This window comes from Haliotis asinina, chromosome 1 (genome assembly GCF_037392515.1).
Source record: "Haliotis asinina isolate JCU_RB_2024 chromosome 1, JCU_Hal_asi_v2, whole genome shotgun sequence".
In the NCBI taxonomy this organism is placed as follows: Eukaryota; Metazoa; Mollusca; class Gastropoda; order Lepetellida; family Haliotidae; genus Haliotis; species Haliotis asinina.
Window position 1 is genome coordinate 37,429,771 of NC_090280.1, and position 72,089 is coordinate 37,501,859.

The following is a 72,089-nucleotide window of genomic DNA, read 5'->3' on the forward strand; positions in this document are numbered from 1 at the left end:
CTAGTTTTAACTCTTTTTGTGATACTCTAGTTATTTTACAGTTCGTCGATGACTGGTTCTTTAATTACTTGTATTTTTTGTGTGCAATTACATTTCTCGTCACTATATGGCTGCAATATTGCCAATGTGACGTTAAATGTTAACTCACCCACTCACTGTTTCTGAACTCCTATTTAATGGGGGGTCTGGACATGCAGGAAGGTCCCCATGGTCCCTAGTATGGTGATCTGCTTTCGGTTGTTAGTAACCTATAGTCCATTTTTATACTGTCTTGTCTGAATTTGGAATCCAATTTTAGAGATAAATGCTAGTTTTACTTCTTAAATACTGTGATAGTCTAGTTCGTTGTACTGTCCGTCGTCGACAGGTTTTTATGATTTACATGTTTTTAAGGTGAAGTTACAGCTTGTGTTAGTCATGACATCGCTGAAATATTGCTGACGTGATTATAAATTCTAACTCACTCACTAAACCCATTGTATGAGCTTATTGCCCTGCACACAACTCACGATCAACCTTGTGAATGTACTTTACAGTCTTTAAACTGCTGTGGCTATTTAACACTTGCAAAAATGTAAATGTTGCTTTGGCCCTAATTACACTTTGAACCAGATTCCTTGTGGGATGATTTTCACAAGAGCTAGGTTCTGCAGAACGGATGGATGAGATGTTGGAACAACGCTGAGTGAGTCAGTGAGTTAATATCTAACGTCACATCGGCAACATTCCAGCCATATCGTGACGAGAACATTTGACTCTGAAATGTAATATATGTGTATCATAAAGCCTATCGACGAACTGCAGTATAACAACTAGAATATCACAACTGGAATTAAAACTAGCTTGGTAAGTTACAACTAATATCACTGTTTGGACAATACAATATAAAACCTGTCGTTAGATCCCTAACAAAAAAAACCAGGTCACCATACCAGGGACCATGGGGACCTACAGTGCCTTTGGGGGACAACCCTGATATAAAATTGGGGCCTCTGATCTGTTTCAATAGACTTAGGCAAACTGAACATACTAAAGCCTTGATCTTGACCTGAGCCATAATTTCCTGAAAAATGAACAAGAACCGGAAATCCTATTAAGACACATATGACAAAGAATGTACTCATTGCCTATTATTTCAGCAAAACACCAACACAGTCAGTGATGCCCCTCCTGGGAGACTTTTCAAAAGCTGGGAGCTGAAACGATGCTTTGATGGGAACTTGGAATCTGATGGAAGCTAACCCTTTCCAGCAGGTATTTCTGGTATTTTGGGGACGACATTTCACACACCCCTGCGAAAACAACTCAAGGCGTTTGACTACTTCAAGACATACAGAGGAATGGAACATGTTATGTTATCCCTTGTGATGAAAAAATACACCCAATCACACGGGACATGTTAGAAACGAGGATCCTCGCCTTTCAATTGATACCAATGTATATATTCAGTATAATCGGTGTGACATCATCGCATAAGGACCTCTCCTAATGTGGACAGACAAACCCTCGTAGGTTTAACTGATGGTTGGTTTAATTTGCATTATGCAATGCGTATTTTACCACGACGAGAAATATGAAATCATCCACAAATAATGATGTGTTGAATCAGTTAAAACCTTTGAAAGACAATTGATTTTAACACTAAATAAAGTGACAGACACTGCCTTGTGCAACATCTTGTACCGGACTGTAACGAAATCAAAGATTATCGATACTACATGTTGTTTAGTTCAAATAACATTTTTGACAAAGGATTCCAATTGTACTGAATGATCAAAAGTCAAAAGTTTTCCAGAAACCATTGTATACTGGCGTCCAGATAATAATTTAAACTATTATTGACCATTCCTTTCACATTTGTACTTGCACAGCGGTAGCTTGTTTACGATATGAGTCTGTAATTAGAAGGATCAATATAATCCCGGACACGGTTTAGTGTAGGGACTAAAACGGCATTACTCGTTGACATTGCGAAATTCCTTTATGTCCATATTATATCAGATATAAATCAGAACTGTTTCCAAACAAGATTCAAGCAGAGACGTGAAGAGCCGATTTGCACTAGCCTGTTCATGGACAGAATTATTCGCATGGAGTAAAACACTTTATTATAACTTCACCAATGTCTATTCAAAATTAATTCCTTTCTTTTCTTGAACACGTAATGTCATTTAGAAAGTGGTAACACATTTCAGGTTTGGGATTGCTCCTTCCCGGCAACGTACAGATGCTAGTGCTTCTGCTGGGTTGAGTCCCATACTGGATTCGAACCCACACCCTCAGAACCAGGCACTCTAATCGCCACCACACAGGATCGTCTATTTAACCGGCTCAACCACCTCGGCTTTTGCATACTTCAAGCATAACGCAAGTTACATTGGATCACTTTCGAGATGGTATTGTGTTTTTAGGGCCACATCCTGAAAGTCTCACTCTCCAGGGCACCAGTGAAAGGCCACCTCCTCGTGGTGGGTGCTGGGTAACGCTGAGAGCCGTTCACCCCCGTTGTGGACCCGGGGGGATATTTGGTCCTCCAACCCGTTTGCCGTGGGTTGCGGCCCTGTGTCGGCGGAGAAAGGGATCCTGATGGTTGAGGGCAATAGGGGCCTGTAACCGTGTTCCTGTTGCTCAATACACCACTTTGGCCCTGACTTCACCGAGACGGGTGGTTCAATGGACTCGGTTCAACCAATCGGCTGGTTCAACCAATGTGCGTGGATTATTCATGTAATTGCAGAGATTTGATTTTGTATTGTTTCAATTTTGGGCTTGGCTTTTTCATTCACATGACACTTTTAGATTGGAAAACTGATGCTATGAACTTTGCGGAGAGTCTTATGCCCAGAGGGCGGTGGCTCATGGGCCAATCTGGTAGATCGATTAATTTTCAATTAATCTTCTGCTGAAGTATACCATTTCAGTATCCTTGGTGCTGCCAGTCGGAGAGCCACTGGTATATAGCATTGCCCATGTGATACTCGGTGGAGGGTGGGTAGCTGGGAGGGTGGGTAGCTGGGATGGTGAACTTTGTATTATTAACCATGGCTCATCCCCAAAAACCTAAACGCGCGCTAGATGAATGTTTTCCTCTGATGAGGACAGTGCTACAAACAGATTACCGGATACATGGAGTAGAGTTTTAGTTGTATCTTCTACTGACGGTGAACCTCGAAAACTGAATCCATTCGTCACATCAAAAGCAATTTATGGACTTGTTTGTGGCGTCCAAGCGGTGAGAAAAATTAGGTCTGGGTTTCTCCTCATAGAGTGTAAAACAGCAAAAACAATCAGCTACCCGCATAGTTACAAAATAGCTCGCAAATACTGCAGTTTCTGTTTCTCCACACAAGTCTCTGAACAGCAGCAAAGGAATCTTCAGAGACAGAGATCGCTGGCATGCCCACGTGAGTGAAACTGAAATCGCCACTGAACAAAAACATCAAGGAGTCACTTTTTTTATTTCGTTTTCACAACCGAAACACCCAAAGTATATCAAAGCTGGATATTGTAATATCGAAGTGGCGCAATACATTCCAAATCCTCTTCGTTGTTACAAGTGTCAAAACTTTAGTCACGGTGCCCAATCTTGCATGAATCGTGCAACATGCTACAGATGTGGTGAAAAGGATCATGAAGAATCTGACTGTTAGTCCTCTCCAAAATGTGTCATGTGAAATCTGGAAACTTGAATATGAAATTATCAAAATCAAGAATGCCACCTATCATGAGGCAAAACGTTTAGTAAATGCGGCCTTGCCTCAGCCATCAAGTATAACATACTCTGCTGTTGTTTCTAGCCCCCATGCTTAATCTCTTCTGTCCGTATCATGTCAGGAAGATATCACGTGAGTTAAAGCTGACAAACACACTTTAAGTACATCAGATTCTTTCTGTTGAATCATGCAACGTCAGCTTGTCAGACTTGCTCACAAACAGTATCTCCTGCAGTGAAAAATCCTTGCAATAAAGTAGATTACAGACAAAAATCTGATACAGTACAAAAACCATCACGTGACCCTGTACAAATCTATAATAAATTTCAAATCTTGGAAGACATGGGTGTCTCTCCAGATCCCCGTGCGCGAAATAGAAGCATTTGGAGGGGAAAAGTCGGTCCCCAGTACAACCACCTGCTATAAAATGAACAACTCCTAAATCCAGTGGATTTTCAGGTCTAATTTTAACGATGTACAATTACTAGCACAGGAATTTAAACCATCAGCATTTTGTTTTCAAGAAACCTATTTGAAACAAAGTGATGAGTTCGAATTGCGTAAATACCATTCTTCTCATTCAGGCGACAAAGCCACTGGTGGATCTTCCATATTGGTGAGACATGGCATTATCCATAGCCCTGTTCCTCTTAAAACCAATCTCCAGGCTGTTGCTGTTCGTTTTACTTTACATATAACCCTCACATTTTGTTCCTTGTATATCTCCCCTTCTTCCATTCTTCACAAGACTGACCTTCAGGATTTATTTGACCAATTACCAAAACCCTGTATCATCATGGGTGATCTAAATGGCCACAACCCATTATGGGGAAGTCCTGATACCAACCATAAAGGGAAAGTTCTTGAAGAGTTTATAACTGATAATAATTTACGTATATTCAATGATGGCTCTGACAAATATTTACATCCTGCAAAGGGAACATATTCTTCCTTAGACCTGTCACTCACTGATTCAGACGTTTATAATGAATCTGAATGGTCAGTCCATAATGATCTTTGTGGTAGTGACCATTTTCCAACAGAACTTACAGCAATTAACCCTTCCGATGATCCGCCTGTAACAAGATGGAATTTTTCAAAGGCCAGTTGGGCATTATTTCAGACCACCTGCCTTAAGGAACTTAAATCAGACCTGATCCAATTAAAATGTTCTCGGACAAACTAGAATATATAGCTGATGAAACTATTCCTAAGGCCTCTGTAAATCCGCACATCCACAAACCATGGTTTAATGATGAATGCAAACAGGCTAGGAAAAAGAGGAAGAAAGCAGAGAAATATTTTCGCCCTCATCCCACTGTACATAACTTAAATAATGTAAAAATCAGTTATGCTAAAGCTCGGCGAACGTTTAAGGACATTAAACGTCATACTTGGAAAAATTATGTTTCCAAAATAAAATCACGTATTCCTATGTCAAGGGTTTGGAACAAGATCCCAAAAATTAAATGCAAGACTTCCAAATCCAGTAGTATTCAGCATCTCAAAAATGATAATAACATACTAACTGAAAAATCTGATATTGCAAACAAGTTGGGTGAAGCTTTGGCTAAACATTCGTCCTCCTCAAATTATCATCCAAAATTCCAGACTTATCAAACACAACAAGAAAAGAAAACAGTGAATTTTAAATCTGATAATGGTGGAGATTATAATGAGGTATTTTCATTAGATGAACTTCATACTGCGCTATCACAGGCTCACGATACTGCAACAGGACCTGATTATATCCATTAGCAACTCTTAAAACACTTGCCTGAATCATGTCTCGTAACGTCACTTAGCATTTGTGGATAACGCAACATTTTCACACTTGGAATCATTTGTTAAAAATTCTTTCATTAAAAAACAACATGCCATATCAATCTTTTTTTTTTATCTTGAAAAAGCATATGATACTACTTGGAAGCATGATATTTTAAAAGATTTACATTCTTTTGGTTTGAGAGGTCGCTTGCCTCAATTTATATCTATTTTTTTTTAAAGGACAGACAGTTTCAAGTACGTGTGGGATCAACCCTCTCAGACTACTTTCATCAAGATCAGGGTGTTCTACAAGGCATTATTTTGTATATGACTTTATTTAGTATTAACATCAATAGTCTTTCAAGATTTTAAGTGATTCAATAGATGGATCACTATTTGTGGATGATTTTAATGTTTCTTGTAGAGGTAGAAATATGCATGCAATAGAGAGGCAATTACAAATTTGTCTCACTAAAATTGAAAAATGGTGAAAAAAGTAGTAAAGGAGGCCAAGTTCTTGGGTCTTATTTTCGACTCACATCTAACTTTTCTACTCCACATTACATCCCTTAAGACTAAATGCCTGAAGGCACTTGATCTGTTAAAAGTTGTTCCCTATTGTAAGTGAGGAGGAGACCACATTACCCTACTCCACTTATACAGATCTCTCATCCGTTTGAAACCTGATTACGGCTCCATCGTTTATGATGGAGCCTGTAAAAGCAACTTCAAAATGCTTGATTCTATCCACCACCAAGGTCTAAGTCTTTGTCTTGGGTCATTTAGAGGGTTGAAGTACTGTAAAATAATTGTCCCCCTGAGAGGATACTTAAGTCCCAAAACATTTGAAGTAAATTTCAGTTTTCCAGCTTTTTACTCGTAGAATAAGTGTGTTTTTACTTTATGGCTAGATTTGTCTAAATTGCTAACAGCTGAGGGGATGATGTAAATCCAACTAGGGTCCATGCAGGAAGCAAATGTACTGTAAGTCCCCAGAGTCCTTAGTACGGTGATCTACCTTCAGTTGTTGGCAACTTATAGCTCATTCTAATATTGTACTGTCCTCTACAGATACGTTGTTTTAGGTCTATTCACTAGTTTTATATTCTACTCAGTGATATTCTAGTTAGTTTTACTGTCCTTCGTTGACAGAGTTTTACAATGTATGTGCTGTTCATTCAATTGTATTTTTATACTGAATTGTTTTTGTTCACGATATGGCTGCAATATTGCCGATGTGACGTTAAATATTAACTCACTCAGTCTCCAGAAAGATTATGGTTGCCGCAATAAACCAGTACATGTCCATTCCCTGCACGAGCTAGTTTTCAAATATATATTCAATAAAATTTGACGCCAAGACGTTATGTAAAGGAATTATGTTAGAAACACAAACTGTCATATCCTAGATGGTATGACTGATCTGTGTGTTCACTGGACAAAGAGGAGACTACTTTAAACTGAGCATCGTGCACTCCTTTGCTAGATACACTTACCTTCCATGCAGACCTGTTCACATCCTTCATTCACACATTGGGAAGTCTCATTGCAAACCTTAGATCCACATGATTCAGTGAGGACCTATAGAAAAGAGTGAGTGAGTGAATGTGTTCAAATTTTACATCGCGTCGGTCATACTACAGCCATATATATAGCGATGCCTATAGCAAAAATAAATATATCTCTCTAGAGGTCGACATATGCTGATACAGACCATTTTGTAGATAACCTTATACATAAGATCTACCATAGGCTTATCTCAATATGTGCCAATATGGAACATTTCATATCATTTGTACTAAGAAGTTCATATCAGTTTATGTCAATGTAGAACATTTGTCATCAGGAACACCTTCTACCTTATCTGAACATTTCTCGATATAGTTTGGGGTTTTGTTTAGGTCACATTAACATGTGTCGTATTTCAAAATATGTCAGTATAAAACATAAGATTTATCATCGACCTTATCTCAAATACGTCATTTGTACCTTTATATGATGGGGGCGTATGTTATTGAAGGTCAATGTGGAATTAGCTCAATACTAGTACACATCTCCCCAAAGTTCTGTAAAAAGGAGCCAAAATAGCCATACATACATACATACATACATGTATGTATGTATGTATGTATGTATGTATGTATGTATGTATGTATGTATGTATGTATGTATGTATGTATGTATGTATGTATGTATGTATGTATGTATGTATGTATGTATGTATGTATGTATGTATTATTAAAATGTAGCCTTGACTTTCTGTCTGTTTTAAATGGTAACAACTCACAGGACATGGTGTGCACAAAATCAAGAATAGGGAACGCTCCCTTGGCCGGCCCGTTACAGTCGTATGGCGACACAGGCATCTATTTTTGTTTTGTAATCTACTTGGATTCTGTGATAAATCGAATAAGATTAAGAAAACATAACGGTAATGTTGATATTCAATTTAAGGAATACAACACTCTCCATCAAAATCAATGACGGTTGGTCGGATACTGCTTTTAACTTTTGACAAAAATACATCTCAAAGAGAAAACGTGAAAAAATGAATTCATACAATATACGTTACCACCATAGACAATCTACCTTACCATTCTGTCTCAACAATTGTAATATGACATGAAATAAATTTGGAATACAGTGTGCCTTGTACAAGACACTATGGACAAGAATTAAATGTAATATTCTTGCTTAGGAATGGGACCTGGTGAGGAAACTGAAGAACTACGAGAAACGTAGCATTTTTGGTATCTACAATACACCTATTATCATAAACTACTACGACGTATAAAACGTATGTATTGATGAAACAATAAAAATAGATGCCATGGAAAATACAGAAGTATCGCATTATTACGTTAAGAATGCTTACATTGGTGTAATTATGTTAACAATGTCAAAACATTGCCTTGCAAATTCATTGATTTACCATTAGCTGGATTTTGAAAATTAAGTATTGTATTATTGATAGCTATTAGTTGTATATGAAAAGAATGTATTGGAGTTGCGAAGTGGATCACGGCACATAATGAAACTGTGCATACAAAAAAATAAGATCTAAATTGATCAAACTTGTGTAGACTCGTGATGATTTCAACTCAGATATTAGTGACATGTATCCAATATGCTTGCACGTGCAATGTTCCGCGACGTCGATGGTTTCATCCTTGAGGCGCGCGATGCGTAGTTGCTCGTGCAATCCGAGAAAGAGAAACAGAGCGAATGAATGCTGTCACTTTGGAAAGCTCAACCACTGTCCATTGCGATTGTTCACAACATTAAACGGCTAAACATTAAGGACAGAGCATGCCAAGGCTAACGTCTGCACAACGTCATGAGGCCACTGGGACTGCCACCGGAACCCCATTTCTGCACTGGTGAGACGCTACCAGAACACAAATGACGTCATCGATCAGCCGACGTCCACGTATAACAACGCCAATACAGGACAGATAGATAAGAGTTACCCATCTTTGCCACAGGTTTCAGACTACAGTGAAGACTGCCCGGACCATCCATGGACTTCAACGTATTCACCCCAACACAGCTCGACAACGTTTACGTCATCACGGGGTCAGACCACGACGTCCCGCCATTCGACCTATCCTGACACAACGTCATTGACAAGCCCGCCGAATGTGGTGCCAAAATCATGTCCGCAGACCCTTATTTTAGTGGAGAAATGTTGTTTTTACAGACGAGTCCAGATTTAACATTTCCCATGGCGATGGACGGCAACGTGCCTATAGACGCGTGTGAGAACGTTATGCACAGGCCTCTCTCTTTGAAGGGAATGGCTTTGGTGTTGGTTCCGTGATGATTTGGGGTGGAATAACAGAACACCAAAGAAGTCCTTTGGTGATTGTTCAAGGCACCTTAACTGATATGGTCTACAGGGATCCGATTCTTCGACCTGTGGCAATTCCTTCACTGCAACGTCATGGCCCTGGGTTGACATTACAACAGAACAACGCCCGCCCTCATACGGCAAGGGTTGCTATGGATTTCTTGCAACACCACAAATACAGGTTCACCGGATCTTTCCCCGATAGAGCACGTTTGATAGGCTCTTTGTGTCGTCGATGGACTGATGTTCACAATTCCGGTGGTGGACATACCCGTAATTACGCTTGCGACATGGTCGTCTGACCCCTGTTACGCTTGTGGACAATTGACTTTTGAAATTCTCCCGACTTGACATGATTCCTCCATTAAAGTTTGTATGTACCTTTGACATTGTTACCGTACCTATAAACTGGGAGAGTATTTGGACAACGCACAGTCCCTTTATGTGGCTAGTATATATTACATCACAGAAATTACATTTACGTGTATTGAGTATCACAGACTGTCTGTGTGTATCATCTGTGACATATTACTGTTGCATCCTCTTGAAGCACTTGCCTCGCTTTTGTAGGTTATTTACAGCATGTTATGTTGTATATGTTGGCCACGTAGATTACATCCTTAACTAAACATTTTTTTCTATGTCACATAATTTTAAGATTTATCAAATAAATAGATAAACATCTTATGACTGTAAGTTCAAGATTGATAATGGCTGTATCCTCTAGAGGGTTAAAGTACCGAAAGAATATTGTCCTCCTGCGAGGGTACGTAAGTCAAAAACACTCAAAGTAAATTACAACTTTCCACTGCTTTTAAGCTTAAAATATGTCTTTTTGATGTATGGCTAGATGTGCCTAAATTGCTAACAGCTGAAAGGATGGTGTACATCCAGCTAAGGCTCATGCAGGAAGCAAAAATGGAAATTTACAAGTTACCTACAATGCGGTACGGCCCTCGAGCGATTCCGTTACCCACATTCCAGTACGTGCAATTGCACTTTCAATTAAAACAACCGTATCTGACAAGGACGGGGTACTATTGTGTGTTATAGCTACAACGGCACCGCAGCAGAACGGCACCAAAATCGTTTGGCGAAAACGGGACCATATTGGCAAAAATGGCTGCTGATTTATGTGCTAAAACGGCACACTATATAATATATATACAACTATATACAAAATATTGACTTTATTGTTTGATTTTTTATTCATATGTTCCCCTGTGGACCCGGGATAGAATGTGTCCACAGCACCCCATTGCTGGTCGTAAGAAGCGACCAAATTGGGCAACCTGTTTGCCGTGGGTTGCGGCCCTGTGTCGGTGGAGGACGGGAGGCTGGTGATTGAGGGCATTAGTGGCAGGAATAGTGTTACTTTGCCCAACACACTACTTTGCTCCTTACTTCACCTAGACGGGTGGTAGAATGGGACTGTGCACTATATGATGTTTTGCACACATTTGATTTGTTCAAATTGGCATTGTGTGGACTTGGTAAAAACTGTGTTAAAAGATATTACTTGTTTACTGTAAACAAATATAAAATTACTTGCCTAGAGTCTAACATGCCCAGAAGGCGGTGGCTCATGGGTCAATCTGGTAGAACATTTACTTGATGATTCTACTTGAGTATACCCTCCTGCTATCCCTGGTGTCACCTGTTGGAGGCCCACAGGTATATGACATTGTCCTTGACACTCCGTGGTGAGTGGGGAGTCAAGAGGATGACTCTTTATCACTACCAACATGGAACCCCCAATGAAAAAACGAACTCATGAACTCAAGTTCATTTTGACAATGAGGATGTTAGTCCAAGGCCAACTCCTGTTACTTTCGAAAATTGGCCCCGATGTTTGGTCGTCTCAGGTTCAGATGGCACTCCTTTGAAGCTGAGTCCATTTGCGGTGGAAAAAGCCATTCAGGGCATAGCTGGCGATGTCGAAGATGCAAAAAGATTACGCAGTGGCTGCTTATTGATTAAATGCAAGCGACACACACAAGTTATAAGTCTTCTAGCCATCGAAACTCTCGCAAATATTAAAGTTGTGGTTACACCGCATCGATCTTTGAACAGCTGTAAAGGGTTAGTTCGAGATAGTGGTCGTTTTCTGAGTGATATGACTGAGACATTCTTTAGGAAGTAAAAAGCCAAAATGTTATCGCAGTCAGACGGTTCACTTCGAAAAGAAATGGCGAGGTCATTAAGACCAATACGGACTTGTTAACGTTTGGTCTTATAAAAATTCCCGATTCCATAAAAGCAGGCTATTGTAACATCAAAGTGGATATGTACATCCCAAATCCGCTGAGATGTTACAGGTGTCAGCAGTATGGCCATGGCTCACGAACATGTGACAAACAAGCTGCTTGTTATCGCTGTGGTGGAGACAGATAGTGCTGACTGTATTAAAGATCCATCTTGTGTGACCTGTAGCGGTAAACATGCCTCTTCATCTAAAGATTGTCCTTCGTGGAAGCGTGAGAGTGGAATTGTTGAGTTGAAACACGAAAGGAACATTTCATTCCAAGATGCTAAGAAGATTGTTCTGAATGAGGAACAATCTACTCGTAATTCTTACGCTGATGCTGTTTCCAGAAGTGTTTCACAGCCAGTCTCACAACGTGTTCCTGTTTCATGTGTAGCTGTTGGATGTCAAACAGATTACACATGGACGAAAACAGAATGTCCGGAGATAATTAAGCTCGCTTCTACTTCAACAACTGTTACAACTACGTGTTCACAAACAATTATTTCTGAAGATCAATCATTATCTCAAAATACACAAACAGATAGTAATGTTAAACAAATCCCAACAAGCAAAAGCAAACCAAGGACAGAATTGCCCAAAAAGCCTCCGAGTGGCAGAATGTCAAAAGGATCCAATAACAAGATCCAGTTGCATAATAAATATGGATCCCTTGCAGACACGGATGTGTCCGATAACCATAATCAGAGGACACATAGCTTGTCGCCCTCAAAGAAATGGCGAGGAAGATCCCCAATTAATCCCCCGAAAAGATAATGTCTTTGCATATTGTTCAGTGGAACTGCAGAGGACTCAGAAATAATTTTAACGATTTACAGCTTTTGATTCAAGATATAAAACCGTCAGCATTATGTTTACAGGAAACCTACCTAAAATCCACCGATAACTTCGACTTGAGAAGATAGGATTCCTATTCCTGGTGAGTCAGGACACAATTCACAGCCCAGTTTCGCTTCATACTCCACTGCAGGCAGTCGCGGTACGATTGACCCTACATATCGTTCTTACTTTGTGTTCACTTTAGTACAATAGATCATTTAGTGCGTTTAGAATCTTTTGTTTAAAATGCCATAATTAATAAACAACATGCAGTGTCAATTGTTTTCGATTTAGAGAAAGCATATGATACTACGTGGAAATATGGTATTTGAAAGGATTTGCATGGTTTTGGATTAAGAGGCCGTTTGCCTCTTTTAACATCCAACTTTTTGAGTGGCAGGCAATTTCAAGTCTGAGTGGGTTCAACCCTGTCTGATCATTATAATCAGGATCAGGGTGTCCCACAAGGCAGTACTTTGTCTGTCACACTGTTTAGTATTAATATTAACAGTTTCTCCAAGGTTTTAAATGATTCTATAGATGGATCGCTTTTCGTGGATGATTTTAATATTTCCTGTCGCGGTATAAATATGCATACTATTGAGAGGCAACTGTAGTTGTGTTTAAAGAAAATAGATAAATAGTGTCTCGAAAATTGCTTTAACTTTTCTAAGTCCAAAACCAATTGCATCCACGTTTGTAGAAAATATAAGAAATAAAGACCCAGAACTGTTTTTAAATGGCACTCCCATCAAAGTTGTCAAGGAGGCCAAGTTCTTAGGTATAGTTTTTGACCTTCCTTCCGCATATTAAATACCATAAAAAATAAATGCTTGAAGGCGCTGGATTTATTAAAAGTTGTTTCCAACTCAAAATGGGGAGGGGATCAATTGACTCTCCTCCACCTATACAGATCACTTGTTCGCTCGTAGCTTGATTAAGGTTCCATTGTATATGGTGGAACCTGTAAAAGCAACCTAAAACTGTTAGAGTCAGTTCACCATCAAGGTCTGAGGCTCTATATTGGATCCTTCAGAACTTCTCCTGCTACCAGTCTTTACATTCAGGCGGATGAGCCTTCTCTTCAACAACGTCGGATAAAATTATCCTTACAATATATTACAAAATTATATTCTAATAAGTCCTGCATTTGACTGTGTTTTTAATCCTCTAAGGATTTGTATGTCAAAAGATCATCTGTTGTTCCGCCTCTTGGGCTCAGAATTAAGCTATTTATTGCTGCTGCCGGCATTGAGCTGGAAAATATAGCTCCCTCAGGGCTTCTTTCTTCTCCTCCCTGGCAATTGGTGAGGCCAGAAGTTGACCTAACCCTGACACAGTTTAAAAAATCAGAAAGTAATGAACTACAATATAAACAAGAATACAATCAATTACGAAGTAAATATAGCAATTACAAATCCTTATTTACAGATGGATCCAAGGATAGTGGCACAGTGGCTTGTGCCTCTGTCGTTGGATACAGAACAATATCCTCTAGATTACCTGATAATAGCTTTATTTTTACAGCTGAAGCAAACGCAATACTAACAGCTCTTAAATATATTCAGAGACATCCTAAGTATAAACAATATATAATCTTTTCAGACTCTCTTTCTTGTATTCAGGCTATTAAAAACATATCTTGTAACCATCCACTTTTAAGAGAAGTTATTGAGTTCTATAATGTTCTTGCTACTGGCCAATGCGACATCGTCGTTTGTTGGTTTCCCAGCAACGTGGGCATTTCCGGGAACACAATGGCTGATCTTGCTGCCAAGGCAGCACTCAACAAATCTGTGACACCACTTCTTATTCCATACACTGATTTTAAAGTTACTATTAGATCTTATATCCGTGATCTAATCAAAAGAGGTGGGGTACCCAAGTGGGTGTAAATAAATTACATGCAGTTAAACCTTCCATTGGTTATACCTACTTGGGTTGTCAGTCCAGATTTGAAGAGGTCATCATACGACGAAGGGTGACGATCCTCCGTTTTGTATCCCTTGTGATGAAAAGAATCACAGTCAAGCATGTCTTGCTTGACTGTGTTGAATATTCCATCACAAGGGATAAATATTTTAAATCAAAAACCATGAAGGATCTTTTTAACGATAACAGTCCTCATTTAATTATTGCATTCTTAAAAGAATTAGATTTATGAAGTGATTTGTAAATAGATATATATTTTATGATTGGAAGTTTGAATTAGTACTAGGATTGTTAGTGACTGTGTCCTCTAGAGGGGTTGAAGTACCGTAAAATTATTGTCCTCCTGAGAGGGTACGTAATTCCCGAAACATGTCAAGTACATTTAAACGTTCCACTGCTTGTAGTCGTATTATATGTGCATTATATGTGCTGAATATGTCTAAATTGCTAACATCTGAAGGGATGGTGTAAACCCAGCTGAGGTCCATGCAGAAAGCAAATGTACAGTAAGTCCCCATGGTCCCTAGTATGGTGATCCACTTTCAGTTGTTGGCAATCTATAGCCCATTTTTATATTGTATTGTGCAAATAATGATATGAGTTTTAACTTTCCACTCAAGTTTTAATTCTAATTGTGATATACTAGTTGTTTTACTGTTCTTTGTCAACAGGGTTTTAATTTCTGAAAATTGTGGTATGCAATGTAATTGAAATTGTTCTTGTCTCGATATGGCTGAAATATTGCCGATGTGACGTTAGATATTAACTCACTCACTCACTCATTTATATGTTTTATATCAAGCTATCAAGCATATATTGTGTTACTCGGTGGTGCTGGCACCCGTGGCGAGCCACCTCCTCGTGGTGGGTGCTGGGTAATGCTAAGAGCTCGCCGACAAACGTCTGAGGAATGGATCTATTCTCATTGAATGTGCCAGGCGACAGCAAGCCACGAACCTAATGTCAATCGAGGAACTTGTCGGTATATCAGTGTCAGTATCTCCTCATAGATCATTGAACACCAGCAAAGGCATCATAAGAGATCGTGATCGACTCTTTGATGACATGTCAGAGTTTGATATAGTTTCAGAAATGTATGATCAAGGGGTGACGTTTGTGAAACGATTTACCAGGCGACAAGGCACTGAAACGTTCAAAACAAACACTTACTTATTCTCTTTTTCACCTCCAACGGCGCCAAAATCAGTTAAAGCAGGGTACTGCAACTTGCATGTTGAAATGTACATACCAAACCCATTGAGATGCTTTAAATGTCACAAATTTGGTCATGGGTATAATTCGTGTAAGAACAAAATCACGGGCGCACACTGTAGCCAAACTTCCCATGTTACAGAAGATTGTACCAGTGATGTTAAAAAGTGCCAGAATTGTTCTGGAGCACACTCATCATCGAGCAAAGCCTGCCCAGTATGGAAAAAAGAAATGGAAATAAGTAAAATAAAATGTACAAAAAATACTTCTTACACAGAAGCAAAGAAACTGGTATCCACTGCAGACCAGACTGGAACATATGCTTCCGTTCTAAAAAATCCAACAGTTTCCTCAGCAACAGTTCAGTGTCTAACAGATTTGACATGGATCAGTTCTGTAAATCCTGAGCCCTACTCTTCATCTGAGTCTTTTACGCAGACAGCAGATCCATTCCCAGGTGAACAGATTTCTGATTCTTCAGAACCTACTTCTGTGACACCTCCGCAGAGATCAGGATCACATAATGATTCATCACCTAACTCCCAATCTAGGAAAGAAAGGAATGGTTTAGCAAGACATAACATTGACTCTTCCTCTCGCAACAAACAGACCGAGAGGATATCCAAAGGGTCAAATGATCCTGTTAAACTTTACAACAAGTTTGGATCACTGGAACGGATGGATGTTTCCGAAAACATCCATCGCAGGACAACTAGTCTATCGCCTAAAAGAAATGGGCGTGCCAGATCTCCAGTCAATCCGCCAAAGAGATGAATAGTTCACAACCTTTAATTCAGTGGAATTGTAGAGGATTTAAAACAAATTTTAATGATTTACAATTGCTGGCCAAGACTACAAACAATCAACTTTATGTCTGCAGGAAACATATTTAAAGCAGACAGATACAATAAAATTACGTCAGTGCAACTCATATCATTGTTTTTCTCCCCCAGGCGAAAGGGCCACTGGAGGATCTTCTATCTTGGTGAGAGAGGGAGTGATCCACAGCCATGTCAAACTGAACAGTAATCTCCAGGCTGTTGCCATTCGAATTACATTTATTGTGGTGTTTACACTGTGTTCGTTGTACATTCCTCCTTCTTCTGGTCTTCATCAATCTGATCTTCAGTCATTATATGATCAATTACCTAAACCGTGTGTCATCATGGGTGATCTGAATGGCCACAATCCGCTCTGGGGTGGTTTACACACAAACACTAAGGGCAAGGTCCTAGAAGATTTCATTACCAATAATGACATGTATTTTTAATGATGATTCAAATACATATCTACACCCGGCTACAGGCACATATTCCTCACTTGATTTGTCACTGACAGATTCAAGACTACTCACCAAATTCGAATGATCAGTTCATCATGACCTTTGTGGAAGTGACTACTTTCCAACTATACTTTCATTCATTCACCCAGCCGATATTCCACCTTCGACAAGATATAATTTTACAAAGGCAAATTGGTCTTCATTTGAGACATTATGTCTACGTAAAATTACACCAGAATTAATTTCGAATACTTCTGATCGGACTGAAATCTTTTCAGAAGCACTACTGGCAATTGCAAATGAAACTATTCCTAAATCCTCTACAAATCCACATATACGTAAACCATGGTATACTGACGACTGTAAACTAGCTAGAAAAGCTAGGAGGAAGGCAGAAAAATATTTCCGTAATCACCCTACAGTCCACAATTTAAACAAATTCAAGATATCAAATGCTAAAGCCCGACGTATCTTCAAACAATCGAAACGCCAGTCTTGGCAGACGTATGTATCTAAACTCAGTTCTAGAACTCCAATGTCTAAAGTTTGGAATATGATACAAAAAATTAAAGGAAAAGGTTCCGGATCTCATGTTCATCATCTGAAGGAGGGTAACACATTACTAACAGATACAGCAGATATCGCAAACAAACTTGGAGAATCGTTAGCTAAACACTCTTCCTCATCAAACTACACACCAAAATTTCAGAAATTTAAAGACCAGGAAGAAAAAAAGAGACTTAATTTCACTTCTGATAACGGTGAGGACTATAATGAACTTTTCTCCTTACATGAATTGCACACTGCTTTAGGGCAAGCACCTGATACAGCAACAGGGGGTGATAATATTCATTATCAGTTATTGAAACATTTACCTGACACTTGTCTTGAAGTGTTATTATGTATCTTTGACCATATATGGACTACAGCGACTTTTCCTTCTTCGTGGCGGAATGCTGTCGTCATTCCTGTACCTAAACCTTCCCGGGATCATACGTTATAGGCCAATATCTCTTACCAGCTCTTTATGTAAGACCATGAAGAGAATGGTCAATAACCGACTGATATGGTACCTTGAAACAAATAATCTTATAACAAATATTCAGTGTGGTTTCAGAAAAAATAAAAGTACTATAGACCATTTGGTTAGATTGGAAACGTTTGTAAAGGATGCTATCATCAAAAAACAACATGCCGTATCCATATTTTTCGATTTAGAAAAAGACTATGATACGACTTGGAAGTTTAAAAGATCTTCATGGAATGGGTTTGAGAGGCCGTTTTTGTCAATTTATATCTGAGTTTTTAGCAGATAGGCAATTTCAGGTACGTGTTGGCTCCACCATGTCTGACATGTTTGATCAAGACCAAGGTGTACCACAAGGTAGTATATTATCGGTAACGTTATTCAGCATAAAAATAAACAACTTATCTAAAGTTTTAAATGAATCCATTGATGGATCATTATTTGTAGATGATTTAATGTGTCATGTCGTGGTAGAAATATGCACACGATTGAGAGACAATTACAGATGTGTCTAAATAAAATCAGTGATTGGTCAGAACAAAATGGTTTTATATTTTCAAAAACTAAAACCAATTGCATCCATTTCTGTCGGAAATATAAGCCACACAGAGACCCAGAATTGCATCTTGCAGGTACTCCAATGAAAATTGTAAAGGAAGCTAGATTTCTGGGATTGATATTTGATCAACATCTTACTTTCTTACCTCATATTAAATCTCTGAGGGCTAAATGTCTGAAGGCACTTGATTTATTAAACTCCAAGTGGGGAGGGGACCAAACGACCCTTCTCCACTTATACAGATCACTCGTCCGTTCTAAACTCGATTATGGTTCCATCATTTATGGTGGAGCCTGCAAAAGTAATCTTAAATTATTAGATTCTGTTCATCATCAAGGTCTTAGATTGTGTCTTGGATCTTTCCGAACTTCTCCCGTTGAAAGTCTTTATGTAGAAGCTGATGAGCCATCTCTAAGACATCGCCGTACAAAACTATCCTTACAATATATCACAAAACTATATTCTACCAAGTCTAACCCTGCATACAACTGTGTATTTAATCCTATTTACGAGGATTTGTACAATAAAACGTCTTCTCTAGTTCCGCCTCTTGGAGTACGAACTAAATCATTGATTGCTGCTGCCGGCATTGATCTGGATAGTATATCTCCTTCTCGACTCCTTTCTTCCCCTCCTTGGCAATTGGTGAGACCACAAGTTGACCTAACACTGACCACATTTAAAAATTCTGAAACTAATGACCTTCAATATAAACAAGAATTTAATCAGTTAAAAAGTAAATATGACGCATACAAATTCCTATACACAGATGGATCCAAGGATGGTGATGCAGTGGCTTGTGCCACTGTTATTGGATCTAGAATAGTATCTTCCCGATTACCCGACAATAGCTCTATTTTCACGGCAGAAGCTAATGCCATACTCACGGCACTTAAATATATTAATAAGCAACCTAAATATAACCATTACACAATATTTTCGGATTCTCTTTCTTGTCTTCAGGCTATTAGAAATTTGTCTTCTCAACATCCACTTATAATTGAAATCATCGAATTATACAATGATCTTGCTACTGGCCAGTGCGACATCGTCTTTTGTTGGCTACCAAGACATGTCGGAATCTCTGGTAACACAATGGCCGATTTCGCTGCTAAGGCAGCACTCAACAAATCTGTGACACCACTAATTATCCCATACTCAGATTATAAAACTACAATAAGATCTTATATCAGGGATCTGATGCAGAAGAAGTGGGACACTCAAGTAGGCATAAATAAATTACATGCCATAAAACCCTATATCGGTTACACCTTCTTGGGCTGTCAGTCCAGATTTGAGGAGGTCATTATGCGGCGATGTCGCATTGGCCATACTAGATACACTCATGAATATTTACTTAAAGGTGAGGATCCTCCGTTTTGTATCCCTTGTGATGAAGGAATCTCAGTCAAACATATCTAGCTTGACTGTATTGATTTTGCCATCACAAGGGATAAATATTTTAATGTCAAAACAATGAAGGATCTTTTAATGTTAATTATCATTTAATCATAGAATTTTTAAAGGAAATAGAATTATTCCATAAATTTTGAATAATATGTTTTGGAAATAGAACATTCGTATTTTGAACATGGTAGTGTGAATTAGCAACTGCGATTGTGAGTGGCTGTACACTCAAAGGGGGTTAAAGTAGCGTAAAATTATTGTCCCCCTGAGAGGGTACGTAAGTCCCCAAACCTTCACAGTCAAATGTAAACTTACCAATTTTTTAAACGCTTTATTTTTTGTCATTTTAATTTGGCTACATTTCCCTACAATCATCGCCAGCGGCTGAGGGGATGGTGTAAATCCAACTAGGGTCTATGCAGGTAGCAAAAGTAATGTAAGTCCCCTTGGTCCCTAGTGTGGAGATCTACCTTCAGCTGTTGGTGATCTCTAGCCTATTTTTATATTATGTCTTGTCCAAATTGTGCTGCTAGTTTTAACTTTATGTGCTAGTTTTAAATTCGAAATGTGATACTCTAGTTGTTTTACCGTATTTTGAAGACATATTCTATAATATAGACATATTCTTTATAATCATGTTTGTTCTCGTCACGATAAGGCTGAAATATTGCCGATGAGACGTTAAATTTTAACTCACTCACTCGGTGGTGCTGAAAAGGACCGTTGAGAGTGTTGGTGGAATACAAAGTTTTCAACCGCCGAACCCGTAGAGGTGAATTCAATGAATGATGGCTCCGCGGATAGCTGCACACTTCGTAAGAAGCTGTGACAGTGAGCCCTAAACGGCTCCATCGTTTGAATACTTCATCCTGCTTCAGCCTTAAGCTTCTCGGAGGAGTTCTGGGAAGGCTCGGAAAAAAGCTGAACATTATATCCACCGCCATCCTATAGTCCACAATTTGAACAAATATAAAATTCTTAATGCTAAAGCTCGGCGTACGTTCAAGCAAAGTAAACGCCATTCGTGGCGAATGTGGCACCCGTTGTGGACCCGGGGGCATATTTGGTCCACCAACCCGTTTGCCGTGGGTTGCGGTGGAGGAAGGGATCCTGGTGATTGAGGGCATTGGAACAGGACCAGTGTTCTTAGTGCTCAATACACCACTTTGGCCCTGACTTCACCTAGACTGGTGGCTGAATGGGCCCGGTTCAACCAATCGGCTGGTCATGTCAAGCCCTGAGCACGGATTATATGTCATTGCACAAAATTCGATTTGCAATTCTTTAAATTTTAGTCTTGGCACCCTTTGTTCAAAATAATATCAAACTTGAATTTTGTTTACATGAAGTTTGGTTTTTGCTGGAGTATATTATCCGAGTATCCTTGGTGCTGCAAGTCGGAGACCCGCTTGTGTTTAGCCCTGTCCTTTGTGATAGGGTCGGGAGCTCGGATAATGAAACATATACACTACCTATGGAATACTCCCCCACGCCCACCCCCACCCCCACCCCAAAACACAACAAACGTCAACTTCACAACGATGATGACGACCCACGACCTTCCAACTCAATCAACTATTGGTCACGATTTTATTTATAGATACTGTAGACAAGACACCACAGAAACGTAACCCTTTTGCCATTTCCAACGGTATATATGGCATTGCAGGTGAGGTTAGAAACATTAGACACTTGCGTTCAGGTTCTGTGTTGGTTGAATGAAGCAGAAAATAGTAAAGCAACGAACCAAATGTAGCAACGAACAGAAGTATTTGTTGGAATTCCCGTGCCTATCACTGCCCACAGGACTCTGAATACTAGTAAAGGCATAATCAGAGACAGACATGGATTGTTTGCTGATATGTCAGAGTTAGATATTGTTTCTGAGATGAAAGATCAGGGGGTGATTTATGTTAAAAGATTCACGATCCGCAGACACAATGAAACGGTCCAAACAAATATTTATCTGTTCTCCTTCTCATCACCGAATCCTCTGAAGTCTGTTAAATCAAGTTACTGTAGTATTTCAGTAGACGTGTACATCCCAAATCCTTTGAGATGTTTTAGATGTCAAAGGTAGGGGCACGGTGTTCACACTTGTATCAAGCCCATAACATGCGCCCACTGTAATGAGAATACTCATGTCACAAAAGACTGTAGCAGTGACCATAAAAAGTGTTCGCCAAAAAAGTCATTTGTGGGTACACCTGTGTCCGTTTCTGCACAACGAACTCTTTAACACAAGTAAAGGTGTTGTAAGAGATCGGGATCAATTGTTCTCTGACATGACTAAACTGGATTAGTCTCAGAAATTAAAGACCAAGGTGTCACATTTGTCAAACGATTTACCGCCCGTAAAAACTCAGAAATCCATCAAACAAAATACCTAACTCTATTCCTTTTCCTCTCCAACTGCTCATCAATCAATAAAGGCTGGTTACTGCAATATCAGGGTTCAAACATACATTCCCAACCCTCTCAGATGTTTCAAATGTCAGACGTGTGGCCATGGTATAAACACCTGTACATTGTCTGTCACATGCGCTCACTGCAGTGAGAAGACGCATGTGACGCAAGATGGTGACAGCAACTTCAAAAAGTGTGCCAACTGCTTTGGAGTACACTCATCGTCCTCTAAGGAGTTCCCGATGTAGACAAAACAGATGGAGATTAACAAACTTAAATTTACTAGAAACATCAGTTTTGCAGGCGGTAAAAGACTCGTACAATCTCCAGAACTAAGCGAAACGTATGCATCAGTAACTAGACCGCAATCAGACACAAACCTAAACTGTCCAAAGTCAAAACTACATCAATAACCTGCCAAACAGACTTGACATGGGTGAAAACTGCTACTCACGAGAGGTTTTCACTAGAACAATCCACCCAAACAACAGTTTCAGCCCAAAGTTTCAGCCCTGAGTCTGAGTAATCGTGACTCATCTACATCACAGGAGATATTACCGTCTCAGTGAACTCGAAATGTCAAACAGTTCGTTAAAAGTAAACCCAAACCAAGGCAAGATCTTTCTAAAAAACTTCAAAGTGGCAGAGTATCCAAAGGATCAGACAATCGAGTTCACCTTTATAATAAATATGGCTCGCTTGAGGACATGAAAGTGTCCGAACACACCCATCAAACGGCACATAGCTTGTCGCCCACTAAAAAAGTGCGGGGTAGATCCCCAATTAACCCCCTGAAAGATAGTCCGTTCCAAAACTATAGTACAATGAAATTGTAGAGTGTTAAGGGCCAATTTCAATGAGTTACAGCTACTAATCCACCATCAGCCTTCTGTCTGCAGGAAACCTATTTGAAGCAGACAGATACTTTTGATTTACGTCAGTTCATTTCTTATAATTATTTTTCACCTCCGGGGGATAGGGCCACTGGGGGGTCTTCAATCCTTGTAAAGCAGGATGTTATTCATAGTCCTGTAACACTCACAACAAATCTACAAGCTGTTGCAGTGAGACTTACTCTTCACGTTACCTTTACACTATGCTCTCTGTACATTCCACCTTCTTCAACACTCCAGCAGTCTGATCTTCAAGTTCTCTATGACCAACATCCTAAACCCTGTATCATAATGGGTGATCTCAAAGGCCATAACCCAATTTGGGTTAAACACTAAAGGTAAAATACTGGAAGATTTTATAGCCAGTAATGACTTGTGTTTATTCAATGATGCTTTAAGCACTTATCTGCATCCTGCATCCTGCAACCAGCACCTACTCTTGTCTAGATTTGTCTCTCGCAGACTCTAATCTACTTAAAGGTCACATGCAACCAAAAAATCAAACATAATTAAAACACAATTATCAATTATTCATGACATCTAATATACATTGTTGCTTGTTAAAAAACAAATAAACAAAATTATAAGCGTACAATCGCGATTCAAAAGTGCAATATTTTGTAGTTGGGCTTACTTCCCTCTAAAAAGGAGCCCTCGGGAGACCGAACCCAGTCATAGTGGGTGGCTGTGCACTCAAGGATAACGACGGCTTCCGATTGGCTGGTTCATTTGCTGATACGCTGAGGGCTCATTGTGTGTACAGAAAGATGATCTGTTTGATGGGCCTTTTATAAGTATGGCTAGTCACAAGAAAGTAAGATTCTTCATGGATAACAACTTCTTTTATTGTACTTGATGCATCGTTTCAGTATGGATTCACATACCGTTGTCAAACAAAATCATTTGCACTAGAAGAAGTTGTTATCCCTAGAGAATATATGGAGAGATGTTGTGTTTTGTAAATACACGTTCTCTGAATTTGAGTTCGATCAAATCAAAAATCATCTCAGCAGAGATTGTGAACTACTGCGTGACTGGAAAGTGTCATTCGTCCAAGTACAAAGCAGGACTTGAAAGAGTTTGCACCAGTTTCCGTCAAATGCAGTCATCCGACAAAATGGATGTAGTTTGTTTGCAACCCACAGACATAAAAACCTGTCATGTGTACAAGTATCACACCTACCTAATTACATAATGTGGCAGAGACTGGCCTCGGGTGCACGAGTCATAAATCAATTCATTTTGTTCATGGCGTATAGCCTGATAGGTGTTAAGTTCAAATTGCATGTGGTCAATGATTGAAGCTGTCTATTGTATATTGTCTTCAGCAGACAAGCAGGCAGACATACAGGTGTCAATAAACTTTCTCTGTGTCAGAGCCTGCTTACTACAATCAACAAGCTTGTTTATGTAACGAGTAGATTATTTACCTGTTTGTGTACACAACCAAGATTAGACTACTGCTCACGACCTCATACTCCGAGCATGCATACTGTTTCAAGCTCCGCGAACCTATTCCCTGCGCATGCGTTATGGGCGCAGCGCAGCATAGCTGTTGAAACCAGTTTCCCCCCCAGCGTTTGGGGGAATTTAGTGAATCGTCTGAACTCCGATTTCGCGAGCTTTTTTTTCATCGTGTTTTTTTCAACTTTATAGACTGATTTGGCACTTTTCATGATTTGTTTCGGTAAGTGCATACCTAAAGGTATCAGAATCTGCAAAGTTGTGTTTTACGTTGCACGTGACCCTTAATGAATTTGACTGTTCACAATGACCTCTTATTAGGAAATACTCCATCTGATTCTCCATCATATAGGAGAATTTTGCCAAGGCAGGCCTATCCTTATTTCAAACTTTATGTGCATCTAAATTAAGACCCGAATGTTTCAGTGATGTAACTGATCCTATTCAATAGCTTTCTGACGTTTTAAATGAAATTGCTGATGAGTGTATACCTAAGTCCTCTACAAATCCACATGTACAGAAACCATGGTTTAGTACAGATTGTAGGCAAGCCAGGAAAGCGAGGAAAAGGGCAGAAAGTTATTTCCGCCATCACCTAACTGTCCATAATTTAAATAAATTTAAGATACTCAATGCGAAGGTGCGTCGTACTTTCAAACAAACCAAACGGCAATCTTGGAGGAACCATGTCTCCAAAATTAACTCACGTAGCCAAAATTAAAATAACAGAAATACATTTAAAAATCCTGGTAAGCTTAAATTTACTTTGAATGTTTCAGGACTTACGTACCCTCTCAGGGGGACAATAATTTTACAATACTTCAACCCCCTTTTAGGGTACAGCCACTAACACTCTCAGTTACTAATCTAAACTACCAATAATAAAATGTTTGATTATTTACAAGTCAGTTAATAAATTTAATGGCACCCGTGGCGAGCCACCTCCTCGTGGTGGGTGCTGGGTAACGCCAAGAGCTCGCCAACACCCCCGTTGTGGACCCGGGGGTATATTTGGTCCACCAACCTGTTAGCCGTGGGTTGCGGCCCTGTGTCGGTGGAGGAGGGGATCCTGGTGGTTGAGGGCAATAGGGGCCTCGAACCGTGTTCCTATTGCCCAACACACCACTTTGGCCCTGACTTCACCCAGACGGGTGGCAGAACTGGCCCGGTTCTATCAATCGGCTGCTCATGCCAAGCCCTGTTCATAGCACACTTTTTGCACATTCAACATATTGGGTATTGGTTCTTCTGACTATCAACTTCAAAATACAATTCTTTGTTACATTTAATTGCCTAGAGTCTAATGCCAGAGGGCGGTGGCTCATGGGCCAATCTGGTGGTATGGACCTCTAAATTCTGAGTTTCTGAGGACTTATGTCATGGGACGAACCAGCCTAGCATTTGATCTTTTAGATGTCTTAGCTATTCATGTCCTTATTTCTGGAGTATAACATCCCTGCAACCCTGGTGTTGCAGTCTGGTTTCCGCTGCAGCATCATCCATGTTGACACTCGATGGCGGGTGGGGAGCAGGGTTCTCGAATAATATTCTAATACCATGGCTCAAAATATGCATTCTGGTTCATCAAAGACGTATAAGCGGAGACATCTTTCTTCGTCATCCGATGAGGAGGTATCCCCTTTAGTAAATGATTCTTGGCCAAGGTTTTTGGTTATTGCTACTGATGATGGGAGTCCACTTAATATAAAACTTTTTGCTGTTTCCAAGGGCATCCAGGGTGTCTGTGGAGAGGTAAAGAATGTCACTCGCCTCAGAAATGGTTCCCTCTTGGTAGAATGTATACGACGACAACAATCTTTCAATCTGCTGGGCTTGCAGCATAAGACACTGAATACTTGTAGAGGCATTGTTAGAGACAGGTCTCATTGTTTCTCAGACATGTCGGAAGAAGAAATTGCGGCCGAGTTAAAAGACCAAGGTGTTACTTCTGTGAAGCATTTCATCAGGAAACAGGATTCAAATGTGGTCAAAACTAGCACCTACCTTTTCACCTTTTCTATGACAGTGCTCCCTAAATCTGTTAAAGCAGGATACTGTAATATCGGAGTGGAAGTTTATGTACCGAATCCACTCCGGTGTTACAAATGCCAAAAGTTTGGACATGGTGCAAGATCTTGCACAGGCCAGTCTGTATGCTTACGTTCCAGTGGACCTCATGAGAGTACTGATTTCACTGATACCATCAAGTGCGCCAACTGTAGTGGTGAACATCTGGCTTCGTCTAAATCTTGCCCAAAGTTTGAATATGAAAACCATTTCTAAAAATCAAATACACAAATAACATCTCTTACTTTGAGGCAAAGAAATTAGTAAATACTCCAATCTTCTACTGGTCAAACATATTCAGCTACAGTTTCTTCGTCTGCTCCAACATCTGGTAAGAAATCAGTCTCAACATCCTGTCAGACTGTAATCTTGGGTGTATGCAACTCAGATAACCTTGGATGACAATCCTCCAATATCACATGAGTGTCAACGCTCCTCATCATCCCAGACAGAATCTCAGCCAGAAGCCATGAATTCAACACAGGCACCAAAAGGCGTTGATCATATTTCTAGCAAAAAAAAAAGAAAAAATGAGGAAAAAGACCAGAGCTCTTCAACATTTAGAAGAGTCTTCACTTTTGACACCATCAGTGACGGTTCAAAATCAGTTTGAAGCGCTTGACATGGAGATCACTCCTTCACAAACAGGGTGCAGGAGTGGCACTACCAAACACGCACGGTCTTCAGTTGAACCTCCCTAGATATTTTTATGACATTAGTATAATGAAATTGCAGAGGCCTTAGGAACAATTTTAACGACCTACAATTACTGTCACAAGATTATACACCATCGGCGTTTAGTTTACAAGAGACTTATCTGAACAGTACTGATAAATTTGAATTGCTCCAGTATAATTCATTTCATTCATTCTCACCTGAAGGTGATAAAGCCACCGGCGGTGCTTTAATTCTTGTGAGGCATGATGTAATCCATAGCTCAGTTCCCCTTAAAAGTAACCTTCAGGCTGTTGTGGTCCGGCTTACTTTGCAGATAACCTTTACGCTTTGTTCTTTGTACATATCTCCTTCTTCGGCTCTTCAGCAGTCCGATCTTCAGGATCTGTTCGACCAGCTCCCTAAACCATGCATAATCATGGGTGATCTTAATGGCCATAACCTTTTGTGGGGAAGTGCCGATACCAACAATAAAGGCAAAATTCTTGAAGATTTCATTGCAAATAATAATTTGTGCATATCTAATGATGGATCTGTCACATATTTACACCCTGGTTTTGGAACCTATTCTGCACTCGATCTGTCGCTCACAGATGCAAACACATATAACGAATTCGAATGGTCAGTCCACGACGATCTTTGTGGAAGTGACCATTTTCCCACAATACAATCAGCTATAAATCCGAATGATGAACCCCTGCAACAAGGTGGAATTTTGATAAAGCTAACTGGCCATTATTCCAGACACTGTGTGCTGACAACTTACAATCTGACTCTTTTCTCAATCCCCAGATCCGATTCAGTTGTTCTCTGAAAAAACTGAAGAATATCGCCGATGAAACTATTCCTAAGGCATCTGCTAAACCACATATTCGTAAACCATGGTTTACTGATGATTGCAAACAAGCTAGAAAGTGTAGGAAAAAGGCAAAGAAATACTTTCGTCGCCATCCTACTGTTCACAATTTAAATCATTTCAAAGTAAATAATGCTAAGGCTCGACGTACTTTTAAACAAAGTAAACGTCAGTCTTGGAAGACCTTTGTATCAAAGATTAATTCACGTACACCAATGACAAATGTGGGCAATCAAGGGCAAAGGTAGAAATATTTGTGTTCATCATCTTAATGATGGACCAAATGTATTAACTGATAAACTTGCCATTGCAAACAAGTTGGGTAAAACTTTAGCTGCACATTCGTCTTCATCCAATTATAATCCAACGTTTCAGAAATATAAAAATCATCAAGAAAAGCAAAAACTGAACTTTCATTCTGATAATGGCGAAGACTATAACGAAGTATTTTCACTACACGAGCTGAATATTGCCTCAGCGCTGGCTCATGATACCGCAACAGGCGCTGATAATATCCACTACCAGCTCCTGAAACATTTACCCACTGTATGTCTTGAAACACTTGTGAACATTTTTGATCATATTTGGACAACAGGCACAGCAAAAATAAGCTGGTTTCCGGAACACTGAAACCTAGAGGAAACGTCATGGAAACCAACATTTCCAGTTGGTTTCCGGGGAGTTTCCTATAGTTTCATTGTGGTTTCCATGCAACTGAAACTGCACCATTTCAGGATGGTTTCCAGTTCGTTTCATTACCCACTCCTCCAAGCGGGATCCAGTTGGTTTCCATGTATGAGTTTATTGTAGGTTTCAACCTGGTTTCCAGGTATGAGTTTATTGCAGGTTTCAACCTGGTTTCCATGTATGAGTTTATTGCAGGTTTCAACCTGGTTTCCATGTATGAGTTTATTGTAGGTTTCAACCTGGTTTCCAGGTATGAGTTTATTGCAGGTTTCAACCTGGTTTCCATGTATGAGTTTATTGTAGGTTTCAACCTGGTTTCCGTGTTGTAGTTTCCAACCTAGTTTAACACCTAGTTTCCATGTCCTGAAACTTGCTCGTGTCGGCCCTTTACCCGGTCCTCCGGAAAAGATGTTGTTTCATGTCTCACATGTAGCAAATCAGGTATTTTATACAATTGCATAATGGTAAAAGGCTTCAGGATGACAAACAACAGAATAAAACACAAATTCATTAAAAGTTTATTTATATTCAACAATATGTTTGTAAACAAATAATATTCGGAATATTCAAGGTAGTACATGAAACAAAAGCAAAGGAATAATTAGCAGTGAGTACAGAATATTTTTCTTAAACACACTGTAGACCAGCCCATATCACTTGGCTTCCTTGGTTTGAAAAATGTTAGCTCTTTCCCCAAGAGAGGAAGAAATGTGTGCTTCTTCTCCTCCGGCCAGTCAATCGTTTCACAGCCTTCCTCCTTTCCAGCTTCTGAAATTTAGAAAACAAACTATCAGTACAAACAAGCATTCGTCTACGATATCCATGGCTAGAGAAAAGAAAACGGTCAAACATTGCGTGAGGTGAAATACACTGAACCCCATGTCCGATAAGCGAAGAGATCAAAAAGTATAAACTGAGCATTTGACATCAAAAGTTTCAATCGCAGAACAGCTTATTGATATATGATAGAGTGAAGATATTCGCCTTTGAAAGCTATAATTTATTTTCTGAATGTTACTTACAATGCACATTATGAGTATAGAACTACGATTTATCCGTTATTGTGAAAAGACATGTTTTCTTAACCAATAATGTGGAGTCATTCATCCAGACAAGCTATGAATATGGGGTCACAAGCAAACGCTGCAGCAGAATGTGCTGCATAATATTTAAAACTTTTTAAGCTGTATTTTTCAAAGGATAAATTGCACTTTTTAAACAGTGTTCATTTTGAAATTCCTTGAATGTACATAGAAAGAATCCAAATTAACTTGATATTTTAAAGGTTTCCTTAAAATGTTTAATCTCTGCAAGATGTAAAATGACTAGAATACGTTTAATTACTCTGAACCTTTTGCCTTTCTTTGCGTACAAGCCGTGGGCCTCCGCTTTCCCCACACCTTCTTAAGTGATCCATCTTGTTCATCCAAACCCATCAAAAAGCTTCTGAAAGGAGACGTGTGCATGATGCATAACTATAAGTGAAACATGTTTCCAGCTGGAGGTTACAAGAATAGTGACATGCGCCATGCATTCTTACTGATTCCTAAGATTTACATTATTTGGTTTTGTTGTATGTACATTATGTACTGGACGGTTCAGGTTATACATACCTTTTGTATGTCAAAATGAGTTGGTCCTGACTGCCTTCTTCAGTTTTTCCAACACTGCCCTCCATTATGCTGGAAACGTAGAAATGCATCGATTAAAAAAAGTCAGGAACTTGTCATATTACACTCTTGATAACAATAAAGTGTCGAATAAAAAGAATAAATATGAATTTGCAAAGTGTAGAATATGCTAGATGAAAAGAATCCAGGTCAGCAAATTCATATACTATTTTGGGTTGGCAATCCATCATTGTATACCCATATATTCTTTATATCAAAAACTCTTCGTAACCTTTTCTGTGGGACTAACACAATCCACATTTCTTCATTCAGAGTTCGTTAAATCTTGATATGATAAGCATAACACTACTTACAACAGATGGCAAATCTAAATTATCTCATAAATCAATAATATAAAAATATTCAATATTAGTTTGAAAACATTGTGAAATTTCAATTTTGAAATTTCACTCAAACAATGCACCAAATCTGGTCAGAGAATCCCTAACCTATAAATGCAAAATGACACACTATCCCCGACTACATTGTTTTCAAACGTGCAAATATCAAAAGCAATATGAAAAGGATTTCTTATATAAATATTCGCATTTATAAATACGTTTGAAGTTATTTTGAGTCGTAACAAGCACATAAGCAATAATATACTAGAGATATTTGTGATTTATTTTTTTTCTTGCAAAGATGATTTTTCATTCATTAACACATTGAACCATTTTAATCGTGTGTGAGCTGATCCAAATCACAGTAATATTGCGTTTTTTAATTAACCGAGTGCTGAGTGAAGGAAGCCATACATCTCTCTTGCTAAGAATTCGACACGCCTTTGTTTACCGAGGTCCATCAAGTCTAAAATTTCATATGTATTGTAGTAGTTACTTATTTACGTTAAACATTACGAATAACATATGCTATTGCTTATTTCAAGAAAATAACACTGTACCTGACCAGATCGTGGAATGTTCCTTTTCTCCCGCTGCGATCGACGACTGCTGCTGTTCTCAATTTTCAAAGTATCCGAATCTCCAAAGCTTCTATTGTAAATCTCATTGCCAGTCTCTTGAATCAGATAACACGGGCAAACGTAGGAATACTGCACTGTGTTGACTTCCTTGTCGTCGTTACTGGACATACCGGGTGAGAACTGCTTTCAAAATAGTCGTCTCAAAACAACTTGGGATCAAGTGACAAAATGGCGGCAACCGTGCGTAGGGGCATTGTGGGTAAAAAGAAATACCTGATCCTTTTTCGATTGGCAGGCACGAAATCCTTCTCTGACCCAATTTGGATGTGACTTTAAGACAAAGACTGAAAACCACCACTTCAGTACATAAAACTGTTGCTTTTATAAAATGTCACGAGTTCGCGTGCCCATGGATTACCGGTTCATTACTTCCGGTTTTGTCTGTCAACACCTGACTCAGGTAAGTTCTATTGTTTTTACAGCTTAGCTAATTTTGATAATAGGAGCCTGTTAAGTGGGGACTGCCCCAATGAAGCCGACACACGAACCCCGACACACTAATGACCTGACACTGATTAGTTGTCAAGTATTTGAACTCAGTGTCAAAGTATGCCAACTATAAATGCTTTTAACGCAACACTTTACGCACTGCCTCAGTTTATTGTATAATTCACGTATATTCTGCATAAATAGCATCATGTAAGTACCGAACAGACAATTGTTTTAATGACTTATACTAATCTTCCTAAATGCTTATACTCTTTCACATTCCCAGGAGTTGGCAGCCTATGGCCTGTTTTTTATATATTGCATCATTTACCTTTTAATTATTAATATATATCTGAACTATTGCTATTGCTAAAGTGGCTTTAATTTTCACAGCAAAAATAACCTGGTTTCCGCAGTGCGGAAACCTGATGGAAAGTGGACTGAAACTTAAGTTTCCACCAAGAATCCAGTGAGTTTCCGTTCTTTTACACTGAGTTTCCGCAATGACGGAAACTGTCAATTACCCACTTTCTAAGGGTTTCCGCACGGTATCCGTTACCCATGCTCCAACAAGTTTCCGTTGAGTTTCAGTTAAGTTAGAGATCCATCAGGTTTCCGCAGGGTTTCAGTCACCAAGACTTTTCCTTTTCCTTTTCCTTTCCAGACACTGACAGTGACCAAGATATTAACAGCACATTCAAGGTTTGCGAGCTATTACCACCACAATGTGAGAGCCTGATTGATTCGGATTCAGATGTTTCGCCAGATATTAACCAGGACTCGCATACAACAACAAACATCTACAGAAGAACAAAGCACTTTGTGTACTGGCTAGCTCGTCTTCATTCAGTGTGCCTACTTCCTGAGCAATGCTTGTGTGCAGAGAATTCTGTTACTCTTCTCTGAGCGCCCCAGTTTCTTAATACAGCGAATTGTGTACTACTGCAACTGCCCTGTTGCATTAAAATGTGAGCTTTTCTAAGAAATGAAACAGTTGGATCATAATATTTCCAGCGTTTGTTTTTTGTTCAAATAAATATGTAATAAATATAACAAGATAATACAACATATTTCAGCTTTCTAAACTAAGCGAACTCTCATTGTCATCTTCCTTGTACAGAAACCTAACGGAAACCTACATTACCCAAGATCCACAAGGTTTCCGCAAGACCAGAAACTTACTCACTCCAGCTATAAAGGTTTCAGTAAACTGAAACTAAATGGAAACTTCCAACTACAGTTTCAGTTGACGGAAACATGACGGAAACTAAGACTTGTTAGTTTCAGTTGTGGAAACTATGCGGAAACTCTCATTGCGCGTTTCCTGAAACTGAAACCTAGCGGAAACCTACATTACCCAGTATCCATCAGGTTTCCGCAAGAACGGAAACCAAGTTATTTTTGCTGTGAGGGCACTTTCCTCCTTCGTGGCGTCATGCCATTGTTGTACCAATACCTAAGCCTGGTCGTGATCATACAGATCCATCGAACTATAGACCTATTTTACTAACTAGCTGCGTTTGCAAGACCATAGAACGCATGGTCAGTAATAGATTAGTATGGTTTCTTGAATCTCATAACCATGTTACTAACATCCAAAGTGGTTTTCACAAAAATAGAAGCACTATTCACCATTTGGTTCGACTAGAATCGTTTGTTAAAAATTCCATAGTCAATAACCAGCATGCTGTTTCAATATTTTTTGACCTAGCGAAAGCCTATGATACCACATGGAAACATGGTATTTTAAGAGATCTACACGAATTTGGTTTGAGAGGCCTTTTGCCACATTTTATGTCCCAGTTTTTAACAGACAGACAATTTCAAGTTCGTGTTGGATCAACCTTGTCTGACTATTATAATCAGGATCAGGGGGTTCCTCAAGACAGTATTTTGTCTGTTACTTTATTCAGTATAAATATAAATAGTCTCTCAAAAGTTTTAAATGACTCAATAGATGGCTCCTTGTTTGTGGATGATTTTAACGTTTCATGGCGTGGTAAAAATATGCATACAATTGAGAGACAATTACAGATGTGTTTAAATAAAATTCAAAAATGGTCACTTGAGAATGGCTTTAAATTTTCACAAACAAAGACCAAATTTATACATTTCTGTCGGAAATATAAGCCTCATAAAGATCCCGAACTGTTCTTGGATGGCTTTCCAATTAGCGTTGTAAAGGAAGCCAAGTTTCTGGGACTGATTTTTGACAAACATTTGACCTTTCTACCACATATTACGTATCTGAAGACTAAATGTCTGAAGGCATTAGATCTATTAAAAGTCGTGTCCAGTTCAAAGTGGGGAGGGGATCAGACTACCCTCCTTCATTTATACAGATCACTCATCCGGTCGAAACTTGATTATGGCTCCATCGCATATGGTGGAGACTGCAAAAACAGCCTAAAGCTATTTGATTCTGTCCACCACCAAGGCCTGAGACTTTGTCTTGGCTCTTTCAGAACATCTTCCATTGACAGTCTCCATGTTGAGGCCAATGACCCTTCTTTAAAACTTCGCCGTTTCTAATTGTCTTTACAATATATCACAAAGTTATATTCTAATGAATCCAATCCTGCTCATAACTGCGTTTTTAATCCTGTTTAAGAGGATTTGTATAATAAAAAGTCTTCACTTCTTCCACCTCTTGGGATAAGAATCCAACAATTCATTTCTGCTGACGGCATTCAGCTGGAGAATGTTTCTCCTTCCCGGCTTTTTTCTTCTTCTCCTCCTTGGCAACTGGTGAGGCCACAAGTTGACCTAACACTAACAAAGTTTAAAAAATCAGAAACTAATGACTTACAATATAAGCAAGAATATAGTCAATTAAAACATAAATATAGCAATTATAAATCCTTATTTACAGATGGATCCAAGGACGGTGGTGCAGTAGCTTGTGCCACTGTCATTGGATCTAGAACAATATCTTCTAGAATTCCAGATAACAGCTCTATTTTTACTGCAGAAGCAAACGCCATATTAACAGCTCTTAAATATATTCAAAGACACCCTAAACGTAAACAATATATAATTTATTCTGACTCTGTGAATAAGGGTTTATGATTGCTATATTTAGTTTTTAATTGGTTATATTCTTGTTTATATTGTAATCTTTTAGGTGGGTGGATAGGGGATCTACCCCTTGCTTTTTTTAGGGCGACAAGCTATGTGTCCTGGGATAGATGTTTTCTGACACATCCATGTCCTCCAATGAACCATATTTGTTAAATAATTGAAGATGGTTCTCCGAACCCTTTGAAGCTCTGACACCTTTTTTCACTATTTCTGCCCTAGTCTTGACTGTATTTTTAACTGCTTTCTTTGAACTTGTTTCTGGACGAGTCTTCTGAGTGGACTGAGGCAATGACTGTGATTCATCCTGAACTTGGATCTGACTGTTTATACATGGTTCCGAAGTCTGAGTAGACTGTTCTTCAGGTATAAGAAGGTGAGGGGCGTCAGCTGTTACCCAAGTCAAATCGGTTTGACACTCTATGGAAAAACTAGTGACTGCCGAATTTACTCTTGACAAACTTTCAGACAGTGTCTTAATGACTGATGCATATGAAACATTAGGTATTGTTGATTCAACAATCTTTTTAGCATCAGCGAAGCTAATATTTTGAGTAAATTTAACTGTGTTGATTTCCATTTGTTTTTTCCGTACTGTACAGTCTTTGGAAAGGATGAATGATTACAGGAACAGTTTGTGCATTTTTTAACGTACTTTCACAATCTTCAGTTACGTGTGAAGTCTCGCTACAGTGAGCACATGTTATTGGCTTTGTACACGTCTTGACACCATGACCATATTTTTGGCATCTGAAACACCGCAAAGGATTTGGAATGCAAACATCAACTGATATAGTGCAGTAACCAACCTTGACACACTTAGGAGGATTTGGTGAAGAGAAGGAAAAGAGGTATATCTTTGTTGGAATAACATCATTATTTTTGCGGGTGGTGAATCGCTTCACATATGTGACTCCCTGATCTTTCATTTCAGAAACGATGTCAAGTTCTGACATTTCGGCCAACAAACGATCCCTGTCTCTAATGATACCTTTGCTGCTGATCAGTGCTCTGTGTTCAGTAACTGAAACCTGGATTCCAGCAAACGTTTCTGTATTCATCAAGTTAGTGGCTTGTTGTTTCCTGCTGCATTCAATCAGAAAAGATCCTGAACGCAAACGTTTCTTCACCTCACCTGCAATGCCATATGTGCCCTTAGAGATTACAAAAGGGTTTAGTTTCAGTGGTGTCTTGTCTACAGTATTGAGAACCAGGAAATGTGGCCAATTGTCTGTTGAGTTGGATAACCTCTGTTCATTATCATTGTCGAGCTGACGTTTGTTTTTTTTATGTGGGGGTTTGGTAGTCCATGGTAAGATTATTTTGATTCATCATCAGGGCTCCCCACCCACCACGGAGTATCACAAGGACAATGCTAATTGCAAGTGAGTTTCCTGCTTGCAGCTCCAAGGATACCCGCATAATATACTCCAGCAGAAAAATTAATAATTAATAATTCTACCAGATTGGCCCATGAGCCACCGCCTTCTGACACTGGCATCTAGGCAAATTTTCCCAATTTAAAAAAAACCCACATGTATCATAGCATATGTATGTACGTATATTTAAATATTGTGTTGAAATTAATACCAAGATGCTAATTGCAAGTGGGTTTCCTGCTTGCAGCTCCAAGGATACCCGGATGATATACTCCAGCGGAACAATTAATAATTAATAATTCTACCAGACTGGCCCATGAGCCACCGCCTTCTGACACTGGCATCTAGGCAAATTTTCCCAATTTAAAAACAAACACATGTATCATAGCATATGTATGTATGTATATTTAAATATTGTGTTGAAATTAATACAAGCCAAAGTGTTCGAGCAAAGAAATTTAGTGTTCAGGGCTCGGCATGATCAGCCGATTGGTTGAACCGGGCCCATTCAACCACCCGCCTAGGCGAAGTCAGGGCCAAAATGGTGTATTGAGCAATAGGAACACGGTTACAGGCCCCTATTGCCCTCAACCACCAGGATCCGACACAGGGCCGCAACCCACGGCAAACGGGTTGGTGGACCATATATCCCCCCGGGTCGACAACGGGGGTGAACGGCTCTCAGCGTTACCCAGCACCCACCACGAGGAGGTGGCCGTTCAAGGGTGTCCCAATGTCTAAGGTATGAAACATTGTTCAAAGATTTAATGGCAAAGGTTCAAAATCAGCTGTTCGCCATCTTAAAAGATGGAGATAATATATTAACTGACAAAACTCAAACTACAAATGAAATTTGCGAAACTTAATACACCTGATACACCTAAAATTGCAAATAAACTTGGCGAAACACTTGCCAAAAATTCATCACGGACAAATTATGTTCCTGAATTTCAGAGACATCAGAAGCAACAGGAAAAGACAAAATTAATTTCGATTCAAATAATGGTGAAGACTACAATGAAGTGTTTTCATTACATGAGCTACATACTGCTCTTGAGCAAGCTCATGCCACTGCAACTGGCGATGATAATATACATTATCAGCTAATGAAACACTTACCTTAACCATATCTAATGGCACTTTTAGAATAATGTGACCACATATGGACGTCTGGTGAATTTCCCCCTTCATGGCGTAGTGCCATTGTAGTCCCAATACCAAAACCTGGCAGGGATCATACAAATCCGTCGAATTACAGGCCGATATCTCTAACCAACTGTGTCTGTAAAACCATGGAACGTATTGTAAATCACAAATATTCAGTGTGGTTTCAGGAAAAATCGTAGCACCATTGATCACTTGGTACGTTTAGAATCCTTCATTAATAATGCTATAGTCAATAAACAACATGCTGTATCGATTTTCTTTGATCTCACAAAAGCTTATGACACGACCTGGAAGCATAGTATGTTGAAGCATTTACACGAGTTTGGGCTGAGAGGGCACCCATGAAGAGCCATCACCTCGTGGTGGCTGCTGGGTAACGCTAAGTGCTCTTCTCCCGTGTGGACCCGGGACAGAATGTGTCCACATCACCCCATTGCTGGTCGTAAGAGGCGACCAAATTGGGCAACCTGTTTGCCGTGGGTTGCGTCCCGTGTCGGTGGAGGACGGTAGTCTGGTGGTTGAGGGCAGTGGGAAAATGAACCATTTTGCTCTTACTACTCAACACACCACTTTGGCCCTTACTTCACCTAGACGGGTGGTAGAACTGGCCCAGTTCTATCAATCGGCTGGTCGCGCCAAGCCCTGAGCTACAGCTATGCTCATAATTTATGAAACTGTTAATTTGCTTTTTAATGCTTGGTTATTTTGAGTTTGTATTTCCAAATGCATCATTTTATGTATGTTTTTGCCTAGAGTCGTATGCCCAGAAGGCGGTGGCTCATGGGCCAGTCTGGTGGAACTATTAATCTATTAATTTTTCTGCTGGAGTATATCATCCGGGTATCCTTGGTGCTGCAAGCTGGAGATCCGCTTGTTTTTAGCATTGTCCTTGCGATACTCCGTGGTGGGTGGGGAGCCCGGATGATGAACCAATAAATACTAACCATGGTATACCAAACCCCTACCAAAAAGACAAAACGTCCACTTGGCATTGATTCTGAAAATACTGCACACAGATCCACTAAATCAATTGACTACTGGCCGCGCTTTGTCGTAATTGAGACTCTGGATAAGACACCACTGAAACTGAAACCTTTTGCGGTATCTAAGGGAATACAAGGCATTGCAGGTGAAGTAAAAAACATCAGACGCTTGCGTTCAGGTGCTTTACTTGTTGAATGCAGTAAACGGCAGCAAGCCACGAACCTGATGGCGATTGAATCGTTTGTGAGCATGCCTGTGTTGGTCTCAGCACACAGAACCTTGAACTCCAGTAAAGGAATAGTGCGAGACCGTGACCACTTGTTTGCTGACGTGACAGAATTTGATATCGTGTCAGAAATGAAGGATCAAGGAGTCACTTATGTTAAGCGATTCCAAACTCGTAGAAATAATGAAACCGTACAAACAAACACATACCTGTTTTCCTTTTCGTGTCCGATTGCTCCAAAATCAATAAAGGCTGGCTACTGTAACATCAATGTGGATACTTACATTCCTAATCCTTTAAGATGCTTTAAATGCAAAAGATACAGCCATGGTGACAATACATGTAAATCATCGGTTACATGTGCTCACTGTAGTGAGAAAACTCACACGACGGACGACTGCACCAGCACTTTAAAAAAATGTACCACTTTTTGAAGCAAATCACTCATTTTTCTCAAAGGAGTGTCCCATTTGGAAACAGCAAATGGAAATCAACAAAACATAATTTACACAAGACATTAGTTTTGCTGAAGCCAAAAAACAAGTGCAAAAATCTGAACTCAAGGAAACGTATGCTTCCGTATCTCGATCACCATTTGATACAGCCAAAATAACCAAAATGTCTATAAGCTGTCAAACAAACTGGACGTGCATAAATACCGATTCCCCACAGATTCTGTCACCTGAAATATCCCCTCAGACTGCGGAAGTACTTCCAGAGTCATCCCGTATTCAGGATGCATCTATATCTAAGGCATCTAAATCCCAGTCACATTCTAAACTTGATTCTGAACCAAATGTGAAAGACATTGCAAAGCACCCAGTGAAATCAAGAAATGTATCTTCACACAAATGTCAAAGTGGCAGAGCCTCGAAAGGTTCAACAAATAAAATCCAGCGGTTCAACAAATTTGGATCGTTGGAGGACATGGATGTGTCCGAAATCATCCCCCACAGGGCACGTAGCTTGTCGCCCTCTAGAAAGGCAAGGGGTAGGTCCCCAATAAATCCTCCTGGAACTGCAGAGGCCTTAAAAATAACATTCATGAACTTCATCTAATAGACCAGGATCTTCAACCATCTGCGATCTGTTTATAAGAAACGTATCTGAGGCAAACAGATTCTATAAACTTACGTCAGTTCAACACATATCATTGTTATTCTCCCTCAGGTGATAAAGCCACTGGTGGATCCTCCATTCTTGTAAGATATGGCGTTATCCACGGCCCTCTGATGCTCAAAACAAATCTCCAAGCAGTTGCAGTGCGCCTTACTTTGAACATTACACTTACTCTGTCGTTATTGTACATTTCGCCATCATCGACTCTCCTTTTGGCTGATCTTCAATCTCTCTATGATGAACTACCAAAACCATGTGCACTCGTGGGTGATTTGAATAGCCATAAGCCATTCTGGGGGAGTGCAACCACAAACACAAAAGGTAAAATTCTAGAGGATTTTATTTTAAATAATGAATTATGTATATTCAGTGATGGTACAGACACGTATTTACATCCTGGTACAGGAGCATATTCAGCTCTTGATTTGTCAATAACTGACTCCAACGTACTAAATGAATTTGAATGGTCAGTCCACGATGATCTCTGTGGAAGTGACCATTTTCCTACTTTATTGTAATCTGTACCCCCATCTGATGTTCCTCCATCTTCAAGATGGAATTTAAAAAAAAAGGCTAACTGGCATTTATATGAGAAATTGTGTCTTGATAAACTTAAACCTGAACTTTTTATTGATGTTCCTGATGGTATCAAATGTTTTTTCCTGATGAACTGAATTACATAACCCGTGAAGGTCCCGGGGTAGAATAGGCCTTCAGCAACCCATGCTTGCCATAAAAGGCGACTCAGCTTGTCGTAAGAGGCGACTATCGGGATCGGGTGGTCAGGCTCGCTGACTTGGTTGACGCGTGTCATCGGTTCCCAATTGTGCAGATCGATGCTCATGTTGTTGATCACTGGATTGTCTGGTCCAGACTCGATTATTTACAGACCGCCGCCATATAGCTGTAATATTGCTGAGTGCGGCGTAAAACTAAACTCACTCACTCACTCACTGAATTACATAGCTGATGAGTGTATACCAAAGTCCTCTGCAGTTCCACATATCCGGAAACCATGGTTTAACCATGAATGCAAACAAGCTAGGAAGGCAAGGAAAAAAGCAGAACATTATTTCCGTCGCCATCCTATGGTGCATAATCTAAATAAATTCAAAAAATTTAAATGCTAAAGCGAGGCGTATATTTAAACAGAATAAACATCAATCTTTGCAAAATTATGTATCCAAAATAAATTCTCGGACACCCATGTCCAAGGTATGGAACATGATCCAGAAAATTAAAGGTAAAGGTACTAAATCTACTGTCCATCATCTTAAACATGGAGATCAATTACTTTCTGATAAATCAGATATTGCGAATAAACTGGGTGAAACTCTCGCTAAACATTCTTCCTCTTCTAATTATACACCTAAATTTCAGCAATATCAAAAACAACAAGAAAAGAAAACTATTAATTTCAATTCAGATAATGGTGAAGATTACAATGAAACGTTTTCTATTCATGAACTCCATACTGCTCTTGATCATGCTCATGACACTGCTACAGGAGCTGATAACATACATTATCAACTCCTGAAGCATTTACCAGAATCCTGTTTAGAGACGCTCTTATCAAGTTTTGATGATATTTGGACTTCCGGGAAATTTCCTTCTTCATGGCGTGATGCTATAGTAGTACCAATACCTAAACCTGGACGTGATCATACGGATCCATCCAATTATCGTCCGATTTCATTAACTAGATTTCATTAACTAATGTGTACAAGAAATATTTTTAATAGTCTGAAGACAAGAAGGAGAGTCTGAATAGATTATGCACTGTTTATGTTTAGGGTGTCTTTGAATATATTTGAGAGCCGTTAGTATGACGTTAGCTTCAGCAGTAAAAATAGAACTGTTATCTGGTAACCTAGAAGATATTGTTCTGGATCCAATGACAGTGGCACATGCCACCGCACCACCATCCTTGGACCCATCTGTTAATAAGGATTTGTAATTGCTATATTTATTCTTTAATTGATTATATTCTTGTTTATATTGTAATTCATTCGTTTCTGTTTTTTTTTAAAGTAGTTAATGTTAGGTCAACTTGGGGCCTAACCAATTGCCAAGGAGGAGAAGAAAGGAGTCGTGAAGGAGCTATGTTTTCCAGTTCAATGCCGGCAGCAGAAAGAAAGGGTTTAATTCTATGTCCTAGAGGCGGGACAATGTGGTTTCCGTACAAACAGATGTAATATCGATCACCTAGTGCGTTTAGAATCATTTGTGTAAAACGCACTGATTAATAAACAACACGCTGTGTCTATCTTTTTTTATCTTGAGAAGGCATATGACACAACCTGGAAATATGGCATTTTGAGACATTTACATGTTTTCGGTTTGCGAGGTCGTTTGCCTGAATTCATAGCCAAATTTTTAAACAGCAGACAAGTCCGAGTGGGGTCTACCCTGTCTGATCCTAACAATCAGGATCAGGGTGTTCCACAAGGCAGTATTTTGTCAGTCACACGTTTAGTACAAAGATAAATAGTTTATCAAAAGGTTTAAACGATTCAATTCATGGATCGTTATTTGTGGATGATCTTAATATTTCTTGTCGTGGTAAAAATAGGCATACTATTGAAAGGCAACTGCAGCTGTGTTTAAATAACATAGATAAATGGTGTCTTGAATATGGCTTCAAATTTTCTAAATCAAAAACCAATTGTATACATTTCTGCCATAAGTATAAACCTCATGAAGACCCAGAACTATTTCTAAGTGGCAACCCTATCAAGGTTGTCAAGGAGGCTAAGTTCTTGGGACTCATTTTTTACTACTCACATTTGACCTTTTTGCCGCATATTAAATCCCTAAAAGCCAACCCTTGAAGGCATTCGATTTTTTAAAGGTTGTTCCTAATTCAAAGTGGGGAGGGGATCAGACTACCCTTCTTCACTTATATAGATCACTGGTCCGATCTACACTTGATTACGGCTCCGTGGTATATGGTGGAGCTTGTCAAAGCAACCTCAAACTACTTGATCCTGTGCACCACCAAGGCCTAAAACTTGTTTTTTTCTCGAACCTCTCCTATCGACAGTTTATACGTCCAAGCTGATGAGCCTTCTCTCAACCAACGCGGTATAAAACTATCTTTACAATGCATTACTTCTAATGAGTCTAATCCCGCATTTAATTGTGTCTTTAACACACCTACAACACCCTAAACATAAACAGTATATAACATCTATTCTGACTCTCTTTCTTGCCTTCAGGCTACTGAAAATATTTCTTGTAAACATCCACTTTTAATTGAAATTGTATAATAATCTTGCTACTGTTCGTTACCCAGCCACGTGGGTATAATGGCCGATCTTGCTGCTAAGGCAGCACTCAACAAATCTGTGACACCACTTCTTATTCCATAAACTGATTACAAAGCTAGCATTAGAACTTACATCCGTGGCCTGATGCAAAAGAAGTGTGACACCCAAGTAAGTACAAATAAATTACATGAAATAAAACCCTATATTGGTTACACCTACTTGGACTGTCAGTCAGGATTTGATGAGGTTATTTTACGACGATGTCGTATTGGCCACACTAGATATAGTCATGCATACCTGTTAAATGGTGAGGATCCTCCATTTTGTATCCCTTCTCCATCACAAGGGATATGTATTTTACAGTTAAAACAATGAAGGATCTTTTTACCAGCGTTAGTTCTCATTTAATTATTGGTCTTTTAAACGAAATTGATTTTTTGGTTGAATTTTGAATAATATGTTTCTGTAAAAAGATGTATTTTAATATCTGGTAGTGTAGATTCGTAACTAGGATTGCTAGTGGCTGTTCCCTCAAAGGGTGTTGAAGTACTGTAAAATTATTGTCCTCCTGAGAGGGTACGTAAGTCCAAATCATTCATAGTAAATTTAAGTCTACCAGGTTTTTAATCGTGGTATTCATGTTATTTTAATTTTGGCTAGGATATTGTACACTCGGCAGCGCTGAGGGGATGGTGTAAATACAACTAGGGTCCATGCAGGTAGCAAAGGTACTGTAAGTCCCCATGGTCCCTAGTATGGTGATCTACCTTCTGTTGTTGGTGATCTATAGCCCATTTTTATATTGTACTGTCTAAATATTGATATTAGTTTTAACTCTTCATGCTAGTTTTAATTCAAACTGTGATACTGTAGTTGCTTTACTGTCCTTTGTCAACAGGGTTTTATATTACACATATATTCCATTTCAGTATTGTGTTCCCGTCACGATATGGCTGAAATATTGCCGATGTGACGTTAAATATTAACTCACTCACTCACTCAAATTTGCTAAATCCAAAACAAATTGTATACATTTTTTGCAGAAAATATAGGCCGCTTACGAACCCTGAACTATCTTTAAATGGCACTCCCAACAAATTTGTAAAGGAGTTCAAATTCTTGGGGTTTTTTTCTTACTGCACGTTGATTCGGTTAAAGCTAAATGCCCGAAGATTTATCATAGGTTTCAAATTCAAAGTGGGAAGGTATTATCTAAACCTGACTATGGCTCCATGATATATGGGGCCTGTAAAAGCAACCTGAAAAGTCTTGATTATTTCCACCACCAAGGTCTATGACTTTGTCTTGGATTTTTCAGAACGTCGCCTGTTGACAGTCAGTGAACAGCCAATGAACCATCTCTTTCACAACAGAGTATAAAATTGTCTTTACAATACATTACCATATTGTACTCTGATGAATCTAACCTTGCCTGTAACTGTGCTTTCAATCCCCTTTATGAGGATTTATACAACAAGAAATCTACTCCTGTTCCGCCTCTTGGGCACAGAATTAAACCTTTTCTTTCTTCGGCCGGGACTGAGCTGGAAAATATAGCTCCTTCCTGTCTTCTTTTTCCTCCTTGGCAATTGGTTAGGACACAAGTTGATCTAAGACTAAGAGTGAGTGAGTGAGTTAATATTTAACGTCACATCGGCAATATCTCAGCCATATCGTGACGAGAACTTTAAATACAGAAGTGAAATATATGGATACTATAAAAACCTGTCAACGAAGGACAGTAAAACAACTAGAATATCACAATAAGAAATAAAACTAGCGTGAAAAGTTAAAACTAATATTCCTATTCAGACAAAACAATATAAAAACAGGCTATATAGATCACCAACAACTGAAGGTAGATCACCATACTAGGGGCCATGGGGACTTACAGTACTTCTGCTACCTGCATGGTCCCTAGCTGGATTTACATCATCCCCTCAGCTGCTGGTGATTGTATGCAAGATTAGCCACAAATTAAAATGACACATATTCTACGGCTAAGACAAAATGGAAGATCAAATTTGACTTCAAATGTTTTGGGACTTACGTACCCTCTCAGGAGGACAATAATTTTACAGTGCTTTAACCCCCCTCGAGGATACAGCCACTAACACTCTAAGTTACTAATTCAAACTTCCAAGCATAAAATATTTTTCTATTTACAATTCATTTAGCAAATCTAATTCTTTTAAAAATGCAATAATTAAATGAGATCTAACAGAATTAAAAAGATCCTTCAAAGTTCGTGAATTAAAATATTTATCCCTTGTGATGGAATATTCAACACAGTCAAGCAGGACATGCTTGACTGTGATTCTTTCATCACAAGGGATACAAAACGGAGGATCTTCACCTTTTAATAGATACTCGTGAGTATACCTCGTATGGCCAATGCGACATCGTCGCATAATGACCTCCTCAAATCTGGACTGACAACCCAAGTAAGTATAACCGATATAAGGTTTTATTTCATGTAATTTATTTATACCTACTTGAGTGTCCCACCTCTTCTGCACCAGATCGCGGATATACGTTCTAATGCAAGCTTTGTAATCTGAATATGGAAGAAGAAGTGGTGTCACAGATTTGGTGAGTGCTGCCTTGGCAGCAAGATCGGCCATCACATTCCCAGAAATACCTACGTGACTGGGTAACCAACAAAAGACGATGTCGTATTGGCCAGTAGCAAGAGTATTATACAGTTCCATAATTTCTATTAAAAGTGGATGTTTACAGGAAATATTTTTAATAGCTTGAAGGCAAGAAAGAGAGTCGGAATATATTATATACTGTTTACGTTTCTTGTGTCTTTGAATATATTTAAGAGCTGTTAATATGGCGTTAGCTTCTGCTGTAAAAATAGAACTATTGTCTGGTAATCTAGAAGATATTGTTCTGGATCCAGTGACAGTGGCACAAGCAACTGCGCCACCGTCCTTGGACCCATCTGTAAATAAGGATTTGTAATTGTTATATGTATGTTTCAATTGATTATATTCTTGTTTATACTGTAATTCATTCGTTTCTGATTTTTTAAATATCGTTAATGTTAGGTCAACTTGTGGCCTAACCAACTGCCAAGGGGGAGAGGAAAGAAGACGGAAAGGAGCTATATTGTCCAGCGTAATACCAGCAGCAGCAATAAACGGCTTTATTCTGAGCCCAAGAGGTGGAACAAGAGAGGACTTTTTGCTATATAAATCCTCATAAAGAGGATTGAAGACACAGTTATATGCAGGGTTAGATTCGTTAGAGTATAGTTTTGTGACATATTGTAAAGATAATTTGATACGGCGTTGTGCAAGAGATGGTTCATCGGCCTCAACGTAAAGACTGTCAATTGGTGAAGTTCTGAAGGACCCAAGACAGAGTCTTAGACCTTGGTGATGGACAGAATCAAGAAGTTTAAGATTGCTTCTGCAGGCTCCACCATATACGATGGAGCCATAATCAAGTTTAGACCGTACAAGTGATCGATATAGATGGAGAAGGGTAGCTTGATCCCCTCCCCATTTCGAATTTGACACCACTTTCAATAGGTCAAGCGCCTTCAGGCATTTAGTTTTAAGTGATTTAATATGTGGTAAAAACGTTAAGTGTGAATCAATGATTAGACCCAAGAATTTGGCTTCCTTCACAACTTTAATGGGCGTCCCATCTAGAGACAGTTCAGGGTCTTTATGTGGTTTGTATTTTCGACAAAAATGTATGCAGTTAGTTTTCGATTTAGAAAATTTAAAGCCGTTTTCAAGACACCATTTATTAATCCTGTTTAAACACAACTGCAATTGCCGTTCAATGGTATGCATATTTTTACCACGACAAGAAATATTAAAATCATCCACAAATAACGATCCATCAATTGAATCGTTTAAAACTTTAGATAAACTGTTGATCTTGATGCTAAAAAGAGTGACTGACAAAATACTGCCTTGTGGAACACCCTGATCCTGATTGTAATGATCAGACAGGGTAGAGCCCACGCGGACTTGAAATTGTCTGTTATTTAAAAACTTGGCAATAAATTCAGGCAAACGACCTCGCAACCCGAAGTCATGTAAATCTTTTAAAATGCCATATTTCCAAGTAGTGTCATAAGCTTTTTCAAGATCAAAAAAGATAGACACAGCGTGTTGTTTGTTAATGAGTGCGTTTTTTACAAATGATTCTAAACGCACTAAGTGATCGACAGTACTTCTGTTTTTCCGGAAACCACATTGTATATCTGTGATAAGGTTATTAGTTTCCAAGTACCAAACAAGTCGATTATTTATCATGCGTTCCATGGTCTTGCAAACACAGCTTGTTAATGAAATCGGACGATAATTGGATGGATCCGTATGATCACGTCCAGGTTTAGGTATTGGTACTACTATGGCGTCACGCCATGACGGAGGAAAGTTACCCGATGTCCAAATATCATCAAAAATATTTAGGAGAGTTTCTAGGCAGGATTCTGGTAAGTGCTTCAGGAGTTGATAATGTATGTTATCAGCTCCAGTAGCAGTGTCATGAGCCTGATCAAGAGCAGTATGGAGTTCATGAATAGAAAACGTTTCATTATAATCTTCCCCATTATCCGAATTGAAATTAATAATTTTCTTTTCTTCTTGTTTTTGATATTGCTGGAATTTTGGTACATAATTGGAAGAGGAAGAGTGTTTAGCAAGGGTTTCACCTAGTTTATTAGCAATATCTGATTTATCAGTAAGCAGTTGATCTCCATGTTTAAGATGATGGACAGTAGATTTAGTACCTTTACCTTTGATTTTCTGGACCATGTTCCATACCTTGGACATGGGTGTCCGAGAATTTATTTTGGACACATAATTTTGCCAAGTTTGGCGTTTATTCTGTTTAAAAGTACGCCGTGCTTTAGCATTTAAAATTTTAAATTTATTTAAATTATGCACCATAGGAAGGCGACGGAAATAATGTTCTGCCTTTTTCCTTGCCTTCCTAGCTTGTTTGCACTCATCGTTGAACCATGGTTTTCTTATGTGTGGAACTACAGAGGAATTTGGTATACACTCATCAGCTATGGAATTCAGTTGATCAGAAAAAGATTTAATAGCATCAGGAACGTCAATAAAACGTTCAGGTGTAAGTTTTTCAGCACAAAGTGTTTCATATAAAGGCCAGTTAGCCTTTTTAAAATTCCGTCTTGATGATGGAGGAACATCAGATGGAGTTACAGCTTTTAATATAGTAGGAAAATGGTCACTTCCACAGAGGTCATCGTGGACGGACCATTCGAATTCATTTAATAGTTCGGAATTTGTCAATGACAAGTCGAGAGCAGAATAAGTCCCTGTACCAGGGTGTAAATATGTGTTGGAACCATCATTATAAATACATAAGTCATTGTCAGAACAAAAGTCCTCCAACAATTTGCCTCTAGTGTTTGTATTAACACTACCCCAGAGTGGGTTGTGCCCATTTAAATCACCCATTATAATACAGGGCTTCGGGAGCTGATCATATAGAGCTTGAAGATCGGTTTTGGCAAAAGCCGAAGACGGTGAAATATAAAGACAGCATAGCGTAAACGCTACATGTAAAGTAATTCTCACTGCAACAGCCTGCATATTAGTATTAAGTGAAACAGGGCTTTGAATAACGTTTTGTTTGACTAGAATCGATGATCCTCCAGTGGCCCTATCACCCGGGGGTGAAAAGCAATGATATGCATTAAAATGACGAAGGTCAAATGTATCTGTTTGCTTTAAATATGTCTCTTGGAGACATAACGCTGAAGGTGTGAAATCTTGGACTAATAGCTGTAATTCATGTAAATTAGTCCTCAATCCTCTGCAGTTCCACTGTACAATATTATTGGAATAAACTATCTTTTGGGGGGATTTATTGGGGATCTACCCCGCACTCTTTTGGAGGGCGACAAGCTATGTGCCCTAGAATGGACGTTTTCAGAAACGTCCATGTCTTCAAGAGACCCATATTTATTGTACAACTGAATTTTATTTTGTGACCCTTTAGGAGCTCTGCCACTTTGTTGTTTTGAAGCATCAGGCTTAGGCTTAGGTTTGCCTTTTGCAGTTTGTTGTCTATCAGCTGTCGATTGAGACTCAGTGCGTGACTGTGAAGATAATTTATGATCAGAAGAAGACTTTGATGTTCCAGGAAGTGATTCCTCAGTCTGTGATGACATAGCTGGGTATAAAGGTTGTGGAGAGTCACAATTGACCCAAGTCAAGGTAGTTTGGCAGCTTGTAGATGATTTTGTTATTTTAGGGCTGCGCACAGACGATGTCTTTGCTACTGTAGCATAACTTTCTGTACGGTCAGATCGCTTCACCAGTTTCTTTGCTTCCGAAAAAGAGATGTTTTGGGTAAACTTTATTCTGTTTATTGCCATTTGCTCTTTCCAGATTGGACACTGTTTCGAAGAAGAAGAATGCTCGCCTGAGCAGTTGGTGCATTTTTTAAAATCACTGTCACAATCTTCTGTTGTGTGTGTCTTCTCACCACAGTGAGCACACACAACAGACAATGTGCAGGTATTTACACCGTGTCCATATTTCTGGCAGTTAAAACATCTGAGTGGGTTGGGGATGTACGTTTCAACTTGGATATTGCAGTAACCTGCCTTCACTGATTTGGGAGCATTTGGCGATGAAAAAGAAAACAGATAAGTATTCGTTTGGAATGTTTCATTGTTTTTTCGGGTTGAAAAACGCTTCACATACAGCACACCTTGATCTTTCATTTCACATGCTATATCAAGTTCGGTCATGTCAGCAAACAATCGATCCCGATCTCTGATGATACCTTTACTCGTGTTCAAGGTCTTGTGAGCAGAGACCGTGACCGGAATACCCACAAAAGATTCAATACTCATCAAGTTGGTTGCTTGTTGTTTCTTGCTGCACTCAATTAGTAAGGCACCCGAACGTAAGCGTCTAATGTTCTTAACATCTCCTGCAATACCTTGAATACCCTTTGACACTGCGAAAGGGTTCAACTTCAATGGTGTCTTTTCCGGAGTCTCAATAACGAGGAAACGTGGCCAATACTCAATCGATAGAGACGGTCTATGATCAGCATCAACAGGATCAATTTCAAGTGGACGTTTAGTTTTTTTGGTTGGTATTTCATAAGCCATGATTGGTGTCATATGGTTCATCATCCGAGCTCCCCACCCGCCACGGAGTATCACAAGGACAGTGCTAAAGCAAGCGGGCCTCCACCTTGCAGCACCAAGGATACCCGGATGATATACTCCAGTAGAAGAATTATAAGAAATTAATCTACCAGATTGGCCCATGAGCCATCGCCTTCTGGCATAAGACTCTAGGCAAAGTTCATATTATCATAATTTACAATCAAACAAGTTACAAATCACCAGTATTGCCACAGCCGAAATTTAAAACAATTCCAAATCAAATTTGTGCAATGGTAGATAGACAGTCCATGCACAGGGCTTGGCATGACCAGCCGATTGGTTGAATCGGGCCAATTCAACCACCCGTCTAGGTGAAGTAAGGGCCAAAGTGGTGTGTTGGGCAAATGAAACGCAGTTAAAAGCCCAACTGCCCTCAACCACCAGGTTCCCGTCCTCCACCGACACGGGACGCAACCCACGGCAAACAGGTTGCCCAATTTAGTCGCCTCTTACGACAAGCAATGGGGTGCTGTGGACACATTCTGTCCCGGGTCCACACGGGAGAAGAGCACTTAGCGTTACCCAGCACCCACCACGAGGAGGTGGCTCTTCATGGGTGCCCTAAGACTAAGAACATTTAAAAAATCAGAGACTAATTACTTACAATATGGACAAGAATATAGCCATTTAAGAATAAATATAACAAATACAAATGCGTTAATTACTGATGGGTCCAAGGAGGGTGGGGCAAGGGCTTGTGCCTCTGTCAATGGATCCTGAACAACAATATCTTCTAGATTATCGGTTATATTAACAGTTCTATTTCCATGGCAGGGGCAAACGCCGTATTAACGGCTCTTGAATATGGACACCCTAAACATAAACAGTATATAGTTTATTCAGATTCTCTTTCTGGCCTTCGGGCTATTTAAAACCTATCATGTAAACACCAACTTTAATAGAAATTATAGAGTTCTATCATGATCTCGCTAATAGCCAATACGACATCGTCTTTTGCTGGTTACCCAGCCACGTAGGCATTTCCGGGAACACAATGGCCGATTTTGCTGCTAAAGCATCACTCAACAAATCTGTGACACTACATCTTATTCCATACTCAGATTATCAAGCTGCAATTAGATCTTTTATCCGTGATCTGATGCAGAAGAAGTGGGACACCCAGGTAGGTACAAATGCTAGTTTTACCATCTCTGTGATGATATCACTTAATATATAGAGACAAAGGCTAGAGTAACTGATTGGTCTCGTCACGATATGGTTCAACTATTACCGATGTGACGATAAATATTAACTCACTCACTCGCTATATAAAATTTACAGTAAACGTTATTTACGTTTATTTTAGGGATAACTTGATATCACCGGATGCTGTTGACGCACTTAACCGATGTACGTTACTCCCGGATGGCACAGATGACGCCGTAAAAAAAGTTCACCGACATAATAGGTGATGCTGCAGAGGACATGAAGCGCTACAAGCGGCCCAGACACACTCGTTCGCAGCCGTGGTTTGACTCAGAGTGCCGTTACAACAGAACCGAGAGGGAACGCCTTCTCAGAGTGTATCGCCAGTGTAAAACTGACATAAATTTAGCTACCTACATTACAATGAGGAATAAATATACTAGTCTACTACGCACCAAAAAGAATGTGTACTTTGAAAATCTTACTGATAAAATTGCATCATGTGTTACAGAACATAAGAGCTTCTGGACTACGCTTAAAGGTTTATCTAATTGTTCCAACAATATGCCTGATAGTTTGATGGAACAGTGGACTGATCACTTTAAGCAGTTGCTTGTGTCCTGTGATACGCCAGACACTACACGTGGACGTGGACGACACGACACGCTCTATGCTAGACTCTCCAATTACACAAGATGAACTTTTTGCTGCTGTCAAAGCGATAAAGTGCGACAGGTCCGCTGGAGCTAATTTATGAATTACTGATTTTTTTTAAATATGCTTCAGATATCCTAGTGCCTTACCTTACAATTCTATTTAATATCATGTTTGAAAATGCATATTTTCCTGAAGCCTGGTGTGTCGGTGCTATTGTGCCCTTACACAAATGTGGTAGTATCCATACTCCATCCAACTATAGAGGTATATCTCTGCTGAGCGTCATGAGCAAATTGTACACTTCTATTATTAACAGTAGGTTAACCTACTGGTGTGATGTATATGGTAAAATCGTAGAATCTCAGGCTAGGTTTCGGCGTGATTACTACACTACTGATAACATTTTTCGTTCTCCAGTCTGTTATACAAAGGTATCTTTGGAAGAGTAAAATTAAAATATAGGGTCTCTTTGTGGATTTTGCCCAAGCTTTCGATAACGTTAAACATATGAAGTTGTGGTCAGTTTTAAAACAGCAGGGTGTTTCTGTTAAAATGATTAGGCTAGTACAGTCTATATATTAATCTGTCAAAGCTTGTGTTAAACATAACAACGCCTTTTCTGAAAGTTTGCCATGCTCAGTCGGTGTTCGCCAGGGTTTTTTTTGTGTGTGTCCTTAGCCCCCTTCTATTTTCTATAATTAATGAGTTGGCAGTTGAAATTGAGCAGAATTCGGGTCCAGGTATACAGCTACATCCTGATATCACACAGTTGTTTATGTTACTATTCGCTGACGACGTTATATTGCTTTCAGATTTCATCATAGCGCTACAGAGACGTATCGATGCATTGAAGAGGTTTTCTGTTGAATATGATCTTAACGTTAATTTAGATAAAACTAAAGTAGTTGTCTTTAAAAGGGGTGGATCTTTATCTCGGAAGGAAAGATGGTTCTATAATGGGAAAAGGCTAGAATGCGTCAATTCTTACAATTATCTTGGCATTACATTTACTAGAACTTTGGCTTGGTCTAGTCGTTTTATAAGCTTCCATTCAAGCTAAAAAGGCTCTGTTTGCAATCCTACATTCCCTAAAACATATAAAGGTGTATCGTCAGATCTATTCTTTCTCATCTTCGATGCGAATATTGCTCCTATCCTCCTTTACGGTGCAGAGGTGTGGGGGATTTTATCAGAATGACTATATTGAGTCTGTTCATACCCTGGCGTGCAAGAAGTTCCTAGGAGTAAAACTAGCAACATCCAACAATATAGCTCAGGGTGAATGTGGTCGTTTTCCTATGTACATTCAGGTGTATAAAAGGTCAATTAAGTTTTGGCTGAAATTAGTGTCTATGCCAAATTGTCGTAATCCCAAAAAGTGTTTTAATATGTTGGTGCAAACTTCTAAATCCGGAAAAGATAATTGGGTTACTAGGTGTAAGAAGTTGTTGTATAGTGTAGGTTTTGGGTATGCTTGGGAACAAGAAGACGTTATTAATCCAGGTGTATTCTTATCGGAGTTCATTTCTCGCTTGAAATTTGTTCATGCACAGAATTGGCGAAATTCACTCCAAACCGGTAGCAAAACTTTCATATATTCTTGTTTTAAATCTTATCTTTCAAAGGAGTCTTATATAGAGTGTGTAAATAAAGAAGTTTAGATACGCATTAGCTCGGTTCAGGTGCTCCTCTCATCAGCTTCACATTAAAAAGGGGCGGTATTCAGGTATTAGTAGAAATAATAGGGTGTGTAACATGTGTAAGCTTCGCCATGTTGAGGACGAGGTTCACTTTCTCTTAGTTTGTCAGTCTTACAAGGAGCTGAGGCAACAATATATACCTTGTAAATATTATACCTTTCCAAATATGAAAAAATTTAACATTATAATGTCAACTTCTAATGGTGATCTGATAAGGAACCTATCTATCTACATCTATAAAGCTATGCTCTTTAGATCAGTATCTCTGTGTTAGCTAATGCAACATTTCATTGTATGTACGCCTTGATATGTCACAGCATGTACTGTAGTCATGGGCCGATGGCCTACACTATTGGAAATAAATGATTTGAATTGAATTGAATTATTTCCAACGCTACGCGTTTGGTTCCAACTGAAAGTTAGTGGCCATAAATCTGATTTTCAAACACACTAGATATTTGCGGTACACCAAGCGGTTATCTTAATATATGCCATTGTTGAACATTTCAAGTTAGACACACCAAGTGGTTTGACTCAATATGTCAGTATGTCAATAAACAACGTGTTAAGTTAAGTATACCGAGTGGTTTTACTCGAACGTTTGAATGAGAGTGCATCACTATTTGCACTTCCTTACAACCATAGTTATTTGGAATGTAGTCGCTTTTGAAAGATGGTTGGTTTATGGCATGTAATTTGAATGTATGCGATTTCAGTTTAACATAAACGATTAGAAACAAACACTAACAAATGTGTGTCAAATTTAATGGTCTAAGTCATTTCTAGACCTTTTCGAACAAAAACGTCAAAATCAAGAATGGGACCCCATGCAGGTGTATGGGGCTACTGTATTGTGCACGTGCATCTCATGCGTTGTGTTTAGAGGTGGTAATAGAGGGAAATGGTGGTGCGTTCATAAGATGCCTGTCCTTGAAACGTCTGTTAACGTTTACACTTTATATCCAAATTGAAAGTTCATCATCCCCCAATTTTCTTTAAGAGTACGCACGTCCCAAAACATTCACAGTTAATTAAAACTTCCCACTGTTCTAAATCGTAGCATATTTGTATGTTTAACTTTTGGCTATAGATGTGTCTAAATTGCTTACGGCTGAAGGGATGGTGTAAATCCAACTACAGTCCATGCAGGTAGCAAAGGTACTGTAAGTCCCCATGGTACCTAGTTTGGTGATCTACCTTCAGTTCTTGGCAATCGATAGCCTATTTTTAGATTGTATTGTCCTCTATAATCAAACCTTTTTAGATTTAATTACTAGTCTTAAATGGATGTCTGTGATATATACTAGTGGTTTTCCTGTTCTTCGTCAACAGGGTTTTACTTTCCTATAGTCATACATTCTATAATTACTTCTCATGATTACTAAGTCTTGTTCTCGTCACGATATGGCTGCAATACTGCCGAGGTGACGACAAATATTACCTCACACTCACACACACTTTTCAAGAGCATATATGGTAATGTAGACACACCAAGGGGTTTAACTCATTCTACCATGAATCAAGAAAATACTAGATTCCGATTGGCTATACAGAAAAATTCTACGTACGTACAGGCACGTGCGCGCACTCACGCACGCATGCACGCACATGCATGCATACATGCACACACAAGCATGCATACATACATACATACATACATACATACATACATACATACATACATAACTTACACTGGGATGAGTCTCTAGATGCATTTTTCTGCTCCCCTTCTCAGTCTTGGATTCCTCACCTGCTGGTAGACGACAGGATGCGAATATGAAGGAATCTTCAAAACATTCCGTTTGACACAACTTCATGTCAACATTTCTGAAAACGACAGATCTCTTCTTCGTCTTCTCTGTTAACTGAAGCCCACATTTCATTGTACTGCATGTAGAAAGCACAAGCATGAAGTAAACAATTGATGTTAAAGCAGCCTGCAGACCGTTACACAGCAGCAACATCGTGAAGTGTTCACAGTGGACCGTCGGCTCCACACACTGGAGGACAAGTGGAGGCAGCGTAGTTTACTTCATAAATGAATGAAGCAGTGTTGTAGGACTCACGTGACATTTTTCACATAACGATGGTGAGTGGGCGTTAAGTGAGATCAGCTACACAATGACATTACCTGAGCGACAGCGACTGGATGGAGTTTTCTAATGTAATACTGCCAAGCTAGTATTCGACATGGGCGCACAGGCTGCCGTGAAGATGGTGTAGATCCAGCTGGCAGCCTATTGTCCCTAGTATGGTGATCCCCTACAGCCCGTTTTCATATTGTGTGGTCTGCAATAGTTAAAGGATTTTCTAAAAGTCTCTACACACTGTTTATATTCGATCCTAATGAGTGAGTGAGTTAATATTTAACCTCACATCGGCAATCTTCTGTCATATCGTGACGAGAACATTTAACACTGAAATGAAATATATCACCATAAAAACCTGTCACCGACGGACAATAAAACTATTGGAATATCACAAATGGAGTTAAAACTAGCGTGGAAAGTTAAAATCTAATATCACCACAATACAATATAAAAACAGGCTATAGATTGCCAACAACTGAAGGTAGATCACCACACTGGGGACCATGGGGACTTACATTACCTTAGCTTCGTGCATGGACCCTAGCTGGATTTACACCATCCCTTCAGATGTTAGCAATTTTGTCACATCTAGCCACAAATTAAAAATACGCATATACTACGATTAAAAACAGTGGAAAATCTAAATGTACATGGAATGTTTTGTGACTTACCTTACCCTCTCAGCAGGACAATAACTTTACAATACTTTAACCCCATTTGAGGGTACAGCTACTAACCATTCAAGTTACTAATCTAAACGACCAATTATTAAACTATTTCTATATACAGAACGTATTACTCAAATTTCAACAAAAAAATCAATTTCTTTTAAAACAATAAATAAATGAGAACTAACGTTGGTAAAAAGATCCTTCATAGTTTTGACATTGAAATATTTATCCCTTGTAATATAGAATTCAACTCAGTCAAGCAGCGATCCTAATTAACAAATAGATACATACAATATACACAATGTACAGTTATACACAGTAATATTTCGTTTTACAATTTCCATTGTGAAACTAAAACACACGTCCCTCAAAAGCATTTCGCCATTTCGCAAGACAATGAGGTAGGCGGTCACGTGGTCGCGTGACCTTATACCCGAGAACACACGGAAAATACAATGGTGCGGAGCCTGTCAGCTTACTGGGGGTCTATTTTCTAGTTTAGCAAATAAATCAATCCACGACGACTGGCCTAGGTTTGGATGACAAACTTCACACAATTAATATCACAAACATGCAACCTTTTACGTTTGAAAGTGTTTCTAGGGGCAAGACCGATATGAATATTGACGACGATTCCACCACTTAACAACATACAGCCGCGGGACGATCCCGATCCTGACTAATAATATCGAATACACTAATGCAGAATGGCATGCATGCCATTTACTTATCATGTGTTCATTGAAAACCGGTCAGATGTAGATTTAATATTTCAAAAGGATTTAGTAGGTGATAATCTTTTCTTAGAAGTACACTTACGGAAGTCGAAAAGTTCGGTCTCATTACTGTATAGTACAGATGCAGTCTAGCCTAAATTCGTTACTGTTTTCGGAGTAAGTCTTAAGAGACTCTATTTCGATGCATCAAACATCGCTTTTGTAGCATATCATACTTCCATGGGCGTGTAACCCTCAAAATCTGAAAAATATACATAACATGTAAATTGATGTGCTCATGGTGTTCATGTGTAAAGTGTGATCAATCACAAAGAAAGACCCAACGATCAAATCGAGAAACAAGCACACCGAAATTACGGCCAATGATTTATTTGCATACAAACTGTTTATGACAAAATCATGTGTATACCAACAACATGAAGACATAGACCTGCTTGTGTATTAACTGGATGGACTCATATAAGCATCAGAAAACAAGATTGCTCTCCAAAAACCTGTGACTCAGTGGTGACTGTAAACTGGAAACATTTACTATCTGAATAAGTCGCAGGATTCAAGCAGAGGAATACAATAGACATTAAGACATCAGTCACAGTTGGTTTCATCCTACACACATGATTTCATTTTATATCTGGATTTCAGTGAATCCACCAGGTCCTGTTTACTAGTTATAAATGAATGTGTCTGGCAGAATATTCTGGGAAAATAGCAAGCTGTGCCCTGCAGGTCTGTAGGAAGGAAACATGTTTCTCCTCGGGAACTGAGTAGGAATTCCCCATATTTTGTGAATATTTACTTACTTTCAATTAGAGGCCAAGTGAACACAATTTTATTTTATTTTATTTTATGTTATTTTATTTATTTATTTATTTATTTATTTATTTATTTATTTATTTATTGCTACCATAATGAATGGTGTAATGAATAAATTAAGCACTTTTGGCGTAATAAATGCTAAGAGATACAACAGATGTGGAGATTAAAAACATGTTCACTCATTAGTTGGAAAGAAGCATGCAGTAATAGGACCAGTAGGAGTTTTTCATACTAGAGTGTGCCAGTTCCACAAAACGGCAGCAAAGGGGAAGAAATATTGATTATCGGAATAATATTTAACACGTGTTGGTCTCTTGTTCACTTGGCCTCTTGGCTTAGGCTTATCGGTGAGCTGCTAGCCATCTTGGGTTCTCCAGTCATAGTCACTGCTAGGGCATTTAGGTTGTTTTCATTTCAGTGAAATGCTGCCATGTACATCCTAAAAAATAACATTAAAGCAGCATTTACCAAAGCAAAATCCACGAAAATACATTATCTGAATGCACAAAATTTCACTGATTTCCTATTTTTGAAAGTGGGTTTATCACCACCTCCATATGTTGCAAGCTTGCTCAGGCCAATAACCTCCGAGTTCCTCCACACACACACAACACTCCCGCCTAGTTAAATAGATGACCGAATTCACATTTACAGATGACATTTACAGTGGCTGTGAAGATATCTCTGATGAAAACAGAACGTGAGCGAAATTTATGACGTACTTTTACTCTTTCTTCATATAGCTACCTACTAGAGTGTATATGGTGCTCACAAAGAACCACAGCTAATACTCACCTGCAACCAACATCGATTCTGGAATGCAATTCGATCTCTGGGTCTCTGTCCCCAGTCGACATTTCGGGCTCTCTGCGTTTGTTTACACAAGTGGGATAATCGTCAAAACTCGAAGTGTAGTTGTCGGTTTCCAGTAGGAAAGCACAACAATGCTTTATTCAAAATATTGCGCTCCGTGTCAACTCGATGGCGTATACTGATATTTAAACATACTGGGCGGACTATCGGGTATGACGTCACACCCACCGACGGCAGACCGCTAAAAAATAGAAATATGCATACGAGTGGGCGGGGCGAAAGAGGTGATTGTTGTGGTGCATAACTGTAATTTTGAGGACATTTTGTCAAATAAGAATGGTACAGATCTGTTATATATTCATGCTTGAATGCCGTTATGTCATGAAAATGCATAGTGGTTAATCTTTCTAAAAAACCTTAAAATCGTTTTAGTGCGTGAGTTAATATAAATAAAGTACAAACCCTGAAGGGTATGCTTACTAGATATAAGTTTTCGAAGGCTAATTGGTCCTTGTATCAAACTATGAGTAACTCGAAACTTCGACCAGAATGTTTCAATGTTGTACCTGATTCCATTCACACATGTTCTGACATTCTACATGAAATTGCTGATGAATGTATACCTGAGTCCTCTACGGCTCCACATGTACGAAAGCATGGTTTAATACAGATTGTAGACAAGACAGGAAAGCGAGGAAAAAGGAAAACAATTATTTCCGTCACCATCCAGCTGTCCAGAACCTGAATAAATTTAAAATATTAAATGCGAAGGCACGACGTACCTTCAAACAAAATAAACGGCTTTCTTGGTGGAACTATGTCTCCAAACGTAACTCACGCACACCTATGTCCAAGATGAACATGGTTCAGAGACTAAAAGGCAAAGGTTCAAAATCACCTGTTCACCATCTTAAAGATGGAGATAATTTTTTAACTGACAAAACTCAAATTGCAAATAAAATTGGCGAAACTCTTGCCAAAAATTCATCATCAGCGAATTATGTCCCAGAGTTTCAGAAATATCAGAAACAAGAGGAAAGGAAAAAACTTAATTTGATTCCAATAATAATGAAGATTATAATGAAGTCTTTTCATTACACGAGTTATATACAGCTCTTCGCAAAGCTCACGACACTGCAGTGGGTGATGACAATATTCATCATCAGCTCCTGAAACTGTCTGGAAAATTTACCATTCGTTCCCCGGTTTTACAAACGCAACTGGTTAACAATATAGTCCTGAAATCCAAATTTGGTCTAATATTTCCAAAAGTGTTAAAACATGTGTCTCGGGTAAATGTTTCAGTAATTGGTAATGAATTTTGTCATCACCAGCTGCTGTGTCATGAGCTTGCTCGAAAGCAGTATGTAGCTCATGTAATGAAAATACTTCATTATAATCTTCCCCGTTACTGGAGTCAAAATTAATTCTGTGTTTTTCTTGTCCATTTCTATGTTTCTGACGGCACCCGTGAACGGCCACCTCCTCGTAGTGAGTGCAGGGTAACGCTAACAGCCGTTCACCCCCGTTTGCCGTGGGTTGCAGCCCTGTGTCGGTGGAATGAAGGGATCTTGGTGTTTGAGGGCATGGGAGCAGGACCATTGCTCCTATTGCTCAACACATCACTTTGACCCTGAGTTCACCTAGACGGGTGGTTGAATGGGCCCGGTTCAACCAATCGGCTGGTCATGCTAAGCCTTGTACATCTTAATGTTGCTACACAAATTTGAGAAATTATTGCAATATTTGTCTTGGCTTCATGATGATTCATTCGTATTTCGATGGCACAATTCCAATTTCGTAACTTGCCTAGAGTCCTATGTCCAGCAGGTAGTGGCTCCTGGGCCAATCAGGTGGAATAACTAATTTTGTATTATTCTGCTTGAGTATATCATCCGGGTATCCTTGGTGCTGCAGGCTGCAAACCCGCCTGCTTTTAGCATTGTCCTTGTGATACTCCATGGTGGGTGGGGAGCTCGGATGATGAACCATATTACACTAACCATGGCTAATGAAATCCCACCGAAACAAAAACCAAAACGTCCACTTGATATTGACCCTGTTGATACTGACCACAGACCGTCTGCATCGATTGAGTGTTGGCCGCGTTTCCTTGTGATTGAGACTCCTGACAAGACACCATTAAAGTTCAACCTCTTTGCTGCATCCAAGAGTACAAACAATCTGATGAGTATTGAATCTTCCGTGGGCATTCCAGTCACGGTCTCTGCTTACAAAACCCTGAACACAAGTAAAGGTATCATCAAAGATCGGGATGGACTGTTTCCTAATATGTCAAAACTTGACATAGCATCCGGAATGAAAGAATAGGGTGGTTATGCCAAGCGTTTTTCAACCCGCAAAAATAATGAAACTATCCAAACAAATACCTATCTGTTTTCCTTCTCTTCTCCAAATGCTCCTAAGTCAGTGAGTTAGTGACTGAGTTCATATTTATCGTCACATCGGCAATTTTGCAGCCATATCGTGACGAGAACAAGTAATAAAGACATTGTAAAATGAATAAATGTAAGAAACAAAAACTGTTGACGAAGAACAGTAAAACAACAAGTAAATATCACAGATATCCATTTAAGATAAGTAATTAAATCTAAAACACTTTAACTATAGATGACAATACAATCTACAAATGGGTTATAGATTGCCAACAACTGAAGGTAGATCACCATGCTAGGGACCATGGGGACTTACATTACTTTTACTACCTGCAAGGACCCTAGCTGGCTTTACGCCATCCCTCCTGTCGCTAGCAATTTAGGCACATCTAGCCAAGGACACATATACTACGATTGAAATTGAGTTTGAATTTACTTTGAATGTTTGTGGACTTACATACCCTCTCAGGGGGACAATAATTTTACAATACTTTAACCCCCCTCGAGGATACAGCCACTAACAATCTTAGTTATCAATTTAAACTTTCAATCATAAAATATTTAACTATTTACAAGTCTGATGTCAAACCTAATTCTTTTAAAAATGCAAGAAATAAACGAGAACGTATGTTACCAAAAACATCCTTCTTAGCTCGGGATTTGAAATATTTATCCCTTGTGATGGAATATTCGACACAGTCAAGCAAGACATCCTTGACCGTGATTATTTCATCACAAGGGATCCAAAATGGAGGATCCTGACCTTTCAGTAAGTATTCATGAGTAAATCACGTATGGCCAATACGACATCGCCGCATGATGACCTCTTCAAATCTGGACTGACAACCCAAGTAGGTATAACCAATATAAGGTTTTATTGCGTGTAATTTATTAATGCCCACTTGGGTGTCCCATTTCTTCTGCATCAGATTACGGATGTAAGATCTAATGGTAGCTTTATAATCAGTGTATGGAATAAGAAGTGGCGTCATAGATTTGTTGAGTACTGCCTTCGCAGCAAGATCGGCCATTGTGTTGCCAGAAATGCCTACGTGGCTGAGTAACCAACAGAAGACGATGTCACATTGGCCAGGAGGAAGATCATGATGCAATTCAATAATTTCAATTAAAAGTGGATGTTTGCAGGAAATATTTTAATAGCCTGAAGGCAAGAAAGAGAGTCCGAATAGATTATACACTGTTTATGTTTAGGGTGTCTTTGAACATATTTAAGAGCCGAAAATATGGCGTGTGCTTCAGGTGTGAAAATAGAGCTGCAATCCGGTAATCTAGAAGATATTGTTCTGGATCCAAGGACGATGGTGCATATTTACCCATCGGTAAATATTGGTTTGTAATTGCTATATTTATGTTTTAATTGTTCATATGTTTGTTTATATTGTAGTTGATTAGTTTCTGACTTCTTAAACTGTGTAAGAGTTAAATCAACTAGTTGCCAAGGAGGAGAAGAAAGCAAACGCGAAGGAGATATAGTCTCCAGCTCAATGCCAGCACCAGGAAGAAATGTTTTAACTCTATGCCCAAGAGGTGGAACAAGAGAAGATTTCTTAGTATATCAATCCTCATGGAGGGGATTAAAGACACAGTTAAAAGCAGGGTTAGACGTGTTAGAAAAACGTTTTGTAATTTATTGTATGGATAATTTTATGCGGCGTTGTGAAAGAGATGGTTCATCTGCCTCGACGTAAAGACTGTCCACGGGAGAAGTTCTAAAGGATCCGAGACAAAGACTAACACCTTGGTGTGGACAGAATCCAATAGTCTTAAGTTGCTCTCACAGGCTCCCCCACATACGGTGGACCCATAATTAAGCTTTGAGTGGACCAATGATCTATATAGGCGAAGGAGGGTATCTTGATCACCTCCCCATTTCGAATTGGAAACAACTTTTAATAAATCCAGAGGATTCAAGCATTTATTCTTTAGATATTTAATGTGTGCAAGAAAAGTTAAATGGGAATCGAAAATTGTACCCAAAAACTTGACCTCCTTGACCACTTTGTTGGGAGTGGGAGTTATGTGTCCTTATGTGGCTTATATTTTCTACAAAAGTGTAGACAATTAGTTTTTGACGGAGAAAATTTAAATCCATTTTCGAGACACCATTTATTTATTTTGTTTAAACACAACTGCAGTTGCCGTTCTACAGTATGCATATTTTTAAAACGACAAGAAATATTAAAATCATCCATCAATTGAATCATTTAAAACCTCGGATAAACTGTTAATCTTAGTGCTAAACAATGTGACAGACAAAATACTGCCTTGTGGAACACCCTGATCCTGACTGTAATGATCAGACAGGGTTGAACCCACTCGGACCTGAAATTGTCTGTCATTTAAAAAGTTGGATATAAATTGAGGTAAATGACCTCGCAATCTAAAGTCATGTAAATCTTTTTAAATTCCATGTTTTCATGTTGTGTCATACGCTTTTTCTAAATCAAAAAAGATTGGCACTGCATGTTGTTGTTAATTATGGCCTTTTTAACAAAAGACTCTAAACGCACCAAATGATATAAAGTGCTTCTGTCTTTACGGACACCGCACTGTATATCTGTTATTAGGTTATTGGTGTCCAAGTACCAAACAAATCGATTATATATCATGCGTTCCATGGTCTTGCAAACACAGCTAGTTAGTGAAATGGGCATATAATTAAACGGATGAGTATGATCACGTCCAGGTTTAGGGATTGGAACAATAATAGCATCACGCCACGACGAAGGGAATTTTCCACTTGTCCAAATGTTATCAAAAATAAATAGCAGTGTCTCCAAACATGAGTCTGGCAAGTGTTTCAGGAGTTGATAATGTATACCATCAGCTCCAGAAGCAGTATCGTGAGCCTGATCAAGAGCAGTATGAAGTTCATGTATCGAAAATGTTTCATTGTAGTCTTCTCCATTATCTGAATTGAAATTAATAGGTGTCTTTTCCTGCTGTTTTTGATATTTTTTAATTCAGGTACATAATTAGATGAGGAAGAGAGTTTGGCCAGCGTTTCACCAAGTTTATTTGCAATAACTGATTTACTAGTCATTAATTGGTTCCAATCTTTCAGATGATGGATGCTAGATTTAGATCCCTTACCCTTGATTTTCTGGATCATTTTCCACACCTTTGATATCGGCGTGCGCGAATTAGTTTTTGACACATAGTTTTGCCAAGAGTGGCGTTTACTTTGCTTGAAAGTACGCCGAGCTTTAGCGTTCAAACTTTTAAATGTATCTAAATTGTGGACCATAGAATTGCGACGAAAGTAACGATTGGCTTTCTTCCGTGCCTTCCTAGCCTGTTTGCATTTATCTGTAAACCATGGTTTTCGTATGTGAGGAATTGAAGAGGACTTTGGGATACATTTGTCAGCTATGGTATTTAGCTTACCTGAGAAACATTTAATGGCATCAGGAATATTGTTGAAAAGTTCCGGTTTAAGTTGTTCAGCGCACAGAATTTCATACAGAGGCCAGTTAGCTTTTTAAAATTCCATCTTGATGATGGAGGAACGTCAGATGGAGTCACAGGGTTTAGAATTGTTAGGAAATGGTCACTTCCACAGAGGTCGTCATGGACTGACCATTCAAATTCATTCAATAGGTTGGAGTCAAATAGTGACAAATCAAGAGCTGAATATGTTCCTGTTCCAGGATATAAATACGTGTTTGAACCGTCATTATAAATGCTTAAATCACTGTTTGAAATGAAATTCTCCAGCACTTTACCTTTGGTGTTTGTGTTAGTGCCAGCCCAGAGTGGGTTGTGGCCATTCAAATCGCCCATGATTAAGCATGGTTTAGGTAGTTGATCATAGAGAGCCTGCAGATCGGTTAGTTAAACCGTTGATGACGGCGGAATGTATAAGGAGCATAACGTAAAAGCAACCTGTAATGTAAGTCGCACTGAAACGAATTGGAGATTTGTTTTAAGTGGAATTGGGTTGTGGATAACATTATTTCTCACCAGGATAGATCATCCACCTGAAGCTCTATCACCAGGAGGGGAAAAGCAATGATAAGCCTTAAACTGACGTAGGTCAAAATGATCTGTCAGCTTCAGATACGTGTCTTGAATGCAAACGCTGATGGCTTAAAATCTTGGACTAATAACTGTAAATTAGTCCTAATTCCTCTACAATTCCTCCCGAAGCCATGTTTAATCATGGGCGATCTAAACGGACACAACCCACTTTGGGGAAGTGTCAACACAAATACAAAGGGTAAAATCATCGAGGATTTCATATCCGATAATAACTTATGTATTTTCAATGACGATTCAGCCACTTATTTACATCCAGCTACGGGAACATAATATTCTCTGGATATATCATTTGCTGATTCCAATTTATGTACTGAATATGAATGGGAGGTCCACGATGACCTATGTGTGAGTGATCACTTCCTCACCATCCTCAAAACAATCAGGTGCCTGAATTCATAGCCAACTTTTTAAATAACAGACAAGTCCGCGTGGGTTCTACCATGTCTGATCATTATAATTAGGATCAGTGTGTTCCACGAGGCAGTATTGTGTCTGTCACACTTTGTAGCATAAAGATTAATAGTTTATTAAAAGTTTTAAACGATTCAATTGATGGATCGTTATTTCTGGATTATTTTAATATTTCTTGTCGTCATAAAAATATGCAAACTATTGAACGGCAATTGCAGCTTAAACAAGATAAATAAATGGTGTCTTGAAAACGGCTAAGATAAATAAATGGTGTCTTGAAAACGGCTTTAAATTCTCTAAATCAAATTCTAACTGCATACATTTTTATCGTAAACACAAACCACATAAAGACCATGAGCTATCTCTAGATGGCACGCCAGTTTAAGTTGTGAAGGAAGCTAAGTTCTTAAGTTGTGAAGGTAGCAAAGGTACTGTAAGTCCCCGTGGTCTCTAGTATGATGATCTACCTTCAGTTGTTGGAGATCAAAAGCCCGTGTTTTATTATGTATTGTCTTCTTTAAATACAATGCTGGTTTTATATTCATATCTGTGATATTCTAGCGTTTTACTGTCCATCGTCGACAGGTTTGTATAGTATTCATATATTCCATTTTAGTGTTCTCGTCATGACAGTGAGTGAGTGAGTTTAGTTTTACGCCGCACTCAGCAATATTACAGCTATATGGCGGCGGTCTGTAAATAATCGAGTCTGGACCAGACAATCCAGTGATCAACAACATGAGCATCGATCTGCGCAATTTGGAACCGATGACACGCGTCAACCAAGTCAGCGAGCCTGACCACCCGATCCCGTTAGTCGCCTCTTACGACAAGCTGAGTCGTTCTCGTCATGGGAAATATTGGCGATCTCTTTATATTGCATTGTCTAAATAGTGATATTAGTTTTAACTTTCCATGCTAGTTTTAATTCAAATTGTGATGTTCTAGTTGTCCATCGTTCTAGCTGCCCATCGTTGACAGGTTTTATAATGTACATATAGTATTTTTCATTGTTGAATGTTCTCGTCACTATATGGCTGAAATATTGCCGATGTGACGTTAAATATTAACTCACTCACTATAGTTCTGAAATTCAGGTATATAACTTGATGATGAAGAATTTCTGGAAAGAGATTCCCCGATTTTATTGGCAATATCACCCTTACCAGTTATCAATTTGTCATTTAAGATAACTTGTTTAAGATGCTTAACAGAGGATTTGGAACCTTTGCCTTTTATTCTTTGAATCAGGTTCCACAACTTGGGTGTGAGCGAATTAATGTTGGAAACTGACGCTTGTGTTGTTTATAAATTCGTCGTGCCTTGGCACTCGTATTTTTAACATTATTTAAGTTATGAACGGTAGGATGTCTGCGAAAGTATTTTTTCTGCTTGCTTCCTACATTTTCTTGCTTGTTTGCACACATTGTTGAACCATGGTTTACGAAGGTGAGGAATTGCAGAGGACTTAGGAATTGATTGGGCAGCGATTTCATATAACTCAGCTGAAAACAACTCTATCGGATATGATATATTCATATAGTTTTCCGGTATTACTTTTTCCATGCACAACATTTCATATAAAGACCAATTGGCCTTATTAAAATTCTACCGTGATAAAGGTGGATCATCATCAGGTTTGATAGCTTTTAGGTCAGTTGGGAAGTAGTCACTTCCGCAAAGGTCATCATGAACCGACCAGTCAAATTCGTTGTAAACATTCGAATCAGCGAGGGACAGATCAAGTACTGAATAGGTTCCTGTTCCAGGATGTAAATAGGTGTTTCATTCGTCATTAAAAACAAACTATTACGTTGCCTTCATGGCTTGTGCTTGTACTTCCCCATTGAGGGTTGTGCCCGTTGAAATCGCCCATGATGATTCAGGGCTTTGGTAGCTGATCATAGAGATTTTGGAGATCAGTTTGTCGGAGAACAGATAAAGGTGGAATGTACAAAGAGCACAGAGTAAACGCAATGTGCAGACTGAAGCGAATAGCTACGACTTGGAGATTGGTATTTACATGTAGTTGAACCTCCAGTCGCTTTATCCCCTGGAGGAGAAAAAGAGTGATAACAAGTATACTGCCATAAATCAGAAGTATCAGTATACTTGAGATACGTGTCTTGGAGACATAGTGCTGACTGTTTAAAGTCTTGAACTAACAAGTGTAGTTCATTAAAGTCCTCTGCAGTTCCACTGTACTAGATTAGGTACATGACCCATGTTTTAATTATCTAAGGAGCGGTAACAGGAGACTGCTCTACCTTTCTTTTTTGGAGGAGTGACCACTTCTGTATGGCCACCAGTGCTCCCACTGGGGGTGGGGGGTGGGTGGGTGTACTTCTGTATCCATATCTACAAGCAATCCATATTTATTGTGGAACTACACTGTATTTTTTAATGCTTTAGGCAATCTATCAGGCTGAATTTGTTTTTTCTTTATATCCGCTTTGGCAGATTTTGACAAGTTGATTTTATGTGAGACTGTGTACATGTTCCTCTTTGTTTTACTGGTAACAGCAGTTACTGAGAGGGATTTTGGATGTTCAGATTTTACCAAACAAAGAATAGATGTAGTTACCTTTTTGGCTGTGGATGCATGCGATGGACGTGCTGAATGTGGTGTCTGGCATGTTTCCTGGCATCGGAGTAACTGAGGCGTTTCTCACTTTATAGTTTCTGTATCGTGGCCACACAAGACAGTCTTGAGAAGATGTCATGCGGTCACCTTTGCAATGTAAACACTTGATGGTGTCTGTACATATTTTGCCATCAGGCACCCGTGGCGAGCCACCTCCTCGTGGTGGGTGCTGGGTAACGCCAAGAGCTCGCCGACACCCCCGTAGTGGACCCGGGGGGATATTTGGTCCACCAACCCGTTTGCCGTGGGTTGCGTCCCGTGTCGGTGGAGGACGGGATCCTGGTGGTTGAGGGCACTGGGGCTTTTAACTGCGTTCCATTGCCCAACACACCACTTTGGCCCTTACTTCACCTAGACGGGTGGTCGAATGGGCCCGGTTCGACCAATCGGCTGGTCATGCCAAGCCCTGTGCATGGAGTATATATATCACTGCACAAATTTTATTTGGTTTTTTACTTTCGGTCTTGGCCTATTTGTTCATTGAGCTTTTCGAATTTTAAAATGCATTTTTGAAGTTCTAAATTTTTGCCTAGAGTCTTTGCGGTGGCTCATGGGCCAATCTGGTAGACTAATTATTTCTAATTCTTCTGCTGGAGTATATCATCCGGGTATCCTTGGTGCTGTAAGCTGGAGGCCCGCTTACTTTAGCATTATCCTTGTGATACTCCGTGGTGGGTGGGGAGCTCGGATGATGAACCGTATTACACTAACCATGGCTTATGAAACTCCAACCAAAAAAACAAAACGTCCACTTGATATTGACCCTGTTGATACTGACCATAGACCGTCTACATCGATTGAGTATTGGCCACGTTTCATTGTGATTGAGACTCCTGATAAGACACCTTTGAAGTTGAACCCCTTTGCTGTATCCAAAGATATGCAAGGCATTGCTGGGGATGTGAAGAACATCAGACGCTTACGTTCGGGTGCCCTGCTAGTCGAGTGCGGGAAAAAGCAGCAAGCAACAAATCTGATGAATATTAAATCTTTCGTGGGCATTCCCGTCTCGGTTTCTGCACACAAAACCTTGAATACAAGTAAAGGTATCGTGAGAGATAGAGATCGATTGTTTGATGACATGTCGGAACTTGATATAGGATCTGAAATGAAGGATCAAGGTGTACGATATGTCAAGCGCTTTTCAACTCGCAGAAACAACGAAACCGTCAAAACAAATACGTATCTGTTTACTTTCTCATGTCCAAATGCTCCAAAATCAGTGAAGGCAGGCTACTGCAACATACAAGTTGATACCTACATCCCCAACCCGCTCAGGTGTTTTAAATGCCAGAAATATGGACACGGTGTATCTACCTGCACATTGTCTGTTGTGTGTGCTCACTGTGGTGAGAAGACACACACAACAGAAGATTGTGACAGCGATTATAAAAAATGCACCAATTGCTCAGGCGACCATTCGTCCTTTTCTAAACAGTGTCCTATTTGGAAAGAGCAAATGGAGATCAATAAAATAAAATTCACTCAAAATATCTCTTTTGCGGAGGCCAAAAAACTGGTAAAGACATCTGATCTTACAGAAAGTTATGCAACAGTAGCAAAAACATCATCGGTTTCTAGCTCTAAAACAACATCAACCACAGGCTGTCAAACTACCTTGACTTGGGTAAATTGCGATTCTCCACAGCATTTGTACCCTGCTATATCATCACAGACTGAGGAATCACTTCCTAGTACCTCAAGGTCTTCTGATCACAAATCATCATCTCAGTCACACTCAAAGTCTCAATCGACATCTGATAGTCAGCAAACGGTGAAAAGTAAACCGAAGCCAAAGCCTGATGTTTCAAAACATCAAAGTGGTAGAACTCCTAAAGGGTCGCAGAACAAAATTCAATTGTTCAATAAATACGGATCTCTTGAAGACATGGACGTTTCTGAAAACGTCCATTCTAGGGCACATAGCTTGTCGCCCTCTAAAAGAGTGCGGGGTAGATCCCCAATAAATCCCCCCAAAAGATAGTTTATTCCAGTAATATTGTACAGTGGAACTGCAGAGGATTGAGGACTAATTTACACGAATTACAGCTATTAGTCCAAGATTTTACACCTTCAGCGTTATGTCTCCAAGAGACATATTTAAAACAAACAGATACATTTGACCTTCGTCACTTTAATACATATCATTGTTTTTCACCTCCGGGTGATAGAGCCACTGGCGGAGCATCCGTTCTAGTCAGACAAAACGTTATTCAAAGCCCCGTTTCTGCAGGCTGTTGCAGTGAGAATTATTTTACATGTAGCGTTTACGCTATGCTCCCTCTATATTTCGCCATCTTCGACATTTGCCAAAACTGATCTTCAAGCTCTATATGACCAACTCCCGAAGCCCTGTATTATAATGGGAGACTTAAATGGCCACAACCCACTCTGGGGTAGTGTAAATATAAACACTAAAGGTAAATTGTTGGAGGACTTTTGTTCTGACAATGATTTGTGTATTTATAATGATGGTTCCAACACATATTTACATCCTGGTACAGGGACCTATTCTGCTCTCGACTTGTCAATTACAAATTCAGAACTATTAAATGAATTCGAATGGTCAGTCCACGATGACCTCTGTGGAAGTGACCATTTTCCTACTATATTAAAAGCTGTAACTCCATCTGATGTTCCTCCATCATCAAGACGGAATTTTAAAAAGGCTAACTGGGCATTATATGAAACACTGTGTGCTGAAAAACTTAAACCCGAACGTTTTATTGACGTTCCTGATGCTATTAAATGTTTTTCTGAGGAACTGAATTCCATAGCTGATGAGTGTATACCAAAGTCCTCTGCAGTTCCACATATTCGAAAACCATGGTTCAGCGATGAATGCAAACAAGCTAGGAAGGCAAGGAAAAAAGCAGAACATTATTTCCGTCGCCATCCTATGGTGCATAATTTAAATAAATTTAAAATTTTAAATGCTAAAGCACGGCGTACTTTTAAACAGAATAAACGCCAATCTTGGCAAAATTATGTATCCAAAATAAATTCACGGACACCCATGTCCAAGGTATGGAACATGGTCCAGAAAATTAAAGGTAAGGGTACTAAATCTACAGTCCATCATCTTAAACATGGAGATCAGTTACTTACGGATAAATCAGATACTGCGAATAAACTGGGTGAAACCCTCGCTAAACACTCTTCCTCTTCTAATTATTTACCTAAATTCCAGCAGTATCAAAAACAAGAAGAAAAGAAAACTATCAATTTCAATTCAGATAATGGGGAAGATTATAATGAAACATTTTCTATTCATGAACTCCATACTGCTCTTGATCAAGCTCATGACACTGCTACAGGAGCTGATAACATACATTATCAACTCCTGAAGCATTTACCAGAATTCTGTTTAGAGACGCTCTTATCAATATTTGATGATATTTGGACATCCGGGAAATTTCCTTCTTCGTGGCGTGATGCTATAGTGGTACCAATACCTAAACCTGGACGTGATCATACGGATCCATCCAGTTATCGTCCGATTTCACTAACTAGCTGTGTTTGCAAGACCATGGAACGCATGATAAATAATCGACTTGTTTGGTACTTGGAAACAA

General features: G+C 39.2%; 1 long non-coding RNA gene across 1 annotated transcript; it reads right to left on the reverse strand.

The window, feature by feature from the left end:
• Positions 1-30,265: 30,265 nt before the first annotated feature.
• LOC137278687 (uncharacterized) lies at positions 30,266-31,518 on the reverse strand. The gene is made up of 3 exons (XR_010956670.1): positions 31,454-31,518; positions 30,496-30,564; positions 30,266-30,328 (listed from the first exon to the last, which is right to left on the reverse strand). It is a non-coding gene; the product is annotated as an uncharacterized lncRNA (long non-coding RNA).
• Between the last annotated feature and the right edge of the window lie 40,571 nt (positions 31,519-72,089).